At 43.1% G+C, this 72,089-nt stretch overlaps 2 protein-coding genes across 2 annotated transcripts; both read left to right on the forward strand.

The window, feature by feature from the left end:
- Window positions 1-30,345: 30,345 nt before the first annotated feature.
- LOC132346840 (trophoblast Kunitz domain protein 1-like) lies at window positions 30,346-38,814 on the forward strand. The gene is made up of 9 exons (XM_059892795.1): window positions 30,346-30,388; window positions 30,923-30,994; window positions 32,036-32,134; window positions 32,636-32,719; window positions 33,800-33,871; window positions 35,058-35,156; window positions 35,654-35,737; window positions 36,957-37,028; window positions 38,232-38,814. Exons 1-9 carry the CDS (start codon window positions 30,346-30,348, stop codon window positions 38,336-38,338), a joined length of 732 nt encoding a protein of 243 aa, XP_059748778.1. The 3' UTR covers window positions 38,339-38,814.
- Window positions 38,362-55,731, forward strand: LOC618696 (trophoblast Kunitz domain protein 1). The gene is made up of 17 exons (XM_059892796.1): window positions 38,362-38,395; window positions 39,197-39,268; window positions 40,473-40,571; window positions 41,091-41,174; window positions 42,253-42,324; window positions 43,529-43,627; window positions 44,124-44,195; window positions 45,404-45,475; window positions 46,668-46,766; window positions 47,259-47,342; window positions 48,427-48,498; window positions 49,746-49,844; window positions 50,349-50,432; window positions 51,775-51,846; window positions 53,062-53,160; window positions 54,509-54,710; window positions 55,155-55,731. Coding segments are annotated over exons 1-17 (1,416 nt in total). The 3' UTR covers window positions 55,156-55,731.
- The last annotated feature ends 16,358 nt before the right edge of the window (window positions 55,732-72,089 follow it).

The following is a 72,089-nucleotide window of genomic DNA, read 5'->3' on the forward strand; positions in this document are numbered from 1 at the left end:
CAATAAAGGACAGAAATGGTATGGACCTAACAGAAGCAGAAGATATTAAGAAGAGGTGGCAAGAATACACAGAAGAACTGTACAAAAAAGATCTTCATGACCCAGATAATCACGATGGTGTGATCACTGACCTAGAGCCAGATATCCTGGAATGTGAAGTCAAGTGGGCCTTAGAAAGCATCACTACGAACAAAGCTAGTGGAGGTGATGGAATTCCAGTTGAGCTATTCCAAATTCTGAAAGATGATGCTGTGAAAGTGCTGCACTCAATATGCCAGCAAATTTGGAAAACTCAGCAGTGGCCACAGGACTGGAAAATGTCAGTTTTCATTCCAATCCCAAAGAAAGGCAATGCCAAATAATGCTCAAACTACCACACAATTGCACTCATCTCACATGCTAGTAAAGTAATGCTCAAAATTCTCCAAGCCAGGCTTCAGCAATATGTGAACCGTGAACTTCCTGATGTTCAAGCTGGTTTTTGAAAAGGCAGAGGAACCAGAGATCAAATTGCCAACATCCACTGGATCATAGAAAAATCAAGAGAGTTCCAGAAAAACATCTATTTCTGCTTTATTGACTATGCCAAAGCCTTTGACTGCGTGGATCACAATAAACTGTGGAAAATTCTTCAAGAGATGGGAACACCAGACCACCTGATCTGCCTCTTGAGAAATTTGTATGCAGGTCAGGAAGCAACAGTTAGAACTGGACATGGAACAACAGACTGGTTCCAAATAGGAAGAGGAGTTCGTCAAGGCTGTATATTGTCACCCTGTTTATTTACCTTATATGCAGAGTACATCATGAGAAATGCTGGGCTGGAAGAAACACAAGCTGGAATTAAGATTGCTGGGAGAAATATCTATAACTCAGATATGCAGATGACACCACCCTCATGGCAGAAAGTGAAGAGGAACTAAAAAGCCTCTTGATGAAGGTGAAAGAGGAGAGTGAAAAAGTTGGCTTAAAGCTCAACATTCAGAAAGCGAAGATCATGGCATCCGGTCCCATCACTTCATGGGAAATAGATGGGGAAACAGTGGAAACAGCGTCAGACTTTATTTTTCTGGGCTCCAAAATCACTGCAGATGGTGACTGCAGCCATGAAATTAAAAGACGCTTACTCCTTGGAAGGAAAGTTATGACCAACCTAGATAGCATATTCAAAAGCAGAGATATTACTTTGCCAACAAAGGTTCATCTAGTCAAGGCTATGGTTTTTTCTGTGGTCATGTATAGATGTGAGAGTTGGACTGTGAAGAAGGCTGAGTGTCGAAGAATTGATGCTTTTGAACTGTGGTGTTGGAGAAGACTCTTGAGAGTCCCTTGGACTGCAAGGAGATCCTACCAGTCCATTCTGAAGGAGATGAGCCCTGGGATTTCTTTGGAAGGAATGATGCTAAAGCTGAAACTCCAGTACTTTGGCCACCTCATGTGAAGAGTTGACTCATTGGAAAAGACTCTGATGCTGGGAGGGATTGGGGGCAGGAGGAGAAGGGGACGACAGAGGATGAGATGGCTGGATGGCATCACTGACTCGATGGACGTGAGTCTGAGTGAACTCTGGGAGTTGGTGATGGACAGGGAGGCCTGGCGTGCTGCGATTCATGGGGTCGCAAAGAGTCGGACACGACTGAGCGACTGATCTGATCTGATGGCTGATTCATGTTGATGACTGACAGAAAACAACAAAATTCTGTAAAGTAATTATCCTACATGAAAAATATATAAATTAAGAAAAAAAAAAAAAAAAAAAAACTCAACCTCCCAATCAGGTGTTCGTTACCCAGGCAAATAACCTCCTTTCTAAGATTAGATTAGAGTTTTGCTGGTCACCTTCTGCACATCATAAAAGACTCCCTTGATACTGCCATCTCTTAGGAAATCCAATCATTTTAGGAGATAGGTTCCAGGACTGGTTAGAAGACCAAATTAATACTTCTTGTATAAGTCACAGTATCAGTATTCCTCAATATTCCTTTATTCCAGTGCCCATGGCGTAGACAAAGTGGACATAGTGGGAGGTTTTTTTTCATGCCCTTCTCCATTAAACCATGACAGCTTCACACTGTTTCTCATAGTGGAAACTTTCAACTATACCCATGTACAGGTCATATATTATAAACTGGTGAAGCATTGTCCAGCTCCAGTCATGATCAAAATATGGTGAATAACCTTAATGTGTATCTTTTATTTTTGTTCCATTTGCAGCTAATCAGTGGAAACATGCCAATTCATGTATAAATATCAGTAATGATATGCAATTATTTACAATATTACCCTGTCGATCTGAAATTAACAACAGGAATAATAATGTCCTGCAAAACAGGATATGAAATGGCCTTTTCACATTCACACCCATACTACTCTGTATTGCAAACAAACTGGTATTTTCTATATTTTACCTTTTAGGCCCAGCTGTGATGACCATCTTCGTATTTCACTGAGATCTTCCCATCACTACAGCCCTGTGGCCTGAGTCTGCCTGGAGCCTCCATTCATGGGTCCCTGCAAGGCCAAACTAAGCAGACACAGCTACGATGCCACATCCAGTTTCAGGCAGTATTGTATATGGTAGCTAAAATGATAAGAACAAAGACTACAGTGGCACCCTCGCTGTGTTAAGACCCCTGCTGGTACTATCCTATCCTGGTTAAGATAGCAGGCAGGGCATAAAGAGAGGGGAAGTGCTAGGGAAAGAAGTGGAGCTCAGGAGGGTACACACTTCTCTAAACCACCCACAGTGATTATTTTCTTCACTGTGTCCTGGGAAAAGTGACTGCAGTATCCTTAGAAATCATGGGCTGAGCATGTCCTCCAGGGGCCAGCTTGGGACAAGGTCAGCCCTAGAAGCACCATCCTGATAATACAAGCTTACTCTCATGCTCCCCTTTCTTAGATGGGAAGAGTAAGTAAGCCAGCTACAAAGCAGGTCTGCAGTGCTCCTGTGTCACTTCCTTCTTGTTTGTCATTGTGATCCTGAGAGCACTGTGGTTGCTCATCTCTAGGATGAGGTCCTAGAAATGTACCCTAGGTTCTGTCCAGGTACAAGGTATGGGACTTCAGAGGTTCAATCAGCAAGTTCCTCTTCTTTTGCATAGGCCATGGGAACTGGGCTCCCCTGAGATGCTGAAGTCCAAGGAGCACCCAGTCAGGGCTGCTCTCTGGCTGCTTGTGAGAATATTCAGCCTTTCCCTCTTGCTTCTAAACCCTACCTTCCCCAGCAGAAATCCGTATCTTTCCTCTCTCATAGGACTACTTGCTTTACTCCTGCCTCATCCAGTTGGCTCTAAGCACCATGAGACCAAGTTTTCCCTTTGTCCCTAGAATTTGCACAGCTCAACGCCCATAAGATACAGTCCATAAATATTGAAGTAAGGATGGAAACAATGCGGGAGAAAATCTCCTCATGACTGCAGTGAAAGTAGAGCCTGGGATGTGAATTCCTGACTCTTTCTGTAATCTTCTTCATCATTACAACCTCACCTTCATCCTCCACCCCACCAGCACTTTGAGAGCCTTGGGTACGTGGCTGCCTGGATGCTGCCAGAGAGGCTGGGACCACCTCATTTCCTTGTAAATGTGATTGCCAGTCATGAAATCACATCCAAAATCTTTGATGCATCATCTGTGTTAGTATCAAGAAGATTTGCCTGGGTGGTGTTTGTTTGTTTGTGTGTTAGTGAAATTGAAATATCTGGGAATACTTGAAAAACACGTGAGTGTCTTCCTCCTGATTTTCAGCTGTTTGTCTTGCAGCAAGTCACTTTTCTGTAGCTGTAGTTCAGTATCTTCATCTCTAATACAGGAATAATGATAGTTGATTGATAAGATTGTTAAAGAAGAACAAGCTATCTTTTTATCAACACTTCTTGTGAACCCACATGACAGGTCACCATTTTAAATGCCCTCCAGGACAAGTGAGTAATGTGAATGGAGTAATGTGAGGTGGAGGCAGGTGGACCATACGAAATGGTGGGGCTTGTGGAAGTTTAAGAGAATGCTCCCCTCCTGAGAAGAGAGCCCCACGAGGATATGTCACGAGTTTGCTCACTTTCTTTAAGGAGTTTTAGGATTAGATGAATTATATGTTTCATGTGTCTAGGATAATGCCTGCTACAATGAAGAATTTAAGTTTTACCTGGAGTAATTACTCATTATTGTTATTATTACTACCACAAAGGACTTTGCCTCTAGGGAGAGGAATATATGCCTGTTGCATCCATTCTTCCATAGCAACCACATCATGTGGGCATTATCGGTCTCATGTGACACCTGAAGACACAGGGTTCTGAGAGTTTTAAATCCTCAGGCACAAAGTTAGGAAAATGCAGAGCTGGCACCCAAACCAAGGTCCAGTGGCCCCATCACCACTGGGGAGAGAGCGGGAGGAATGGGGTGGCCACTGGTGTTCTTCCAAGGTCCCTGAGGTCCACTTAGGCAGACAGCTCTCCTGTTGGTGAAACTAGATGACAGATGACTGTTGGTCATGCTGTATATACAGGTTCCGCTCCCTTCCTCCTCTCTGCTCCCTCCCCTTACTTGCTTTTTGATGCATAAACAGAGTTATAGCCCAGGACGACGTCACCCTGACCAGTAAGTTCCTGCTTGGACCTATGTCAGGGCCAGAGTTCCTTGGTTCCAAAAACCACTAGTGTAGAGTCCTGAGTTGTGGTTGGGTGGATTGCTGGTACTTCATCTTCCAAGGTTCTGAGATCCACTCGAGCCCCTGAGGCCCACTCTGGCAGGTAGCTCTCCTGTTACATGAAACCAAGGGAGGGTAGTGGGTGGTCACGCTCTGGAGACATGTTTATGTCTCTACTTCCCTTCTGCCCACTCCCTTTACTTTATTTCTACCCAGAATACAGGGTTTGTGCCCCAGTGGAGATTCTTTTCCCTGGCTCAACATCTGTTTGGACCAGTTCCATGTAAATATCTTCTGTGTTCCAGTAGAGATATTTGTTGTAGATATTTGTTGTTGCCACAATGTTTGTAGGAAGCTTACCTGTGTCATACCTGTTCTGAAATAAATAGGGTTAATGTGAGAGCACTGACATGTTGATATGAAGACAGCTGCCTGAGGCTGTAATGGAGGACCTGGCCTAACACACTGCTGATCACCTAGCAGTCCTTCGATCTGCTCTCATCCAGCCACAAAGCATCCTTCACGTGCCAGGCAGTGTTTTAGGTGCTGAGATGTTTTTTGAGGATCATACTGGACAAAATTCCACCTGTAGAATCACATTCTGTGTTTTCATGAAACCACAGAGTCAAGTTTGAAGAGTGAAGTCACTGTTCATTTGCCCTGAGTAGACACAAGCAGGACAGAGGAGCCTGAGGAGCTGCAGTCCATGGGGTGTCAAAGAGTCAGACAATACTAAGTGACTCAGCAGACACAAAAACACAGGAAGAAGCAGGAGAATGGGAGGTTGGGAGATTACACATTGTATGTGACTGACCCAAAATCTTCCATTTCCACACTCCCCTGGTTCTGGCCTGTTCATACCCATCTACTGGGGTGTAAACAGATCTGTGAACATCCATTTTTCCATAGACGCCCTTCTGCAAGACTGCAAACATGAGCAGACTCTGCTTCTCTGCAGCCCTGCTCATTTTCTTGAACACCGTTCTGGCCAGCATTCTGGAGGATGAAACCAGCAACCAGCTCTGGGGTACATCCCAGCTCACCTCTCCTCTACAGACTGGAGGGAAAGGAGGTGAGCGCATGGAAGGGGTGAGAAGAGGGGAGTGGAGGATGCTGCCAGCCCTCTCTGGATTTCTTCTGGGAAGTGAGCAGTTGAACTCCAGTACATTTCTTGACTCTCAAAAAGTATCAATATGTGTTCTGCTTTTAATAAAATTATCCCACCTCATTTTACAAAATCATGAATTTCATCTCTGAGACTGTCTATTCTTAGTCTCTACCTTGTCCCTAAATGTCGTTTAGAACAGTAAAAATATTCATATTTGATTTTTGTCCTGGTTCATGCCCCAGGAATCCAGAAACTCTTGGAATTTATTGTCTTTCTCTAAGTACTGAAATCTCTGAAGGATCAGACCTTAGATAGTATCTGCGCACACCTGGACTCCAGAATATGCCATCATATGATCAGAAGGTTAGAGTTATCTGTCCCCAGCCTCTCTAGGGAAGAGACAATGGATACTGAGTTCCATCAAGAATGGCCAAAGATTCAGTCATACTGACCACTTCAAACTGTTGATTAAAATCCATGAATACTGCATTCAGAGAATTTCAAAGGGGTAATATCATCAAGGTTTTGTAAGGGTGGCTTGTTCTGAGATGGTGTGGAGGGTCAGCATTTCCTACTATCTCTTTCCTTATGCTTCTCTTCCCTTTTGCTTTCTAGGAGTTTTATATTTTATAATAGGGGACCATAAGTAAAGTTTGGGAGGAGCTACCCCACATCCAAGGTAAGATGCAGCGGCTGCACTTTGCTTTAGCAGCTGTGAAGAGATACCCCACATCCAAGGTAAAAGAAAACCAAGTGAGATGGTAGGCACTGAGAGAGGGCATCAGAGGGCAGACAGACTGAAACCACAATCACAGACAGCTAGGCAATCTGATCACACGGACCACAGCCTTGTCTAACTCAATGAAACTAAGCCATGCCATGTGGGGCCACCCAAGATGGGCGGGTCATGGTGGAGAGGTCTGACAGAATGTGGTCCACTGGAGAAGGGAATGGCAAACCACTCAGTATTCTTGCCTTGAGAACCCCATGAACAGTATGAAAAGGCAAAAATATAGGACACTAAAAGAGGAACTCCTCGGGTCAGTAGGTGCCCCGTACGCTACTGGAGATCAGTGGAGAAATAACTTCAGAAAGAATAAAGGGATGGAGCCAAAACAAAAACAACATCCAGTTGTGGATGGGACTGGCGATAGAAGCAAGGTTTGATGCTGTAAACAGCAATATTGCATAGGAACCTGGAATGTTAGGTCCATGAATCAAGGCAAATTGGAAGTGGTCAAACAGGAGATGACAAGAGTGAACATCGACATTCTAGGAATCAGCGAACTCAAATGGACTGGAATGGGGGAATTTAACTCAGATGACCATTGTATCTACTACTGTGGGCAGGAATCCCTTAGAAGAAATGGAGTAGCCATCATAGTCAACAAAAGAGTCCAAAATGCAGTACTTGGATGCAATCTCAAAAACGACAGAATGATCTCTGTTCATTTCCAAGGCAAAGCATTCAATATCATGGTAATCCAAGTCTATGCCCCAACCAGTAACACTGAAGAAGCTGAAGTTGAACAGTTCTATGAAGACCTACAAGACCTTCTAGAACTAACACCCCCGTAAGATGTCCTTTTCATTATAAGGGACTGGAATGCAAACTAGGAAGTCAAGAAACACCTGGAGTAACAGGCAAATTTGGCCTTGGAGTACAGAATGAAGCAGGGCAAAGGCTAATAGAGTTCTGCCAAGAGAACACACTGGTCATAGCAAACACGCTCTTCCAACAACACAAGAGAAGACTCTACACAAGAGAAGACTCTACACAAGAGAAGACTCTTGTAGAGTCTGATTTTGACACTAAAATCAGATTGATTATATTCTGTGCAGCCAAAGATGGAGAAGCTCTATACAGTCAGCAAAAACAAGACTGGGAGCTGATTGTGGCTCAGATTATGAACTCCTTATTTCCAAATTCAGACTGAAATTGGAGAAAGTGGAGAAAACCACTAGACCATTCAGGTATGACCTAAATCAAATCCCTTATGACTATACAGTGAAAGTGAGAAATAGATTTAAGGGACTAGATCTGATAGATAGAGTGCCTGATGAACTATGGATGGAGGTTTGTGACATTGTACAGGAGACAGGAATCAAGACCATCCCCAAGAAAAAGAAATGCAAAAAGCAAAATAGCTGTCTGAGGAGGCCTTACAAATAGCTGTGAAAGAAGGGAAGTCTAAAGCAAAGGAGAAAAGGAAAGATATACCCATCTGAATGCAGAGTTCCAAAGAATAGCAAGGAGAGATAAGAAAGCCTTCCTCAGTGATCAGTGCAAAGAAACAGAGGAAAACAATAGAATGGGAAAGACTAGAGATCTCTTCAAGAAAATTAGAGATACCAAGGGAACATTTCATGCAAAGATGGGCTCAATAAAGGACAGAAGTGGTATGGACCTATCAGAAGCAGAAGATATTAAGAAGAGGTGGCAAGAATACACAGAACTATACAAAAAAGATCTTCACAGCCCAGATAATCACGAAAGTGTGGTCACTCACCTAGAGCCACACATCCTGGAATGTGAAGTCAAGTGGGCCTTAGAAAGCATCACTACGAACAAAGCTAGTGGAGGTGATGGAATCCAATTGATTTAATTCAAATCCTGAAAGATGATGCTGTGAAAGTGCTGCACTCAATATGCCAGCAAATTTGGAAAACTCAGCAGTGGCCACAGGACTGGAAAAGGTCAGTTTTCATTCCAATCCCAAAGAAAGGCAATGCCAAATAATGCTCAAACTACCACACAATTGCACTCATCTCACATGCTAGTAAAGTAATGCTTTAAATTCTCCAAGCCAGGCTTCAGCAACATGTGAACCATGAACTTCCTGATGTTTAAGCTGGTTTCAGAAAAGGCAGAGGAACCAGAGATCAAATTGCCAACATCCACTGGATCATAGAAAAATCAAGAGAGTTCCAGAAAAACATCTATTTCTGCTTTATTGACTATGCCAAAGCCTTTGACTGTGTGGATCACAATAAACTGTGGAAAATTCTAAAAGAGATGGGAATACCAGACCACCTGACCTGCCTCTTGAGAAATCTGTATGCAGGTCAGGAAGCAACAGTTAGAACTGGACATGGAACAACAGACTGGTTCCAAATAGGAAAAGGAGTACATCAGGGCTATATATTGTCACCATACTTATTTAACTTATATGCAGAATACATCATGAGAAATGCTGGGCTGGAGGAAGCACATGCTGGAATCAAGATTGCTGGGAGAAATATCAATAACCTCGGATATGCAGATGACACCACCCTTATGGCAGAAAGTGAAGAAAAACTAAAGAGCCATTTGATGAAAGTGAAAGAAGAGAGTGAAAAAGTTGGCTTAAAACTCAACATTCAGAAAATTAAGATCAGGTCATCTGGTCCCACCACTTCATGGGAAACAGATGGGGAAACAGTGGAAACAGTGTCAGACTTTATTTTTCTGGGCTCCAAAATCGCTGCAGATGGTGATTGCAGCCATGAAATTAAAAGATGCTTATTCCTTGAAAGGCAAGTTATGACCAACCTAGATAGCATATTCAAAAGCAGAGACATTACTTTGCCAACAAAGGTCCATATAGTCAAGGCTATGGTTTTTCCAGTGGTCATTATGGATGTGAGAGTTGGACTATAAAGAAAGCTGAGGGCAGAAGAATTAATGCTTTTAAACTATGGTGTTGGAGAAGACTCTCGAGAGTCCGTTGGACTGCAAGGAGATCCAAACAGTCCATCCTAAAGGAGATCAGTCCTGGGTGTTCATTGGAAGGGTTGATGTTGAAGCTGAAACTCCAATACTTTGGCCACCTGATGCGAAGAGCTGACTCATTTGAAAAGACCCTGATGCTGGAAAGATTGAGGGCAGGGGGAGAAGGGGATGACAGAGGATGAGATGGTTGGATGGCATCACCGACTCAATGGACATGGGTTTGGGTGGACTCCGGGAGTTGGTGATGGACAGGGAGGCCTGGCGTGCTGGGGTTCATGGGGTCGCAGAGTCGGAGACGACTGAGTTACTGAACTGAACTGATAAGTAAAAGGTCCCCATTTCTCTGAGCAATTCTGATAACTTATTCAACATGGGAGTTCAGTCAAAGAATATCTCAATTAACAGTCAGTTGGTCACAGGTGTAAGTTACCCCAAGGCTTGTGATAAACACTTGAAGTGTGGGCCGATCTCAAGGATGGAGCCCTCACCATGTGGGATATGGGTCACCTCTGTGGATTTTGTTTCAGAAGTGAATTGACTGCTGGATGCCCAGTGCGTGTGAGGGAATAGGTTGCTGTTGGCAGAGACCCCACATGTTTGTTGTCAGGGACAAAACCAAGACTCACTGTTTTCTTCCATTTGTATCTGGGGTGAGATTCAGGGAAAGGGGATTATAATATGTTGAACAGAGCATTTAGAACCCCTCAGTATTTCTCTGCATTTTTAGAATTCCCAACAGAATCAGGGACTTGATTAAATGGGTTGTGACAGATTGTGTCTTGTCCTCATCCTACCACCTACATGCTGTGTGTCCTGCAATAGTCTGACCTGCAACTTTTTCATGAGAGCAGGGGCACCAAATTTCTAGAGATTTTTTGAAAGGATTAATAGTTATGAGTACAAAGAATTCATACCTTTGTGGTCAGAAGTGTCCATTTTCCACCAAAAATTTTCATCTGAAAGACTTGTCAACCTATCTACCTTTTCCATTACATATCTTAAAAAACATATGCATCAAATAATTATTATATCCCAGTGATGAAATTAATCAGAGAGTTGAGTGACACCTGAGGGTCTTCTCTTCAGAGGCAATGGCAGGCAGAGGAAGAAATGCAGTACTTTGTTGAGTTTGCTCTTGGGGCCAGGATTGCTTTCTTCAGGCTGGTATGACCTTAGTCAAGAATCAATGCCCTTCCCCTTGTGCCCCTATCAGACTACATTTTATTTTCCTATAATGATATAGATGACAGTTACATGCATAATTATATGGACAGGCCTCATCATCATAGAATAATTTTACCCTATCCACTCTCTTCAATGATGGTGCACTTGGCATGAGTACAAAACAGGAGAGTCACTTACTTGAGAAATATTTACCCAAATGTATATTTTTGATTCTGAGAGCATAGTCTTTAAGTAGGAAACAGCTATAAACAAAATATAGTAAAATAATATACACACAATAAAGGAGGGGAACACACAATAAAGTTGGGGAAAATCCTATGCCAGGTTATGATGAGTGTTGTGAAGAGAGAGACAGATGGGGATAAAAGAGGCTGGCAAGGGTCAGGGAAATGCTCTGTGATAAGGAGATTTTGGACAGATGCTTCCAAAAAAGTGTCTGAATGTTTGAGCAGCAGCCACGACCAGAGTGGCTGAGGCTGAGAGGGTTGAGGGACAGGGAAGTGGAGGAGATGAGACAGAGAGGGCCTGAGGGCAAGTAATGAAAAGGCTTGTAGAACTTTAAGAATCAGAATTTGACTCTCAGAAAGCAAGGGGGTCAATGAGGGACGGGTCATGGGAGCCATGGGATAGGATTCACTTTGAAACAGGATATTTGTTGCTGTAGAATGGAAAGTGGCTTCTAGGGGGCAAAGGGCCAAGGCAGAGGCCCCTGGGTGGGCTGCTGCATTTTCCAGGTGAGCCATGATGAAGTGTGTATCCATTTTGTTGCCTGGATTGAATTCAGTACATTAGAACTACATGAATCACTTGCTCTGTTGAGATTTCTGTGGCGGCTTCATCACAAATCAGGATTCATTCAGTCTTTAGCCATTTGTGATGTATTCACCATTCTAACCCTTGTCTCTCTGAGTTTTGGGGGAAGGAAAAGCAGAGGCTGAAATTAAAACCTATACCTATGGCTGATTCATGCTGATGTTTGACAGAAAGCAACAACATTCTGTAAAGCAATTTTCCTTCAATTAAAAAATATATAAAAATAAAAACAAATCAACCACCAAATCAGCTGTTAGTTACCCAAGCAAACAACCTCCTTTCTAAGGTTATGTTGAGGCTTTGCTGATTACCTCTCTCACATCATAAAAGACTCCCTTGGTGCTGTCACCTCTAAGAAAATCCAGTAGTTTTTGGTGTTCAGTTCCAGGACCAGTTAGAAGATCAAACTAATACTTCTTATATAAACCAGAAGATCAATATTCCCTCAATATTCCTTAATTCTAGTGCCCATGATGTAAACGAAGTGAACACAGTGGGAGGTTTTCTTCCAGTCATTCCTCCATTAAATCATGATGCCTCCACAGTTTCTTTTTTATACTGGAATCTTACAACTATATACATCTACAGATCACTGTATTATATGGAGAATATTCTTAATATGTACCTTTTTCTTGTTCTATTTGTAGCTAAGCAGTGGGAAAATGCCAAATCATGTATAAATGTCAGTAATGATATGTAATTATTTACAATATTACTCTGTCAATCTGAAGCCTAACAACATTAATAATAATGTACTACAAAGCAGGATATGAATTGGTCTTTTCACATTCACACCCATACCATTCTCTATTGCAAACAAACTGGTATTTTCTGTATTTCACCTTTTAGACCCAGCTGTAATGACCATTTTCCTATTTCACTGAGATTCTCACATTCCTACAGCCTTGTGGCCTGACATCTGTCTGTAGCCTCCATTCACAGGTCCCTGCAAGGCCAAACTAAGCAGACACAGTTACAATGCCACGTCCAGGTTCTGGCAGATTTTTGGATATGGTAGCTAAAATATTAAGAACAAAGACTACAGTGGTGGCCTTGCTGTTTTAAGACCCCTGCTGGTGCTGTCCTATCCCGGGTAAGACAGTAGGCAGGGCATGGGATAGGGGAAGGGCTGGGGAAAGAAGTGGAACTCAGGAGGGTACACACTCCTCAAAACTGCACACAGAGACTATTTTCCTCGCTGATTCCTGGGAGAAGTGGCTGCAGCGTCCTTAGAAATCATGGGCTGATCAACATAATAAAAGCTATATATGAAAAACCCACAGCAAACATTATCCTCAATGGTGAAAAATTGAAAGCATTTCCCCTAAAGTCAGGAACAAGACAAGGGTGCCCACTCTCACCACTACTATTCAACATAGTTTTGGAAGTTTTGGCCACAGCAATCAAAGCAGAAAAAGAAATAAAAGGAATCCAAATTGGAAAAGAAGAAGTAAAACTCTCACTGTTTGCAGATGACATGATCCTCTACATAGAAAACCCTAAAGACTCCACCAGAAAATTACTAGAACTAATCAATGATTATAGTAAAGTTGCAGGATATAAAATCAACACACAAAAATCCCTTGCATTCCTATATAATGAGAAAATAGAAACAGAAATTAAGGAAACAATTCCATTCACCATTGCAACGAAAAGAATAAAATACTTAGGAATGTATCTACCTAAAGAAACTAAAGACCTATATATAGAAAACTATAAAACACTGGTGAAAGAAATCAAAAAGGACACTAATAGATGGAGAAATATATTGTGTTCATGGATTGGAAGAATCAATGTAGTGAAAATAAGTATACTACCCAAAGCAATTTATAGATTCAATGCAATCCCTATCAAGCTACCAAGGGTATTCTTCACAGAGCTGGAACAAATAATCTCACAATTTGTATGGAAATACAAAAAAACTCAAATAACCAAAGCAATCTTGAGAAAGAAGAATGGAACTGGAGGAATCAACCTACCTGACTTCAGGCTCTACTACAAAGCCACAGTCATCAAGACAGTATGGTACTGGCACAAAGTCAGAAATATAGATCAGTGGAACAAAATAGAAAGCCCAGAGGTAAATCCACGCACCTATGGACACCTATCTTTGGCAAAGGAGGCAAGAATATACAATGGATTAAAGACAATTTCTTTAACAAGTTGTGCTGGACAAACTCATCAACCACTTGTAAAAGAATGAAACTAGAACACTTTCTAACACCATACACAAAAATAAATTCAAAATGGATTAAAGATCTAAACGTAAGACCAGAAACTATAAAACTCCTAGAGGAGAACATAGGCAAAACACTCTCCAACATAAACCACAGCAGGATCCTCTATGACCCATCCCCCAGAATATTGGAAATAAAAGCAAAAATAAACAAATGGGACCTGATTAAAATTAAAAGCTTCTGCACAACAAAGGAAACTATAAGCAAGGTGAAAAGACAGCCTTCAGAATGGGAGAAAATAATAGCAAATGAAGCAACTGACAAAAAACTAATCTCAAAAATATACAAGCAACTCCTGCAGCTCAACTCCAGAAAAATAAACGACCCAATCAAAAAATGGGCCAAAGAACTAAACAGACAGTTCTCCAAAGAATACATACAGATGGCTAACAAACACATGAAAAGATGCTCAACATCACTCATTATCAGAGAAATGCAAATCAAAACCACACTGAAGTACCATTTCATGCCAGTCAGAATGGCGGGTATCCAAAAGTCTACAAGAAATAAATGCTGGAGAGAGTGTGGAGAAAAGGGAACCCTCTTACACTGTTGGTGGGAATGCAAACTAGTACAGCCACTATGGAGAACAGTGTGGAGATTCCTTAAAAAACTGGAAATAGAACTGCCGTATGACCCAGCAATCCCACTGCTGGGCATACACACTGAGGAAACCAGAATTGAAAGAGACACGTGTACCCCAATGTTCATCGCAGCACTGTTTATAATAGCCAGGACATGGAAGCAACCAAGATGTCCATCAGCAGACAAATGGATAAGAAAGCTGTGGTACATATACACAGTGGAGTATTACTCAGTCATTAAAAAGAATACATTTGAATCAGTTCTAATGAGGTGGATAAAACTGGAGCCTATTATACAGAGTGTGGATCGCAATAAACTGTGGAAAAATCTTCAAGAGATGGGAATACCAGACCACCTGATCTGCCTCTTGAGAAATTTGTATGCAGGTCAGGAAGCAACAGTTAGAACTGGACATGGAACAACAGACTGGTTCCAAATAGGAAAAGGAGTTCATCAAGTCTGTATATTGTCACCCTGTTTATTTACCTTATTTGCAGAGTACATCATGAGAAACGCTGGACTAGAAGAAACACAAGCTGGAATCAAGATTGCCGGGAGAAATATCAATAACCTCAGATATGCAGATGACACCACTCTTATGGCAGAAAGTGAAGAGGAACTAAAAAGCCTCTTGATGAAAGTGAAAGAGGAGAGTGAAAAAGTTGGCTTAAAACTCAGCATTCAGAAAACGAAGATCATGGCATTCGGTCCCATCACTTCATGGGAAATAGATGGGGAAACAGTGGAAACAGTGTCAGACTTTATTTTGGGGGGCTCCAAAATCACTGCAGATGGTGACTGCAGCCATGAAATTAAAAGACGCTTACTCCTTGGAAGGAAAGTTATGACCAACCTAGATAGCATATTCAAAAGCAGAGACATTACTTTGCCAACAAAGGTTCATCTAGTCAAGGCTATGGTTTTTTCTGTGGTCATGTATGGATGTGAGAGTTGGACTGTGAAGAAGGCTGAGCGCAAAAGAATTGATGCTTTTGAACTGTGGTGTTGGAGAAGATTCTTGAAAGTCCCTTGGACTGCAAGGAGATCCAACCAGTCCATTTTGAAGGAGATCAGCCCTGGGATTTCTTTGGAAGGAACGATGCTAAAGCTGAAATTCCAGTACTTTGGCCACCTCATGCGAAGAGTTGACTCATTGGAAAAGACTCTGATGCTGGGAGGGATTGGGGGCAGGAGGAGAAGGGGACGACAGAGGATGAGATGGCTGGATGGCATCACTGACTCGATGGACGTGAGTCTCAGTGAACTCTGCGGGTTGGTGATGGACAGGGAGGCCTGGCGTGCTGCGATTCATGGAGTCGCAAAGAGTCGGACACGACTGAGCGACTGATCTGATCTGAAGCCAGAAAGAAAAACACCATACAGTATACTAACACATATATATGGAATTTAGAAAGTGACGGTAACCCTGTATGCGAGATAGCAAAAGAGACACAAGTTATAGAACAGTCTTTTGGACTCTGTGGGAGAGGGCGAGAGTGGGATGATTTGGGAGCATGGCATTGAAACATGTATAATATCATATGTGAAACGAATTGTGAGTCCAGGTTCAATGCATGATACAGAATGCATGGGCTGGTGCACTGAGATAACCCAGAGGGATGGTATGGTGAGGGATGTGGGAGGAGGGTTCAGGATGGGGAACACGTGTACACCCATGGCGGATTCATGTTGATGTATTTCAAAACCAATACAATATTGTTAAGTAATTAGCCTCCAATCACAATAAATAAATTTATATTTAAAAAAAAGAAATCATGGGCTAAGCATGTCCTCCAGGGGCCAGCTTGGCAAAAGGTTAGCCCTAGAAGCACCATTCTGGTGATCTGAAGCTCATTCTCATGCTCCCCTTTCTTAGATGGGAAGAGTAATTCAGCCATGCAAGAGACAGGTTGGTAGTGCTACTGAGTTCCCCACATCGGCTTCAAAAATTCACTTCTTTCTGGTGGTCACTGCGATCCTGGGAGGACTTGTTATTGCTCATTTTTAGGATGGCCTAGGTACTGACCAGGTACACAGTGTCCAGGTGTGGGGCTTCAGAGATTCAATCAGCAAATTCCTCTACTTTTGCAAAGACCATGGGAACTGGGCTCCCCTGAGATGCTCAAGTCTAAGGAGCAGCCAGTCATGGCTTGTGAGAATATTCAGCCTTTCCCTCTTGCTTCTCAACCCTACCTTCCTCAGCAGAAATCTGCCTCTTTTCTCTCTTCCATAGGACTACTTGCTTTACTCCTGTCTCATCCAGTTGGCTCTAAGCACCATGAGATCAAGTCTTCTCTTTATCCCTAGAACTTTGCACAGCTCCAGGCACATAGGATACAGTCCATTAATATTGAAGTAAGGATGGAAATAATGCAGGAGAAAAGTTCTTCATGACTGCAGGAAAAGAAGAGCCTGGATGTGAATTCCTGACTCTTGTTGTAATCTTTTTTGTCAATACATCCCCACCTTCATCTTCCATGCCAACAGCACCTCGAGAGCCTTGGGTACGTGGCTGCCTGGATGCTGCCAGAGAGGCTGGGACCACCTCGTTTCCTTGTAAATGTGATTGCCAGTCATGAAATCACATCCGAAATCTTTCATGCGTCATCTGTGTTAGTATCAAGATTTGCCTGGGTGGTGTTTGTTTGTGTGTTAGTGAAACTGAAATATCTGGGAATACTTGAAAAATAGGCAAGTGTTTTCCTCCTGATTTTCAGTTGTTTGTCTTGCAGCAAGTCACTTTTCTGTAGCTGTAGTTTGGTGTCTTCATCTCTAATACAGGAATAATGATAGTTGATTGATAAGATTGTTAAAGAGCAAGCTATCTTTTAATCAACACTTCCTGTGAGCCCACATGACAGGTCACAATTTTAAATGCCTCCAGGACAAATGAGTAATGTGAATGGAAGTATTTTGTGTGAGGTGGAGGCAGGTGGACCATGCAAAATGGTGGGGCTTGTGGAAGTTTGAGAGAATGCTCCCTTCCTGAGAAGAAAGCCACGTGAGGATATGTCAACACTTTCCCCCTTTCTTTAAGGATTTTTAGGATTAGATGAATTATATGTTTCATGTATCTAGGATATTGCCTGATACAATGAAGAATTTAAGTTTTACCTAGAGTAATACTACTACAAAAGACTTTGCCTTCTAGGGGGAAGGAAAGCCTGTTGCATCCATTGCTTCCACAGCAACCACATCATGTGGGCATCATCGGTCTCATGTGACACCTGAAGACACAGGGTTCTGAGAGTTTTAAATCCTCAGGCACAAAGTTAGGAAAATGCAGAGCTGGTACCCAAACCAAGATCCCATGGCCCCATCATCAGTGACAGAGAGAGCAGGAGGAATGGGTGGCTACCAGTGTTTCCAAGTTCCCCTGATGTCCACTCAGGCATACAGCTCTCCTGTTGGTGAAACCAGATGATAGATGACTGTTGGTCATGCTGTGGATACAGGTTCAGTTCCCTTCTTCCCCTCTGTTCCCTCCCCTTGCTTTTTGATGCATGAACAGTTATAGCCCAGGATGACATCGCCTTCACCAGCTAAGTTCCTGCCTGGACCAATGTCAGGGCCAGGGTTCCTCGGTTCCAAAAACTACAGTGTAGAGTCTGAGTTGTGGGTTGGGGTATTGGTGGTAGGCAATCTTCCAGTTCCTGAGATTTACTCTAGCTTCTGAGGTCCATTCTGGCACATAGCTCTCCTGTTATGTGAAACCAGGCAAGGGGCAGTGGGTGTCATGCTCTGGAGACACATTATTCTTCCATTTCCATTCTGCCCATGCCCTTTCCTTTATTTCTATCCAGAATGTCAGGGTTTGTGGCCCAGATAGAGATGTTTTTCCTTGGCTCAACATCTCTTTGAACCAGTTCAAAGTAAAAAACTTGTGTTTCCAGTAGAGGTGCTGTCACAACAGTTGCAGGAAACTTACCCGTGTCATACCAGTCCTCTGAAATAAATGGGGTTAATGTGAGAGCACTGACATGTAGATATGAAGACGGCTGCCTGAGGCTGTAAAGGAGGACCTGGCCTAACACACTGCTGATCACCTAGCAGTCCTTTGATTTGCTCTCATTCACCCACAGACCATCTTTCACAGGCCATGCAGTGCTCTCGGTGCTGGGATGCTTCTTGAGGACCATATTGGACAAAATTTCACCTGTAGATTCACATTCTGTGTTTTCATGAGACCACAGAGAGAGTCAAATTTGAAGACTGAAGTCACTGTTCATTTGCCCTGAGCAGACAAGCAGGACAGAGGAGCCTGGTGAGCTGCAGTCCATGGGGTGTCAAAGAGTCAGACAAGATGAAGTGATTGAGCAAACACACAAGCATAGGGAGAAACAGGACAATGGAATGTGGAGAGATTACATGTTGTACATGACTGACCCCAAATCCTCTATTTCCTCACTTCCCTCCTTCTCATCTGTTCTTACCCATCTGCTGGGGTGTAAACAGATCTGTGAACATCTGTCTTTCCATAGATGCCCTTCTGCAAGGTCACAAACATGAGCAGAATCTGCTTCTCTGAAGCTTTGCTCATTTTCCCTGGGCACCATTCTGGCCAGCATTCCAGGGAATGAAACTAGCAACCAGGTCTGGGGTATGTCCCAGGTCACCTCTCCTCTACAGACTGGAGGGAAAGAAGGTGAGTGCATGGAAGGGGTGGGAATACGGGTATGGAGGATGCTGCCAGCCCTCTCTGGATTTCTTCTGGGAAGTGAGCAGTTGAACTACAGTACATTTTTTGACTCTCAAAAAGTATCAATATGTGTTCTGCTTTTAATAAAATTATCCCACCTCATTTTACAAAATCATGAATTTCATCTCTGAGACTGTCTATTTCTAGTCTCTACCTTGTCTCTAAATGCCATTTAGGATAGTTAAAATACCCAGGATCCTTATCCTGGTTTATGCCCCAGGAATCCGGAAACTCTTGAAATTTATTGTCTTTCTCTAAGTACTGAAATCTGTGAAGGATCAGACCTTAGATAGTATCTATGCACACCTGGACTCCAGAATATGCCATCATATGATTAGAAGGTTTGAATTTTCAGTCCCCGGTCTTCTGGGGGAGAGAGAATGGATACTGAGTTCCATCGAGAAATGGCCAAAGATTTAGTCAAACTGACCACTTCAAACTGTCAATTAAAACCCTTGAACACTGCATTCAGAGACTTTAAGAGGGGTAATAACATCAATGGTTTAAGGGAGGAGTGTCTTGAGATGGCATGGACGCTCAGAATTTCCTTCTTCCTCTTTGCCTTATATTTCTCATCCCTTTTGCTGTCTTGGAGTTTTATTTTATTCAGTGCGGACTTTATATAAGAGGGGACCATAAGTAAAGGTCCCCATTTCTGTGAGCGATCCTGATAACTTGTTCAGCATGGGAGTTGGGTCAAACAATATCTGAATTAACAGTCAGTTGGCCACACGTGTAAGTGACCCCAAGGCTTGTGATCAATACTTGGAAGTGTGGGCTGTCCTCAAGGATGGAGCCCTCACCATGTGGGGTCTGGGTCACCTCTGCAGATTTAGTGTCAAAAGTGAATAGACTGCTGGATGCCCAGTGGGTGTGGGGGAACTGGGTTCTGTTGGCAGAGACCCCACATGTTTGTTGTCAGGGACAAAACCCAGACTCACTGTTTTCTTCCATTTGTGTCTCAGGTGAGATCCGGGGTAAGGGGACTATAATGTGCTGAACAGAGCATTTAGAACCCCTCAGTAGTTCTCTGCATTTTCAGAATTGCCGACAGAATCAGGGACTTGATTAAATGGGTTTTAACAGATTGCGTCTTGTCCTCATCCTGCCACCTACATGCTGTATGTCCTGGGATAGTCCCATCTGCAGCTCTTTCATGAGAGCAGGGGCACCATGTTTTACAGATTTTTAGAAGGATTACCAGTCATGAGGACAAAGAATTTACACCTTTGTGATCAGTTGTGTCCATTTTCCAGCAAAAATTTTCATCTGAAAGTCTTGTCGACCTATTTTTCTCCATGACATATCGAAAAAAAAAAAAGCCATATGTGTCAAATAATGATCATATCCCTGTGATGAAATTAATCAGAGAGTTGCATGACAGCTGAGGGTCTTCTCTTCAGAGGCAACTTCAGGCAGAGCAAGAAATGCCATACTTTGTTGAGTTTGCTCTTGGGGCCAAAATTGCTTTCCCCAGGCTGATAGGATGTTAGTCAAGGCCGAATGCCCTTCCCCTTGCTGTTCTATCAGAGTATATTTTAATTTTCTATAATGATATACATGACTGTTGCACTCGTACATATATATATATATATATATATATATGCCTCATTATCATAGAGATTAATAGGATTTTTACTCTATCCACTCTCTTCAATGATGATACACTTGGCATGAGTCCAAAACAGGAGAGTCATTTACTTGAGAAATACTTATCAAAATTTTCTTTTTGATTCTGAGACCATAGTTTTTTCGGTAGGGAAACAACTCTAAACAAAATATAGGAAAATAATATGCACACAATAATGGAGGGAAACACACAGTAAAGAATGGGGAAAATCCTATGCCAGGTTATGATGAGTGTTGTGAAGAAAGAGAGTGATGGGGGTAAAGGTGGCTGGCAAGCATCAGAGAAAGGCTCTGTGATGAGGAGGTTTTGATCAGCTCCTTCCAAAAAAGTGCCTGAAAGTTTGAGCAGCAGCCAGGACCAGAGTGGCTGAGGCTGAGAGGGTTGAGGGGCAGGGGAGTGGACGAGATGAAACAGAGGGCCTGGGGACAAGTCATGAAGAGGCGTGTAGAATTTTAAGAATCAGAATATGACTCTCAGAAAGCTAGGGGGTCACTGAGGGACTGGTCATTGGAGCCATGGAATATGATTCACTTTGAAACAGGATGCTTGTGACTGTAGTATGGAGAGTGACCAGTAAACTCATGAGTGGTTATAAACTCGTGGACCATTGTCTAGCTCCAGTCTTGATCAACATATGGAGAATATCCTTAATATATATCCTTTATTCTTGTTCTATTTGCAGCTAATCATTGGCAACATGCCAATTCATATATAAATATTCAGTAATGATATGTAAATATTTACAATATTACCCTGTTTATCTGAATCCTAACAACATTAGTAATAATGTCCTACAAAGCAGGATATGAAAGGGCCTTTTCACATTCACAGCCCTGCACCCCTACCACTCTCTATTGGAAGCAAACTGGTATTTTCTTTAATTTTTAAAATTAATTTATTTTAATTGGAGGCTAATTAACTTTACAATATTGTGGTAACTTTTGCCATACATTGACAAGAATCAGCCATGAATGTGCATGTGTCCCCCCTGCCACCATCCTGAACCCGCTCCCATCTCCCTCCTCAACCCATCCCTCTGAGTTTTCACACCCCTGCATCCCTACCACTCTCAGTGCAAACAAACTGATATTTTCTGTTGTTCACCTTTTAGACCCAGCTATAATGAACATTGTCCTATTTTATGGAGATCCTCCCATTCCTACAGCCCCGTGGCCTGACATCTGTCTGGAACTACTGTACATAGGTCCCTACAAGGCCAAAATAAGCAGACACGTCTACATTGCCAAGTCCAGGTTTTAAGAGACCTTTGTATATGGTAGCTAAACTGTTAAAATCAAAGACTACAATGGGGGCCAGGCTGTGTTAAGGCCCCAGAAGGTGATATCCTATCCTGAGTAAGACAGCAGGCAGGGCATGGGGAGAGGGCAAGGGCTAGGGGAAAAGGTGGAGCTCAGGAGGGTACACACTCCTCACAACTGCCCACAGCGACTATTTTCTTCGCTACCTCCCAGGAGAAGTGGATGCAGTGTCCTCAGAAGTTATGGGCTGAGCAAGTCCTCCAGGGACCAGCTTGGCAAAAGTCAGCCCTAGAAGCACTGTCATGGTAAGTCAGCTACCTCCAGAGCAGGTCAGTAGTGCTACTGAGTCCCCCGCCTTGGCTTCAAAAATTCACTTCCTTCTTGGTGGTCATTGTGATCCTTAGAGGACTGTTGTTGCTCATTTTTAGGAAGGCCTAGGTCCTATCCAGGTACACAGGGTCCAGGTTTGGGGCTTCAGAGATTCAATCTGCAAGTTCCTCTCTTTTGCAGAGGTCATGGAAACTGGTCTACCCTGAGAAACTGAAGTCCAAGGAGCACCCGGTCAGGGCTGAGCTCTGACTGCTTGTGACATTATTCAGCCTTTCCTTCTTGCTTCTCAACTAAACCTTCCTCGGCTGAAATCTGCCTCTTTCCTCTCTCCCATATGAGTACTTGCTTTACTTCTGTCTCAATTAGTTGGCTCTAAGCACCATGAGAGCAAGTCTTCCCTTTATCCCTAGAACTTTGCACAGCTCCAGGCACAAAGGGTACAGTCCATGAATATTAAAGTACAGATGGAAACAATGCAGGAGAAAAGCTCCTCCAGTCTGGAGTGAACGTGGAGCCTGAAATCTGAATTCCTGATTCTTGCTGTAATCTTCTCCATCACTGCATCCTCACCTTCATCCTCCACCCCACCAGCACTTTGAAAGCCTTGGGAACGTGGCTGCCTGGATGCTGCCAGAGAGGCTGGGACCACCTGATATTCTTGCGAGTATGATGTGACATTCATGAAGTCATGCCCAAAATCTTTGATACATCATCTGTGTTAATACCAAATAGATTTGCCTGGGTGGTGTTCATATGTTTGTTTGTTAGTGATTTTAAAATATCTGGTGACACTTGACAAACAGCCAAATGTCTTTCTCCTGATTTTCAGCTGTTTGTCTTCCAGAAAGTTATTTTTCCATAGCTGTAGTTCGGTATCTTCATCTCTGAAAAAGGAATAATGATGGTTAATTGATAAGATTGTTAAAGAAGAGCAAGCTATCTTTTTATCAACATTTACCATGAACCCACCTCACAGGTCACAATTTTAAATGCCCTCCAGGACAAGTGAGTAATGTGCATTTAAGTATTTGGAGTCGGGTGGAGGCAGGTGGATCATAAGAAACGCTGGGGATGATTGAAACTGGAGAGAATGTGCCCCTCCTGAAAAGAGAGCCACTCTTTTAGCTTAGTTCAGGGTTTTGAAAGTGTGGTCCCTTAAGCAGCACCCTCAGTGCCTTGGAAACCTTGTTGATGCAGCTACTCAGGTCCCACCATGTGCTACTGAATCCAAAGTCTGGGGGTGAAGATCTCAAATCTGTGTTTAGCCAAATGGTTAAGGGATTCTGATGCTCACTCACATCGAGACCCACAGTCCTTATTAAATACCAGGACTGTAATGCCAATTGGGTTACTTGTCCTGCACTGACAGAAATTTTTTAAATTAAATCTCCCATTGTGAAGTCTTATAAATGCCTAAAATTGTAAAATCACCTCTGTGAACTTATATTACATATAGTCTAGCCAGACGTGTAACCTCTAGTTTACGCTCCCTTTTAATCTCAGACATAATTTCAAAAAAATATACCATGGGGCTTAAAAAGTCAGGTCCTCTGTGTCATGTATTAAGAAAACAATCACCCATTACTCAGATGTGAAAGTACCTCTCCGATGGCACAGCATCTGAAATATCTAAAATCTTATCTCTGCCCCGGTGCATTCCATCCATTTGAAGATGTGGCCTTAGATAGCATGGAATTGAAGATTCCCATTATTCAGATGGAGATACTGAGGAACAGAAGCAGAGATATGACCTGGGGTCCCAGAGGGTTGGCATCACTTGTCTTCATCCAGTGTACATCCACTGTTTGTTCCTGTCCTGCAATTTCTCTAATTAGAAACCTGCAGGTTTCTAATTAGAGACTACACTTACATGAGCAGGGAGCATGGAGGTGGAGTCAGAACTGGCCCATCAGGGGGCTTGCAGAACTGGGGGCGTCTAATTTTGACCAGAGTAAGGAGGACAATGGGAGAAAAAGACATACCAATGAGAGAGGAGAGGAGACAAAAGAGGAGTTTCTTTTGGGGAGAGTCTCAGCCACTCTGTGGTCTCAGATGCAGACACTGAGGCAGGAAGAGGGGCAGGGCCAGAGCGCCTCCTGAATGTGAATCCTTGTTGTACTATCCGCGGGTTGTGTGTCCTGAGCAAGTGGCTTTACCTATCTGAGCCTCTCCTTTCTGCTTGACACTGTGGTATGAGAATCCCAGATATTGTAGGATTCACATGAGGCTAAATGAAATCATGCACATGGAATGTCTCAGGAGAGAGGGACTCTCCATTCACAGCGGCTTCTTTTGTGAGTCGCCCACTCCTGGTGCACGTGTACTAAGCCAGCTTGGTATTGAGAGCTCCTGCCATTCTCAATGGTGCTCTATGTTTGTAACTACAAGCAATAAACTAGAGTGAGTGAAGGGATGGTGGGTGTGACATGTGTGCACTCTAATTTACAGCTTGCATTGCAGCAGAATGCATGTGCACAGACTCTAAGTCAGATCGCTGGGCCCAAATCCTCTCTCTACAAGCTATGATCTAAGCAAATTACTTTATTTCTTGTTATCTCAGGTACCTCCTCAGTAACACGCAGATATGTCAACAGTTTCTCCCCTTTTCTTTAAAGATTTCTTAGGATTAGATGAATTTTATGTTTCATGTGTCTAGGATAATGCCTGCTACAATGAAGAATTTAAATTTTAATTAGAGTAATTACTCATTACTGTTATTGTTACTACTACAAAGATTTTGACTTCTAGGGAGAAGGAATATATGTCTGTTGCATCCATTGCTTCCATGGCAACCACATGAGTGTGCCACATGGATCTCAGGTAACACCTGAAGACACGGGGTTCTGAGAGGCTTAAACCCTCAGGCACAATGTTAGGAAAATGCAGAGCTGGTACCCAAACCGAGGTCCTATGTCCCTGTTACCACTGAGGGAGAGAGCAGGAGGAAGGGGGTGGCTATTGGTGGTCTTCCGAGGTCCCCTGATGTCCACTCAGGCAGACAGCTCTTTCCTATTGGTGAAACCAGATGAGGGGTGACTGTTGGTACAGGTTCAGCTCCCTGCTTTCCCTCGTCCACAGAAATTAAAAGACATGGGCTTCTGTGAGTTGAATTTGGGGAGGGTTTCAGAAAGCTGGCTTTGTCTGGATGGATGATGTCTAGGAAATGGAGTAGTTCTCTGAGTATCTTAATCTTAACTTCAAGAAGGAAAGACTAGATCGAGGTTTGATCTGTACCTGGCCAAGAAATAACACTCACACAAGATAAGATGTTTGATCATATTGGTGATTTGTGTAATGTAGCTCTTTTGCTCAGTGCTCAAGCATGATTATCCAACTTTCACCAATTCAGTATGGTCTCATCTGATGTTGAAGCTTCGTAAAATGTTTATGTTGAGCAAGAGAACAGAAGGGCTGTTGGTGGTACCAGCTCAGGTCTTGGAACTCAGAGGTTGCTTTTCTCTTTCTCTATCAATCTCAAAGGATCGTGATGAGAGTGAAAGAGATGTATTTGTTAAATGCTTTGTTCAAATGTTAGCAGAGTAACCATTTACTGAATGTCAGATATGATAATAGTGATAGTAATACCACATTATTGCTGTTGTTCAGTCACACAGGTGTGTCTCACTCTTTGCGACCCCATGGAGAGCAGCACACCAGGCCTCCCTGTCTCTCACCACCACCCAAGTTTGCCCAAGTTCATGTCCATTGCATCGGTGATGCCATCCAGTAATCTCTTCTTCTGACACCCTCTTCTCCTTCTGCCCTCAATCTTTTCCAGCATCAAGGACTTTTCCAATGAGTTGGCTGTTCACATCAGATGATCAAAATACTGGAGCTTCAGCTTCACCATCAGACCTTCCAATGAGTATTCAGGGTTCATTTCCCTTAAGATTGACTAGTTTGATCTTGTTGCTGTCTAAGGGACCTCAGGAGTGTTCTCCAGCACCACAGTTCCAAAGCATCAATTCTTTGGCACTCTGCCTTCTTTCTGGTCCAGATCTCACAAGCATATGTGACCAATGAGAAGACCATAGACTTGACTATATGGAACTTTTTGGCAGAGTGATGTCTCTACTTTTCAACACACTGTCTAGGTTTGTCATAGCTTTGCTAAAAAGAGGCAATCTTCTTCTGATTTCACACCTGCAGTCACCAACCACAGTGATTTTAGAGCCTAATTAGGGTAAATCTGTCACTACTTACACCTTTTCCCCTTCTATTTGCCATGAAATAATGGCAGATTCCATGATCTTAGCTTTTTAACTATTTAGTTGATGAAACCAGATGAGGGACAACTGTGGGTCATGCTGTGAATACATGATCAGCTCCCTGCTTCTCCTCAGTCTCTCCCCTTATTCGTTTTTTGATGCATAAACAGGGTTAGAGCCCAGGTTGACTTCACCTTCACCAGCTAAGTTCCTGCCTGGACAAATGCCTGGTAAAGTGCATGTGTCCATTCACGGGAGAAGTTGTGGCAATGGTTGTAGGAAGGTGACCTGTATCACACCTGTCATCTGAGGTAGGTGATGGGGGTCAGGGCATTGAGATCCAGGTGAGATGACTCATGCAGAAGGCTGAAATGGAGAACCTGGGCTAACACATTGCTAGTCACTTATCTGTCTTCTGATCTACTCTCAACCACTTACTTATCATCCATCACATGCCAGGCACTGCTCTAGGGGCTGGGATGATCCCTCCATCTGTCTGATCACAATCTGTGTTCACATGAGACCCACAGGCATCATCAAGTCTGAGAATTGTTCCTACTGGATATTTGACCCCTGCAGACAGAAGCAGGAGGCATGGTTAGGTAGGGAGATTACGCAATAAACAGCTCCTCCCCTTGCCCACCCACCTCCTCATCACCTGATCCCACCCCTCAGCCAGCATATTAAAAGCTCAGTCTGTCCTCAGCATCCTCAGGAGCCCTCCTGGAAGGCTACCAAGATGAGACGGCTCTGCCTCTCCACAGCCCTTCTCATCCTCCTGGTTATCCTGGTGGACAGCACCCCACTGAATATACACCATATCCAGGATGAAGGTAGGTCCGGCCTCACCTCTCTTCTACAGCTTTCGGGAAAACAATGGAAGTCCATGAAAGTGGGTGGGGCAGGTGTGGATTGGGTGTTGCCAACCGTCTTTGGATTTCTCTGTCATGCTGGCCAGGATTTTTGTTTGTTTCTTTGGTTTTGGCAGCACTGGTCTTCCTCCCTATTCAAGAGTATTCTCTAGTTCCGGAGTCTTCTCTCTGGTTGCAGAGTGTGGAATCTCATTGCGGTGGCTTCTCTTGTTGCAGATCAGGGGCTCTAGGCATCTGGGCTCAGTAGTTGCAGTTCACCTTCTTAGTTGCCGCAAGGCAAATGGAATCTTCACAACAAGGGATAGAACCCAAGTCGTGTGCATTAGCATGTGGATTCTTTTCTATTGGACTACCAGGGAAGTCTTTAGTTGCAGACTTTTAACTCCACTGACATCATGACTCTCATGAGGATATTTATTAAACTTTTGTATTTATTAGAATTTTATATCCATCTATCTATCTATATCTATATCTATATATGTGTCTCAAAATTCTGCCAGATCAGGGGCCCCATTTCTGAGAATCTCTATTCTTGTTCCCTGCTATGTCTGTGAACCTCGCTGTAGTGCAGTAATAAAAGTAAGTAAAGTGAAAGTTGTTCAGCCGTGTCCAACTCTTTGAGACCCCATGAACTCTATCATCCATGGAATTCTCCAGGCCAGAATACTGGAATGGGATCCCTTTGCCTTCTATAGGGGATCTTTCAAACACAGGGATTGAACCCAGGTCTCCCGCATTGCTGGTGGATTCTTTACCAGCTGAGCCACCAGGGAAACCCTGTATAGTAATAAAAAGCTTAAAATTTGAACCATCTCTTAGCTAATGGCCCAGGTCTCCTAAAACTCTTGAGGTTTCCTTACTTTAGATGTTATGAGATGAGTAACAAAAGGCAGCTCAAGGTAACCTTGAGGTGTGGTTTGTGTCCAAGAAACCACAAGCACCCTTTTAATGTTTACAGTTTTCAACAGCTGCCACTCCAGCACCTCTGAGGAGAAGGGAGGAAACTGAGAGTGAGATCAATCACAGTGGCTGATAATCCAACCAACATGCCTGCTTAGTGAACCCTAGGGAGAAATACATAAGAACTGGGCTCAGAGAGCTTGTGGGTTGGCGAATATAGGAAGTTGAAGTGAGGGTGCTGTGCTCACTAGGGCACAGAGGCTGGGGACATCTCCCTCTCCCTTTGCCCTGCACATCTCTTCCATTTTGCTGCTTCAAGTTATATTTTGTACATTAATCTGCGAATAGTAAGCAATGGTTTCCCGAAGTTCAGCCACCGGTTCTGTTGAGTTGTTGAATTTGAAGTTGGGGTCATAGACTTGCCTGCCCCTCCATTTTAGTTATTTGGTCACAAGCATGATTGACTCAGGATCTCATGGCTGGCATCTGAACTGAGGACAGTCTTGAGCCCCCAACCTTCAGAATCTGCAGTAACTCCATCGATTCCCATCAGAAGTAAATGGACTTGTTGAACACCCAGTGGGTGTTTGGGGAATTGGCTGCTGTTGGTAGAGACACCACATATTTGGTGTGAGGGAAAAACCCAGAATCACTCTCCCCTGTGACTGGCGGTTCAGGTGATGCTTCAAAGAGGGGGAGCAATGGAAGTACATATTGCACCCATAAATTGTTTCCAGTTATCTGTATTTTCAGAGTTCCTGGGATAATCAAGGACTGTATCAAATAGGTTGTAACATGCCAGAATCTTGTCCTGGCCCTGAAACACACATGCCATGTCCTGGGGCAAGTCATCTGCAATTTTCTCACCAGAACAGGGGATACATGTTACATGGCTTTTTGAAAAGATTAAATTAAAATTTAATTAATTTTAATTTAATTAAATAATTAATTTATTAAAACAATTAATTAAATTAAATATTTAATTAAAATAAAAATTGAATTACATTTAATTCATTAAATTATTTATTTTAATTAATTAAAATAAAAATTGAATTACATTTCATGGTGAATTTTGTGCATGGTCTGCCAAGATGTGTTACTCTAAAAAAATTTCTTTAACTATTTAGTTTGGGAAACAAAGAATATTTATGTGTCAGATAATGAGTATTCCTCTATCTGAAAAATAATCAGAAAGACCTGGGATGAATTGTCTGCAGGAAATGTAAGAAACAACCAGTTGAAGGTTGACTCCTGATACTAAAGCTGAGACATTATTAGGAAAGTCTCCAGGCCCTTTCCCATGTTCCCTTTTGACTATTGTGTATTATCCATATGTTTTCCCTCCTTTGTACATTGTTGACTACTATTTTATTATCCATATTTGATCCTTGTTTTAGTTCATAAACCAGGCATCCTAAAACTCTTGGAATTTACTGTCTTTCATAGGTCTGGAGACAAACCACACACGGGAACTTGAGAAGCGTTCAGTAGTAAATGTGGTTAAAAGTGTCCTTGGCAGTGTGATTACAGGTTTGAGCTTTCTGCACTTCTGGGGAAAGGACAGGGCACTGAGATTGGGAACAGTCCCCACTGGCCAATGATTTAAGCAAAATACCTATTTGATGAAACCTCAAGAAGAATCCATAAATGCGGGTATTCAGAGAGCTTCTGGGGTGTTAAAACAGGGAGGGTGGTGATGTGAGGGCCCTGTATTCTCTAGGACATGGAGGCTCCCCACAACTCCACTTCCACTTTGCCTTGCACATCTACTCATTTTGGTGTGCCTAGAATTATCCTTAATAACAAGGTGTGACCGCTATGTGAATAGTCTTCCTGAGTTTGGTCATCAGATTAACTGAGTTATTGAACTTGGAGGTGGGGTAACAGAACTTCCCAGTTTTAGACACTTTGTCAAATCATGAGGGATGGGCCCACATGGCTGGTATCTGAAGTGAGGACACTTCTGAGACCTCAACATGCAGAATGTACGTTAACTCCCCCGATTTCCTATCCGAATTAAATTGCGTTGTTGCACACCCAGTGGGTGTTTGGGGAATTGGATGTTGTTTCTAGAGACACCACATATTTGGTGTCAAGGAAACCCAACTCACTCTCCCTTGTGCTTTGGGAGCTCAAGTGAGTGCTGGGCCAGGGGAGTAATGAAAGTGGGACACTGCACCCAGAAGCTGTCACCGGTTACCGGTATTTTCAGAGTTCCTGGCAGAATAGGATAGTGTATCAGTTGGGTTGTATCTTGTCAGACCCTGTCACCCTCATGCCATGTGTCCTCCAGCAGGTCAGCCATAGTCCTCATCTGAACAGCAGATAAGTGCTGCATGAGTTCTTGGAAAATATTACAAGTCATAAATATAAACAGCTAATTCACATTTCATGACCATGCTTGGTCATTTTACACTAGGATATGTTCATGAACGATTTCTCTACCTGCTTACTAGGGGCCGAAAGAAAAAATATTTATGGGCCAAGTAATAATTATCCCTCTATTTAAAATTTAATCACACAGACCTGGACCACCCAGATGAGGAAATGTTGGGAAAGCATAAAACCCACCCTTTGTGTGGTTGGCTCATGGGGCCAAGGCTTGTACAATATTAGACAATTCTCCAGGCCTTTTTCTTTGTCCCATTTGAATATCGTTTTATTGTTCATATTTGAATGTTGTCCTCGTTCATAGTCCAATATTCCTGAAAATTTTGAAATCTCCGTCTTTCACAGGTACTAAGATTATTGGAAATGGAGCCAGTATACTGACAGGATTGGCTGAAATAGTCAAGAAAGCACTTAAAGGTTAGGACTTTCTGCTTCTCTGGGGAGAGAGGAGGGCACTGAGCCTGAGGTCAGTCACCACTGGCTGACGATTCAACACATATGACTATTGACTGGAACTTCATATAAAGCCATAAATATTGGCTCAGTGAGCTTATGAGGTGGGAGGAAATGGTTGTGAGGTGACGGTGCTCTGCTCAGGAGGACACAGACACTCTGTCCAACCCCATTCCTCCTGTGCCATAAAGATCTCCTCCATTTCACTGTTTCCGAGATTTTTCCTGGACATTAATCTGAGAAAGGTGATTAAGAGTTTTCCTGAGAATGGGGACTGGTTCGATTGAGTTATTTTAAGCATAGAGGTGAAATCATGGAAATTTCAGGTTTAAGTCACTTGTTCAGGAAGATGATAATTTGAGAAGACATGGTGGGCATCTGAAGTTAAGGCAGTCTTCCTATCCCAAACTGTGTCATCAGCACTAACTCCACAGATGTGGTATCAGAAATCAATTGAGAGTGGGCAGCCAACTGGGTGTTGGGAATTGGGTGGTTGGTGGAAAAAACATGTATTTGGTGTCAGGAAAAAACCCAGACTCACCCTCTCCTATGATGTGAGGGCTCAGGTGAGGCTGGGGGAGAGGTGAGTAGTGAAAGTAAGACCCAGGACCCGGAAACTCTCCCGAGTTCTCTGTATTGTCAAGTTCCTAGCCAATCAATAGTGTACTATATGGGTTGTGACATTATCGTATAATGTCTTGACCAGGCAACCCACATGCTTATTCCTGGGCAAGTCATCAGCAGTTTCCTCACCTGACAGGGGAAACATGTTACATGAGTTCTTAGAACAGATGACTAGTTATGAAAGGAAAGACTTTATTCATGTGTCACGAACAGATTTGTCCATTTCCCACCACAATGTGTTAATCTGAAAAAAAAGTTCTCTACATACTTGCTGTGGCCAAATAATTATATTCCTCTGTCAAATAATGTTTATTCCAGTATTATTAAGATAATACTGGACCAGGCTGAAAATTTACTTCTGAAACTTACTCTCTTTCATAGGCCAGGTGATGATTTTGGGAATACAATTCGATAACCATACACAAGAGGAATTGCCAACACTCGAGATTGAATACTCAACACTCAGTGAGGAGATCAAAGGTTTGTAGTGTCTGCACCTTGGGGAAGAGGGAAGGGCACTGAGATTCAGATCAATGATCAAAGACCAATGATTCACTCAATAAGTATCTTTCTTGAAACCTCAACAGTGCATAAATATTTCATGGTGAATCTCGTGCATGTTCCACCAAGATGTATTAATCTTAAATTTCTTTACCTAGAATTTGGGTCACAAAGAGTATTTGGGTGTCAAATAATGAGCATTATTCTATCATGAAATATAATTAGAGCAAGCTGGGATGAATGTCCTGCAGGGAATATAAGAAACAGCCCTGTGTAGGTTGACTCTGGATACCAAAGCTGAGACATTATTAGGAAAGTCTCCAGGCCCATTCCCACATTCTGTTTTGACTATTGCGTATTATCCATAGTTGTTCCCTCATTTGTCCAGTGTTGACAACTATTTTATCATCCATATTTGATCGTTGTTTTTAGTCCATGGACGAGGCCTCCTGCAACTCTTGGATTTATTGTCTTTCCTAGGTGTGGAGACAATCCATAAACAGGGCATTGAGAAGCGTGCAGTACTACCTGTGGTTAAAGGTATCCTCGGTGGTGTGCTTAAAGGTTTGTTCTTCCTGTACCTCTGGGGAGAGGAGAGGGCATGAGACTGGGAACAGTCCTCACTGGCCCATGAGTCAATCAAAATTCCTGTTTAGTGAAACTGCAAGAAGAATCCATAAATGTGGGGATTCAGAGAGCCTCTGGGCTGTTAAAACAGGGAGGGTGGTGATGTGAGTGTCTTCTGAGTTTGGTCATGAGATAAACTGAGTTATTGAACCTGGGGGTGGGTTAATGGAACTTCCCAGTTTTAGACACTTTGACAAATAATGACGAATGGGCCCACATGGTTGGCTCCTGAACTCGGGACAATACTGAGACTCAACATGCAGAATGTATGTTAACTCCCCCGATTTCTTCTCTGAATTAAATTGCATTGTTGCACACCCCGTGGGTGTTTGGATAACTGGATGTTGTTTCTAGAGACACCACATATTTGGTGTCAAGGAAACCCAACTCACTCTCCCTTGTGCTTTGGGAGCTCAGGTGAGTGCTGGGCCAGGGGAGTAATGAAAGTGGGACACTGCCCGCAGAAGCTGTTACCAATATCAGTGTTTTCAGAGTTCAGGGCAGAATAGGAGAGTATATCAACTGGGTTGTGACAGGGTGTATCTTGTTCGGACCCTGTCACCCTCAAACCATGTGTCCTCCGGCAAGTCATGTATAGTCCTCATCTGAACAGCTAATAAGTGCTGCATGAGTTCTGGGAACATATTTTGAGTCATAAATATGAAGAGCTTATTCACATTTCATGGCCATGTTTGGTCATTTTACACCAGTAAATCTTCATGAAACAGTTCTCTACCTACTTACTTGGGGCCAGAAAGAATGAATATTTATGGGGCAAGTAATGATTATCCATCTATTTAAAAATTAATCACACAGACCTGGACCACTGAGAACAGCAACTGCCAGGAAAGCATTAAACCCAGGCCTTGTGGTGGGTTCATGGACCAAGGCTTGTACAATATTAGAAAATTTTCTGTGCCTTTCCTCTGTCTTACATTTTCCTATCGTTTTATTTCTCATATGTGAACATTGTCCTGGATCATGGTACAATATTCCTGAAATGTTTGTCTTTCCTAGGTGTCAAGATTTTCGGAAAGGGAGCCAGTATACTAACAGGATTGGCTGAAATCATCAAGAAAGCACTTAAAGGTTAGGACTTTCTGCTCCTCTGGGGAGAGAAGAGGGCACTGAGCCTGAGGTCAGTCACCACTGGCTGATGATTCAATACATATGAGTCTTGAGTGAAACCTCAATAAAAATCCATAAATATTGGCTCAGAGAGCTTATCAGGTGGGGCTAAATGGTCATGAGTTGAGGGTGTTCTGCTCAGAAGGGCATGGAGGCTCCATCCAACTCCACTACACCCGTACCCTAAAGATCTCCTCCATTTCACTGTTTCTGAGTTACTCTGAGAACAGTGATTAAGAGTTTTCCTGAGTTTGTTCACGGTTTGTTTGAGTTTCTGAGCATGGAAGTAGAGTGGAAATTTCGAGTTTCAGTCAGTTGTTCAGAAAGATGATAACTCAAGAACACATGGCTGGCACTGAAGTCTGGGCAGTCTTGATACCTCAACCTGTGGCATCGGCACTAACTCCACAGCTATGGTATCCAAGGTCAATGGACACTGGGTGGCCCATTGGGTGTTAGGAATGGATGGTTGTGGAAAAACCACATATTTGGTGTCAGGAAACAACCCAGACTCACCCTTCCCTGTGATTTGATGGCTCAGGTGAGGCTTGGGGAGTGGTGAGTAGTGAAAGTAATCCCCTAGACCTGGAAACTCTCACCCGTTCTCTGTGTTGTCAAGTTCCTAGCCAATCAATAGTGTATCATATGTGTTGTGACGTCATCATATATTGTCTTGACCAGGCAACTCACATGCTTATTCCTGGGGAAGTCATCTGGAGTTTCCTCATCTGACAGGGGAAACATGTTACATTAGTTCTTAGAACAGATGAAGAGTTCTGAAAGAAAAGACTTTATTCATGTGTCATGACCTGATTTGTTCATTTTCCAACACAATGTGTTGAACTGAAAAAGAAATTCTCTACCTACCTGCTGTGGCCAAGTAAAAATATTTCTTTATCAAATAATGTTATTCTTGTATTATTAAGAGTAATCAAAGATCTGAACCACGAGGGGAGCAGCTCCAGGGAAAGCAAGTAACATGGCCCTTGTGGGGTAGCCTGTGGGAACAAGGTTGATACAATATAAGAAAGTCTCCAGGCCCTTTTCTTGTTGTCTTTTGATTGGTATTTTCTTATCCATGTTTGTTCCTTTTCTTGTTTCACGGACCAGGCCTCCTGAAACTCTTGAAATTTACTCTCTTTCATAGGTCAGGTGATGATTTCCGGGATACAGTTTGATAACCACACGCCAGAGGAATTGCCAACACTCGAGATTGAATACTCAACACTCAGTGAGGAGAATGAAGGTTTGTAGTTTCTGAACCTCGCGAAAGAGGGAAGGGCACTGAGATTCAGATCAATGATCAATGACCAATGATTCAATCAATAAGCCTGTTTGTTGAAACCTCAACAGTGCATAAATATTCCATGGTGAATTTAGTGCATGTTCTGCCAATATGCATTCATCTCAAAAGATTTCTTTACCTACTTACTGTGGGCCACAAAGAATATTTGGGTGTCAAATAATGAGTATTCCTCTATCATGAAAAATAATTAGAACAAGCTGGGATGAATGTTCTGCAGGGAATGAAAGAAACAGCCCTGAGTAGGCTGACTCCTGATACCAAAGCTGAGACATTGTTAGGAAAGTCTCCAGGCCCTTTCCCTTTTGACTATTGTGTATTATCCATAGTTATTCCCTCATTTGTCCACTGTTGATGACTATTTTATTATCCATATTTGATCATTGTTTTAGTTCATGGCTAGGCCTCCTGAAACTCTTGGAATTTACTGTCTCTCATAGGTATGAAGACAAGCCACAAACATGGCCTTGAGAAGCGTTCAGTAAGAGAAGTGTTTAAAAAGATCCTCGGTGGTGTGATTAAAGGTTTGTTCTTCCTGTACCTCTGGTGAGAGGAGAAGGCACTGAGACTGGGAACAGTCCTCACTGGCCAATGATTCAATCAAAACACCCGTTTAGTGAAACTTCAAGAAGAATTCAGGCATTCAGAGAACATTCATAGAGCTTCTGGGCTGCTAAAACAGGGAGGGTGGTGATGTCAGGGTCTTGTGTTCTCTAAGACAAGGAGGCTCCCCACAACTCCATTTCCACTTTGCCTTGCGCATCTACTCATTTTGGTGTGCCTAGAATTATCCTTAATAACAAGGTGCAATCCCTATATGAGTGGTCTTCCTGAGTTTGGTCATCAGATTAACTGAGTTATTGAACACGGAGGTGGGGTAATGGAACTTCCCAGTTTTAGACACTTTGTCAAATCATGAGGGATGGGCCCACATGGCTGGCATCTGAAGTGAGGACACTTCTGAGACCTCAACATGCAGAATGTATATTAACTCCCTCGAGTTTCTATCTGAATTAAATTGCGTTGTTGCACACCCAGTGGGTGTTTGGGGAATTGGATGTTGTTTCTAGAGACACCACATATTTGGTGTCAAGGAAACCCAACTCACTCTCCCTTGTGCTTTGGGAGCTCAGGTGAGTGCTGGGCCAGGGGAGTAATGAAAGTGGGACACTGCACCCAGAAGCTGTTACAAATTATTGGTATTTTCAGACTTCCCTTCAGAATAGGAGAGTGTATCAAGTGGGTTGTGACAGGGTGTATCTTGTTCGAACTCTGTCACCCTCATGCCATGTGTCCTCTGGCAAGTCATCCACAGTCCTCATCTGAACAGCAGATAAGTGCTGCATGAATTCTTGGAATATAATACCAGTCATAAATATAAACAGCTTATTCACATTGCATGGCCATTTTTGGTCATTTTACACCAGTAAATGTTCATGAAACATTTCTGTACCTACTTAGTTGGGCCAGAAAGAAAGAATATTTATGGCTCAAGTGATGATTATCCCTCTGTTTAAAAATTAATCACAGAGACCTAGAACACTGAGAAGAGCAGCTGCCAGGAAAGCATGAAACCCAGGCCTTGTGTGGTTGGTTCATGGGACCAAGGACTTTACAATATTAGAAAATTCCGCTGGCCTTCCCTTTTCTCACTTTTTCCTATCATTTTATTTTTCATATGTGAATGTTGTCCTGGTTCATGTTCCAATATTCTGAAATGTTTGAAATTTTTGTCTTCCATAGGTTCCAAGATTGTCGGAAAGGGAGCCAGTATACTAGGAGGATTGGCTAAAATACTGAACGAAACAATGAAAGGTTAGGACTTTCTGAACCCCTGGGGAGAGAGGAGGGCACTGAGACTGAGATCAGTCACCACTGGCTTACGATTGAATACATATTGAACTCTTAGTGAAGCCTCAATGAAACTCAATGTATATTGGCTCAGAGAACTTATGAGGGGGGAAGAAGCAGTCGTGAGTTGAAGGTGCTCTGCTCAGAAAGGCATGGAGGCTGCATCCATCTCCACTCCTCCCATGTACTAAAGATCTCCTCGTAGTCACTGTTTCTGAGATTTTTCCTGTAATGTACACTGACAGCAGTGATTAAGAGTTTTCCTGAGTTTGGTTGCTGGTTTGATTGAGTTTTTGAGCACGGAGGTAGAGTTGTGGAAATTTAAAGTCTCAGTTACTTGGTCAGAAACATGATAACTCAAGAGGGCATGGCTAGCATCTGAAGTTAGGGCCATCTCCCTACATCAACCTGTGGCATTGGCCCGAACTTCACAGATGGTATCAGAAGTCAGTGGACTTTGGCATGTTGGGTGTTGGGAATTGGATGGTTGTTGGAAAAACTGTGTATTTGGTGTTAGGAAAAATCCCAGAGTCACCCACGATGGTGATGTGATGGCTCAGGTGAGGCTTGAGGATAGGTGAGTTAGGAAAGCAAGACCCTGGACCTGGAAACTCTCACCAGTTGTCAGTATTGTCAAGTTCCTAGCCAAGCAATAGTGTATCAAATGCGTATTGATGTGACAGTATCATGTCCTGACAAAGCCTCCTGAATGTGTGTCTTGGTGCAAGTAATCTGCAGTTTTCTCATCTGAACAGGGAATCATGTTACATGAGTTCTTAGAACAGATGATGAGTTATGAATAGAAACAGTTTATCCACGTGTCACGACCAGATTTGTCCACTTCCCACCACAATGCGTTAATCTGAAAAAATATTCTCTACCTACTTGCTGTGGCCAAGTAAAAATATTTCTCATTGGAAAAGGTTTATTCCTATATTATTAAGAGTAATAAAAAGATGTAGAGTCACGGAGGAGGGCAGCTGCAGGGAAAGCAAAAATCACAGCCCTTGTAGGGTAGCCTGTGAGAACAAGGCTTCACAATATAATGAATGTCTCCAGGCCCTTTCCCTTGTTGTCTTTTGACTGGTATTATCTTATCCATGTTTGATCCTTTTCCTGTTTCATATACCAAACTTCCTGAAACTCTTGAAATTTACTCTTTCATAGATGAGGTGATGATTTCAAGAATACAATTCTATAACCATACACAAGAGGAATTGCCAACACTTAAGATTGAATATGCAGTACTCAGTGAGGAGAATAAAGGTTTGTAGTTTGGGCACCTCGGGGAAGAAGGATGGGCGCTGAGATTCAGATCAATGACCCACATGGTTCGCATTTGAACTGAGGATAGTTCTGAGACATCAAAATGCAGAATGTATATTAACTCCCCTGATTTCCTATCCAAATTAAATTGTGTTGTTGCACATCCAGTGGGTGTTTGGAGAATTGGATGTTGTTTCGAAGGATACCACATATTTGGTGTCAAGGAAACCCAACTCACTCTCCCTTGTGCTTTGGGAGTTCAGGAGATTGCTGGTCCAGGGGAGAAATGAAAGTGGGGCACTGTACCCAGAAGCTCTGACAATTATTGGTATTTTCAGCGTTCCAGGCAGAATAGGATAGTGTATCAAGTGGGTTGTGTCATGATATATCTTGTTTAGATCATGTCACCCTCATGCCATGTGTCCTCTGGCAAGTCATCCATAGTCCTCATCTGAACAGCAGATAAGTGCTGGATGAATTCTGGGAACTTATTACGAATCATAAATATGAAGAGCTTATTCACATTTCATGGCCATGTTTGGTCATTTTATACCAGGAAATGTTCATGAAAAAATTCTATACCTGCTTACTTGGTGCAAGAAAGAAAGAATATTTATGGATCAAATGAGGATTATCCCTCTGTTTAAAAATTAATCACACAGACCTAAACCACTGAGAAGAGCAAATGCTGGGAAGGCATGAAACCCAGCTGTTGGGTGGTTGGTTCATGGGACCAAGGCTTGTACAATATTAGAAAATTCTCCAGGCCTTTACTTTGTCTTACTTTTTCCTAATGTTTTATTTTTCATATGTGAATATTGTCTTGGTTCATGGTACACTATTCCTGAAATGTTTGTCTTTCATAGGTGTCAAGATTGTCGGAAAGGGAGCCAGTATACTAACAGGATTGGCTGAAATAGTCAAGAAAGCACTTAAAGGTTAGGACTTTCTGCTCCTCTGGGGAGAGAGGAGGGCACTGAGCCTGAGGTCAGTCACCACTGGCTGACGATTCAATACATATGACTCTGGAGTGAAACCTCAATACAAATCCATAAATATTGGCTCAGAGAGCTTATCAGGTGGGGCTAAATGGTCATGAGTTGAGGGTGCTCTACTCAGAAGGTCATGGAGGCCCATCCAACTCCACTACACCCACGCCCTATAGATCTCCTCCATTTCAGTGTTTCTGAGTTTTTTCCTGTACATTACTCTGAGAACAGTGATTAAGAGTTTTCCTGAGTTTGTTCCTGGTTTGATTGAGTTTCTGAGCATTGAGATAGAGTGGAAATTTCGAGTTTCAGTCACTTGTTCAGAAACATGACAACTCGAGAACACATGGCTGGCATCTGAAGTCTGGGCAGTCTCGATACCTCAACCTGTGGCATTGGCACTAACACCACAGATATGGTATCCAAGGTCAATGGACACTGGGCGGCCTGTTGGGTGTTGGGAATTGGATGGTTGTTGGAAAAACCATATATTTGGTGTCAGGAAAAAACCCAGACTCACCCTCCCCTGTGATTTGATGGCTCAGGGTGAGGCTTGGGGAGTGGTGAGTAGTGAAAGTAATCCCTGGACCTGGAAACTCTCACCCGTTCTCTGTGTTGTCGAGTTCCTAGCCAATCAATAGTGCATCAAATGGGTTGTGACGTCATCATATATTGTCTTGACCAGGCAACCCACATGCTTATTCCTGGGGATGTCATCTGGGGTTTCCTCATCTGAACAGGGAAACACGTTACATTAGTTCTTAGAACAGATGAAGAGTTATGAAAGGAAAGACTTTATTCATGTGTCATGACCTGATTTGTCTATTTTCCAACACAGTGTGTTAACCTGAAAAAATCATTCTCTACATACTTTCTGTGGCCAAGTAAAAATATTTCTTTATCAAACAATGTTTATTCCCATATTATTAAGAGTAATCAAAAGATCTGAGCCAGGTGGGGAGCAGCTGCAGGGAAAGCAAGAAACACAGCCCTTTGGGGTAGCCTGTGGGAGCAAGGCTGATACAATATAAAGAAAGTCTCCAGGCCCTTTCCCCTATTGTCTTTTGACTGGTATTATATCATGCATCTGTGTTCCTTTTCTTGTTTCACGGACCATGTCTTCTGAACTCTTGAAATTTACTGTCTTTCATAGGTCAGGTGATGATTTCCGGGATACAGTTTGATAACAGTACTCAAGAGGAATTGCCAACACTTGAGATTGAATACTCAACACTCAGTGAGGAGAATGAAGGTTTGTATTTTCTGTACCATAAGGAAGAGGGAAGGGCACTGAGATTCAGATCCATGACCAATGATCAATGATTCAGTCAAACGTCTGTTTCTTGAAACCTCAATAGCACATAAATATTTCATGGTGAATTTAGTGCATGTTACACCAATATGCATTCATGTAAAAAATAAATTTAAATTAAAAAAATTTCTTTACCTATTTACTTTGGGCCACAAAGAACATTTAGGTGTCAAATAATGAATATTCTGCTATCATGAAAAATAATTAGAGCAAGCTGGAATGAATGTCTGCAGGGAATGTAAGAAACAACCCTGTGTAGGTTGACTCCTGATGCAAAGCTGAGACATTGTTAGGAAAGTCTCCAGGCCCATCCCACGTTCTGTTTTGACTATTGCGTATTATCTATGTTTTATCCCTCATTTGTCCACTGTTGACTACTATTTTATTATGCATACTTGATCATTGTTTTAGTCCATGGACCAGGCCTCCTGTAACTCTTGGATTTATTGTCTTTCCTAGGTGTGGAGACAATCCATAAACAAGGCATTGAGAAGCGTGCAGTACTGCCCGTGGTTAAAGGTATCCTCGGCGGCGTGCTTAAAGGTTTGTGTTCTTCCTGTAGCTCTGGGGAGAGGAAAGGGCACTGAGACTGGAAACAGTCCTCACTGGCCCATGAGTCAATCAAAATTCCTGTTTAGTGAAACCGCAAGAAGAATCCACAAATGTGGGCATTCAGAGAGCCTCTGGGCTGTTAAAACAGGGAGGGTGGTGATGTGAGCATCTTCCTGAGTTTGGTCATGAGATTAACTGAGTTATTGAACATGGAGGTGGGTTAATGGAACTTCCCAGTTTTAGACACTTTGCCAAATAATGACAAATGGGCGCACATTGGCTGGCTCCTGAAATTGGGACAATTCTGAGACTCAACATGCAGAATGTATGTTACCTCCCCTGATTTCCTCTCCAAATTAAATTGCATTCTTGCATACCCCACGGGTGTTTGGGGAATTGGATGATGTTTTGAGAGACACCACATATTTGGTGTCAAGGAAACCCAACTCACTCTCCCTTGTGCTTTGGGAGCTCAGGTGAGTGCTGGGCCAGGGGAGTAATGAAAGTGAGAAACTGCATCCAGAAGCTGTTACCAATATCAGTGTTTTCAGAGTTCGGGGCAGAATAGGAGAGTATATCAACTGGGTTGTGACAGGGTGTATCTTGTTCGGACCCTGTCATCCTCAAACCCTGTGTCCTCCGGCAAGTCATGTATAGTCCTCATCTGAACAGCAGATAAGTGCTGCCTGAGTTCTGGGAACATATTACGAGTCATAAATATAAACAGCTTATTCACATTTCATGGCCATGTTTGGTCATTTTATGCCAGTAAATCTTCATGAAACAGTTCTGTACCTACTCACTTAGGGCCAGAAAGAATGAATATTTATGGGATAAGTAATAATTATCCCTCTATATAAAAATTAATCACACAGACCTGGACCACTGAGAACAGCAACTGCCAGGAAAGCATGAAACCCAGGCCTTGTGGTTGGTTCATGGACCAAGGCTTGTACAATATTAGAAAATTTTCTGTGCCTTTTCTCTGTCTTACATTTTCCTATCGTTTTATTTTCATACGTTGTCCTGGACCATGGTGCAATATTCCTGAAATGTTTGTCTTTCCTAGGTGTCAAGATTTTCGGAAAGGGAGCCAGTGTACTAACAGGATTGGCTGAAATCATCAAGAAAGCACTTAAAGGTTAGGACTTTCTGCTCCTTTGGGGAGAGAAGAGGGCACTGAGCCTGCGGTCAGTCACCACTGGCTGACGATTCAATACATATGAGTCTTGAGTGAAACCTCAATACAAATCCATAAATATTGGCTCAGAGAGCTTATCAGGTGGGGCTAAACGGTCATGAGGTGAGGGTGCTCTGCTCAGGAAGGCATGGAGGCTCCATCCAACTCCACTACACCAATGCCAAAACATTCCCTGCATTTCAGTGTTTCTGAGTTTTTTCCCGTACGTTACTCTGAGAACAGTGAATAAGACTTTTCCCGAGTTTATTAACTGGTTTGACTGAGTTTTTGAGCATGGAGGTAGAGTGGAAATTTCAAGCTTCAATCACTTGTTCAGAAACTTGATAACTCAAGAACACTTGGCTGGCATCAGAAGTCTGGGCAGACTTGATACCTCAACCTGTGGCATCAGCACTAACTCCCCAGATATGGTATCCAAGGTCAATGGACACTGGGCAGCCTGTTGGGTGTTGGGAATCGGATGGTTGTTGGACAAACCACATATTTGGTGTCAGGAAAAAACCCAGACTCACCCTCCCCTGTGATTTGATGGCTCAGGTGAGGCTTGGGGAGCGGTGAGTAGTAAAAGTAATCCCCTGGACCTGGAAACTCTCACCTGTTCTCTGTATTGTCAAGTTCCTAGCCAATCAATAGTGTATCATATGGTTTGTGATGTCATCGTATAATGTCTTGACCAGGCAACCCACATGCTTATTCCTGGGGAAGTCATCTGGAGTTTCCTCATCTGAACAGGGGAAACACGTTACATTAGTTCTTAGAACAGATGAAGAGTTATGAAAGGAAAGACTTTATTCATGTGTCATGACCTGATTTGTCTATTTTCCAACACAGTGTGTTAAGGGGAAAAAGTGATTTTCTACCTACTTGCTGTGGCCAGTAAAAGTATTTCTTTATCAAACAATGTTTATTCCCATATAATTAAGAGTAATGAAAAGATCTGAGCCATGAGGGGAACAGCTGCTGGGAAAGCAAGAAACAGCCCTTGTGGGGTAGCCTGTGGGAGCAAGGCTGATAAAATATTAGGAGAGTCTCCATGCCCTTTCCCCTGTTGTCTTTTGACTGGTATTATATCATGCATCTGTGTTCCTTTTCTTGTTTCTTGGACCATGTCTTCTGAGCTCTTGAAATTTACTGTCTTTCATAGGTCAGGTGATGATTTCCGGGATACAGTTTGATAACAGTACTCAAGAGGAATTGCCAACACTCGAGATTGAATACGCAACACTCAGTGAGGAGATCACAGGTTTGTATTTTCCGGACCTCGGGGAAGAGGGAAGCTCACTGAGATTCAGATCCATGACCAGTGACCAATGATTCAGTCAATACGCATCTTTTGTGAAACCTCAACAGTGCATAAATATTTCATGGTGAATTTAGTGAATGTTCCGCCAATATGTATTCACCCAAAAAATGTCTTTACCTACTTACTCTGGGCACAAAGAATATTTGGGTTAAAATAATGATTATTCCCCTATCATGAAAAATAATTAGAGCAAGATGAGATGTTCTGCAGGGAATGTAAGAAGAGCCCTGTGTAGGTTGACTCCTGAACCAAAGCTGAGACATTATTAGGAATGTCTGCAGGCCCATTCCCACATTCCCTTTCGACTATTGTGTATTATCCATAGTTGTTCCCTCATTTGTCCACTTTTGACGACTATTTTATTATATATATTTGATCGTTGTTTTAATCCATGGGCCAGGCCTCCTGCAACTCTTGGATTTACTGTCTTTCCTAGGTGTGGAGACAATGCATAAACAGGGCATTGAGAAGCGTTCAGTTAAAGGTATCCTCAGTGGAGTGCTTAAAGGTATGTTCTTCCTGTAGCTCTGGGGAGAGGAGAGGGCACTGAGACTGGGAACAGTCCTCAGTGGCCTATGATTCAATCAAAATTCCTGTTTAGTGAAACTGCAAGAAGAATTCACAAATGTGGGGCATTCAGAGAGCTTCTGGGCTGTTAAAACAGGGAGGGTGGTGATATGAGGGTTCTGTGTTCTCTAGGACATGGAGGCTCCCCACAACTCCATTTCCACTTTGCTTTGCACATCTACTCATTGTGGTGTGCCTAGAATTATCTGTAGTAACAAGGTGCGATCCCTATGTTAGTGGTTGTCCTGAGTCTGGTCATCAGATTAACTGAGTTTTTGAACATGGAGGTGGGGTAATGGAATTTCCCAGTTTTAGACACTTTGCCAAATACTGACAAATGGGTGCACATGGTTGGCTCCTGAACTCGGGACAATACTGAGACTCAACATGCAGAATGCGTGTTACCTCCCCCAACTTCCTCTCTGAGTTAAATTGCGTTGTTGCACACCCCATGGGTGTTTGGGTAACTGGATATTGTTTCAAGAGACACCACATATTTGGTGTCAAGGAAACCCAACTCACTCTCCCTTGTGCTTTGGGAGCTCAGGTGAGTGGCGGGCCAGGGGAGTAATGAAAGTGGGACACTGCACCCAGAAGCTGTTACCAGGTGTTGGTATTTTCAGAGTTCCAGGCAGAATAGGAAAGTATATCAAGTGGGTTGTGACAGGGTGCATCTTGTCCAGACCCTGTCACCCTCAAACCATGTGTCCTCCGGCAAGTCATGTATAGTCCTCATGTTATCAGCAGATAAGTGCTGCATGCGTTCTGGGAACATATTACGAGTCATAAATATAAAGAGCTTATTCACATTTCATGGCCATGTTTGGTCATTTTACACCAGGAAATGTTCCTGAAACAGTTCTCTACCTACTTACTTGAGGCCAGAAAGAATGAATATTTATGGGACAAGTAATGATTATCCCTGTATTTAAAAATTAAGCACACAAACCTGGACCACTGAGAACAACAACTGCCAGGAAAGCATGAAACCCAGGCCTTGTGTGGTTGGTTCATGGACCAAGGCTTGTACAATACTAGAAAATTTTCTGTGCCTTTCCTCTGTCTTACATTTTCCTATCATTTTATTTTCATATGTGAACATTGTCCTGGATCATGGTGAAATATTCTTGAAATGTTTGTCTTTTCTAGGTGTGAAGATTGTCGGAAAGGGAGCCAGTATACTAATAGGATTGGCTGAAATAGTCAAGAAGGCACTTAAAGGTTAGGACTTTCTGCTCCTCTGGGGAGAGAAGAGGGCACTGAGCCTGAGGTCAGTCACCACTGGCTGACGATTCAATACATACAAGTCTTGAGTTAAACCTCAATAAAAATCCATAAATATTGGCTCAGAGAGCTTATCAGGTGGGGCTAAATGGTCATGAGTTGAGGGTGCTCTACTCAGAAGGTCATGGAGGCGCATCCAACTCCACTAACCTGTGCCCTAAAGATCTCCTCCATTTCAGTGTTTCTGAGTTTTTTCCTGTACGTTACTCTGAGAACAGTGATTAAGAGTTTTCCTGAGTTTGATTGAGCTTTTGAGCATGGAGGTAGAGAGGAAATTTCAAGGTTCAGTCACTTGTTCAGAAACATGATAACTTGAGAACAAATGGCTGGCACTGAAGTCTGGGCTTCTCCATACCTCAACTTGTGGCATTGGCACTAACTCCACAGATATGGTATCCAAGGTTAATGGACACTGGGTGGCCCGTTCGGTGTTGGGAATTGGATGGTAGTTGGAAAAACCACATATTTGGTGTCAGGAAAAAGCCCAGACTCACCCTCGCCTGTGATTTGATGGCTCAGGTGAGGATTGGGGAGCGGTGAGTAGTAAAAGTAATCCCCTGGACCTAGAAACTCTCACCCGTTCTTTGTATTATTGAGTTCCTAGCCAATCAATAGTGTATCATATGGTTTGTGACATCATCGTATATTGTCTTGACCAGGCAACCCACATGCTTATTCCTGGGTAAGTCATCTGGGGTTTCCTCATCTGAACAGGGGAAACAAGTTACATTAGTTCTTAGAACAGATGAAGAGTTATGAAAGGAAAGACTTTATTCATGTGTCATGACCTAATTTGTCTATTTTCCAACACAGTGTGTTAATCTGAAAAAATCATTCTCTACATACTTTCTGTGGCCAAGTAAAAATATTTCTTTATCAAACAATGTTTATTCCCATATTATTAAGGGTAATCAAAAGATCCGAGCCACGAGGGGAGCAGCTGCAGGGAAAGCAAGAAACACAGCCCTTTGGGGTAGCATATGGGAGCAAGGCTGATACAATATTAGGAAAGTCTCCAGGCCCTTTCCCCTGTTGTCTTTTGACTGGTATTATATTATGCATCTGTGTTCCTTTTCTAGTTTCATGGACCATGTCTTCTGAAACTCTTGAAATTTACTCTCTTTCATAGGTCAGGTGATGATTTCTGGGATACAGTTCGATAACCATACGCAAGAGGAAATGCCAACACTCCAGATTGAATACTCAACACTCATTGAGGAGAATAAAGGTTTGTATTTTCTGGACCTCGGGGAAGAGGGATGGGCACTGAGATCAGATCCATGATCAATGATTCAGTCAATACACCTATTTCGTGAAATCTCAACAGAGCATAAATATTTCATGGTGAATTAGTGCATGTTCTGCCAATAAGCATTCATCAAAAAAAAATTCTTTACCTACTTACTTTGTGCCACAAAGAATATTTGGGTGTCAAATAATGAGTCTTCTGCTATCACGAGAAATAATTAAGGCAAGCTGGGATGAATGTTCTGCAGGGAATATAAGAAAGAGCCCTGTGTAGGTTGACTCCTGAACCAAAGCTGAGACATTATTAGGAAAGTCTCCAGGCCCATTCCCATGTTCTATTTTGACTATTGCATATTATCCATATTTTTTTCCCTCATTTGTACTGTTGATGACTATTTTTATCCATATTTGATCATTGTTTTAGTCCATGGACCAGGCCTCCTGCAACTCTTGGATTTACTGTCTTTCCTAGGTGTGGAGACTAGCCATAAACAGAGACTTGAGAAGCGTGCAGTACTACCTGTGGTTAAAGGTATCCTCGGCGGCGTGCTTAAAGGTTGGTGTTCTTCCTGTAGCTCTGGGGAGAGGAGAGAGCACTGAGACTGGGAACAGTCCTCACTGGCTCATGAGTCAATCAAAATTCCTGTTTAGTGAAACCGCAAGAAGAATCCACAATTGTGGGGATTCAGAGAGCCTCTGGGCTGTTAAAACAGGGAGGGTGGTGATGTGAGCATCTTCCTGAGTTTGGTCATGAGATTAACTGAGTTATTGAACATGGAGGTGGGTTAATGGAACTTCCCAGTTTTAGACACTTTGACAAATAATGACGAAGGGGCGCACATGGCTGGCCCCTGAACTCGGGATAATTCTGAGACTCAACATGCTGAATGCATGTTACCTCCCCTGATTTCCTCTCCAAATTAAATTGCATTGTTGCACACCCCATGGGTGTTTGGGTAACTGGATATTGTTTTGAGAGACACCACATATTTGGTGTCAAGGAAACCCAACTCACTCTCCCTTGTGCTTTGGGAGCTCAGGTGAGTGCTGGGCCAGGAGAGTAATGAATGTGGGACACTGCACCCAGAAGCTGTCACCAGTTATCGGTATTTTCAGAGTTCCAGGCAGAATAGGAGAATATATCAAGTTGGTTGTGACAGGGTGTATCTTGTTTGGATCCTGTCACCCTCAAACCATGTGTCCTCCAGCAAGTCATGTATAGTCCTCATCTGAACAGCTAATAAGTGCTGCATGAGTTCTGGGAAAATACTACGAGTCATAAATATAAACAGCTTATTCACATTTCATGGCTATGTTTGGTCATTTTATGCCAGTAAATCTTCATGAAACAGTTCTGTACCTACTCACTTAGGGCCAGAAAGAATGAATATTTATGGGATAAGTAATAATTATCCCTCTATATAAAAATTAATCACACAGACCTGGACCACTGAGAACAGCAACTGCCAGGAAAGCATGAAACCCAGGCCTTGTGGTGGGTTCAAGGACCAAGGCTTGTACAATACTAGAAAATTTTCTGTGCCTTTCCTCTGTCTTACATTTTCCTATCGTTTTATTTTCATACGTGAACATTGTCCTGGATCATGGTGCAATATTCCTGAAATGTTTGTCTTTCCTAGGTGTCAAGATTTTTGGACAGGGAGCCAGTGTACTAACAGGATTGGCTGAAATCATCAAGAAAGCACTTAAAGGTTAGGACTTTCTGCTCCTCTGGGGAGAGAGGAGGGCACTGAGCCTGCGGTCAGTCACCACTGGCTGACGATTCAATACATATGAGTCTTGAGTGAAACCTCAATAAAATCCATAAATATTGGCTCAGAGAGCTTATCAGGTGGGGCTAAACGGTCATGAGGTGAGGGTGCTCTGCTCAGGAAGGCATGGAGGCTCCATCCAACTCTACTACACTCATGTCCTAAAGATCTCCTCCATTTCACAGTTTCTGAGTTTTTTTCCTGTACATTACTCTCAGAACAGGGATTCAGAGTTTTCCTGAGTTTGTTTACTGGTTTGATTGAGTTTTTGAGGATGGAGGTAGGGTGGAAAGTTCCATTTTCAGTCACTTGTTCAGAAACATGATAACTCGAGAACACATGGCTGGCATCTATAGTCAGGGCAGTCTTGATACCTCAACCTGCGGCATCGGCCCTGACTCCACAGACACAGTATCAGAAATCAAAGGACAGTGGGTGGCCCATTGGGTGTTGGGAATTGGATGGTTGGTGGAAAGACCACGCATTTGGTGTCAGGAGAAATAGACTCACCCAGACTCAGCCTCCCCTGTGATGTGAGGGTTCAGGTGAGTCTTGGGAGAGGTGTGTAGTGATAGTAAGACCCTGGATCTAGAAACTCTCACCAGTTCTCTGTATTGTCGAGTTCTTAGCCAATATATAGCGTATCAAATTAGTTGCGATGTGATAGTATATTGTCCTGACCAGGCCACCCACATGCTTTTGTCCTGACCAAGTCATCTGCTGTTTCCTCATCTGAACAAGGGAAACATTAGTTTTGGAACAGGATTCCAAAAGAATGGAACAGGGCTACACTAGTTCTTAGAACAGATGACAAGTTACGAATAGAAAGACTTTATTCACATGTCAAGAACAGATTTGTCCATTTTCCAACATGATGTGTTATTGTGAAAAAAGATTCTCTACCTGCATGCCTTGGCCAGGTAAAATATTTCTTTATCAAATAATGTTCATTCCTGTATTAAGAGTAATCAAAAGATGTTGAGCCATGTAGGAGGGCAACTGCAGGGAAAGAAAGAAGCTCAGCCCTTGTAGGGTAGCCTGTGGGAGCAAGGCTGATGCAGTATAATGAAAGTGACCAGGCCCTTACCCTTGTTGTCTTGATTGTTATTATCTCATTCATGCTTGATCCTTTTCCTGTTTCCATTCCAAGGCCTCCTGAAACTCTTGAAATTTACTCTCTTTCATAGGTCAGGTGATGATTTCTGGAATACAATTTGACAACCATACACAAGAGGAATTGCCAACACTCAAGATTGAATACTCAACACTCATTGAGGAGAATAAAGGTTTGTATTTTCTGGACCTTGCAGAAGAGGGAAGGGTACTGAGATTCAGATCAATGACCAATTACCAATGATTTAATCAATAAACCTATATCTTGAGACCTCAACATTGCATAAATGTTTCATGGTGAGTTTTGTGCATGTTCCACCAAGATGTATAATTCTCAGAAAACTTCTTTACCTTCTTAGTTTGGGCAAGGAAAAATATTTAGGTGTCAAAAAATGAGTATTCTGCTATCATGAAAAGAAATTAGAAAAACCTGGTATGAGTGTTCTGTAGGGAATGTGTGAAACAGTCCTCTGTAGGTTGACTCTTGATATCAAAGCTGAGACATTATTAGGAAAGTCTCCAGTCCCTTTCCCATGTCCTGTTTTGACAGCTGTTTATTATCCATATTTGTTCCCTCCTTCGTCCACTCTTCACTACCATTTTATTATGCATATTTGATCCTTGTTTTAGTTCATGGACCAGGCCTCCTGAAATCTGGAATTTTCTGTCTTTCATAGGTGTGGAGACAAGCCAGAAGCGGGTACTTGAGAAGCGTTCAGTAGTACATGTGGTCAAAAGTATCCTAGGTGGTGTGATTAAAGGTTTGATCTTCTTGTATTTCTGGGGAGAGGAGAGGGCCCTGATTTTGGGAACAGTAACCACTGGCCAATGATTCAATCAAAATACCTGTTGAATGAAACCTGAAGAAGAATCCATAAAAGTTGGCATTCAGAAAGCTTTTGGGCTGTTAAATTAGGGAGGTTGGTGATATGAGGGTCCTGTGTTCTCTAGGAAATTGAGTCTCCCCACAACTTCACTTCCACTTTGCCTTGCACATCTCACTCATTTTGGTGTGTCTAGATTTATCCTTAATATTACTGTGAGATCCGCATGTGAGTTGTCTTCCTGAGGTTGGTCATAAGATTAACTGAATTACTGAACATGGATGTGAAGTAATGGAACTTCCCAGTTTTAGACACTTTGTCAAATCATGAGGGATGTGCTCACATGGTTGGTATCTGAAGCGAGGACAGTTCTGAGACCTCAGCATGAAGAATGTATATTAACTCCCCCAATTTCCTATCCGAATTAAATTGCGTTGTTGCACACCCAGTGGGTGTTTGGGGAATTGGATGTTGTTTCTAGAGACACCACATATTTGGTGTCAAGGAAACCCAACTCACTCTCCCTTGTGCTTTGGGAGCTCAGGTGAGTGCTGGGCCAGGGGAGTAATGAAAGTGGGACACTGCACCCAGAAGCTGTTACCAGGTGTTGGTATTTTCAGAGTTCAGGGCAGAATAGGATAGTGTATCAAGTGGGTTGTGACAGGGTGTATCTTGTTTGGACCCTGTCACCCTCATGCCATGTGTCCTCTGGCAAGTCATCTATAGTTCTCATGTGATCAGCAGATAAGTGTTGCATGAGTTCTTTGAACATGGAGCAAAGTTTCTTCAGTCATGTCTGACTCTTTGCGACCCATGGACTATAGCCTGCTAGATTCCTCTGTCCATGGGATTTTCAAGGCAAGAATCCTGGAGTGGGTTGCCATTTCCTTCTCCACTGAACGTATTATCAGTCATAAATATAAGCAGTTTATTCACATTTCATGGCCGTGTTTGGTCATTTTCCACAAGGATATGTTCATGAAATATTTCTCTACCTACTTACTTGGGGCCAAAAGAAAGAATGTTTATGGGTCAAATAATGATCATCCTTCTATTTAAAAATTAATCACATGGACCCTGACCACTCAGAAATGGAACTGCTGGGAAAGGATGAAAACCAGCCCTAGGCTCATGGGACCAAGGCTTGAACAATATTAGCAAATTGTCCAGGCCTTTTCCTTTCTCCACTTTTTCCTATGATTTTATTTTTCATATTTGAATGTTGTCCTTGTTCATGGTCCAATAGTTGTGAAAATTTTGAAATGTTTGTCTTTCTTAGGTACCAAGATTTTCGGAAAGGGAGCCAGTATACTAACAGGATTGGCTGAGATAGTCAAGAAAGCACTTAAAGGTTAGAACTTTCTGCACCTCTGGGGAGAGAGGAGGGCACTGAGCCTGAGGTCAGTCACCACTGGCTGATGATTCAACACATATGCCTATTGAGTGAAACCTCAATAAAAATCCATAAATATTGGCTCAGAGAGCTTATGACGTGGGAAGAAATGGTCATGAGGTGAGGGTGCTCTGCTCAGGAAGGCATGGAGGCTCCGTCCACCTCCACTCCTCCCATGTCCGAAGGATCTCCTCCATTTCATGGTTTCTGAGTTATTTCCTGTATGTTAGTCCGAGAACAGTGATTGAGTTTTCCTGAGTTTGGTCGCTGGTTCTATTGACTTTTTGAGCATGGAGGTGGAGTCATGGAAATTTCGAGTTTCAGTCACTTGGTCAGAAGCATGATAACTCGAGAACACTCAATGCCCTGACCTCAGATGGCTGGCATCTGAGGTCAGGGCATTCCTGATACCTCAACCTGTGGCATCGGCCCTGACTCCACAGATATGATATCAGAAGTCAATGGACAATGGGAGGCCTGTTGGGTGCTGGGAATTGGATGGTTGGTGGAAAAACCATGTATTTGGTGTCAGAAAAATAGACTCAGCCAGGCTCACCCTCCCCTGTGATGTGAGGGCTCAGGTGAGGCTTGGGGAAAGGTGAGTAGTGAAAGTAAGACCCTGGACCTGGAAACGCTCACTGGTCATTTGTATTGTTGAGTTCCTAGCCAATCAATAGTGTATCAAATGTGACGTGACATGACAGTATCTTGTCCTGACCAGGCCAGCCACATGCTTGTTTCCTGAGGCAAATCATCAACATGAGGAAACATGTTACATTAGTTCTTAGAAGGCATGATGAGTTATGAATAGAAAGACTTTATTCACTTGTCATGAACAGATTTGTCCATTTTCCATCAGAATGTTTTAATCTGAAAAAAGATGTCTACCTACATAGTTTGGCCAAGTAAAAGTATTTCTCTATCAAATAATGTTTATTCCTGTGTTAAGAGTAATCAAAAGATGTTGATCCATGGAGGAGGGCAACTGCAGGGAAAGCAAGAAACAGCCCTTGTTGGGTAGCCTGTGGGAGCAAGGCTGATAAAATATAACGAAAGTCTCCAGGCCCCTTCCCTTGTTGTCTTTTGACTGGTATTATCTTATCCATGTTTGATCCTTTTCCTGTTTCACGGACCAGGCCTCCTTAAATTCTTGAAATTTACTCTCCTTCATAGGTCAGGTGATGATTTCCAGAATACAGTTCGATAACCATACGCAAGAGGAATTGCCAACACTCAATATGGAATACTCAACACTCAATGAGGAGAATAAAGGTTTGTAGTGTCTGCACCACCCACTCCAGTGTTCTTGCCTGGAGAATCCCAGGGACAGGGGAGCCTGATGAGCTGCCATCTATGGGGTTGCACAGAGTCGGACATGACTGAAGCGATTTAGCAGCAGCAGCAGTGTCTGCACCTTGGGGAAGAGGGAAGGGCACTGAGATTCAGATCAATGACCAATGATTCCTTCCATAAGCCTTTCTATTGAAACCTGAACAGTGCATAAGTATTTGGGTTCAGAGAGTTTTCTGGGTGGTCAATACCATTGCAAGGTGCTGTACTAATTGGGGAATGGAGGCTCCACACACCTCCACTGTTCCTTGGCCCTACTCCTCTCCTCCATTTCACTGTGATGTTTCATGTATATTCATCTGGGAACAGTAGGTAAGTGTTGTCCAAAGTTTAGTCATCATTAACACTCAGTTATTGAACATGGAGTTGGGATCATGGACCTCTCCATTTTAACCATTTGGTCATAAGCAAAACTAAGTGGGGACCACGTTGCTTGCACTAAAGTGAGGACAATCTTGGGTGCTTAACCTGTGGGGGTAACTGTATAGATTTCATACCAGACATCAATTGACTGGGGGACACCCAGTGGGTGTCTGGAGAATTGCTTAGTGTTGGTAGAGACACCACATATTTGTGATAGGATAAATCCAGGCTCAGTCTGCCCTTTGATTTGGGGGCTTAGGTTACCTTACTTACAAGGAAGTAATGAAAGTAGGCCGCCAGCTCCAGAAACTCTTACAAGTAAACTGTGTTTCCCGAATTCCTGGTAGAATCATATATTATATCAGATGCATTGTGACACCATAGTAACTTGTCCTGACTCTACCATCCACATGCTCTGTTTCATGGGAAAAGTTATCTTCAATTTCCTCATCTGAAGAGGGGAAATATATTACATACATCCTTTGAACAGAGTTCCAGTCATGAATATAAAGAATTTATGCCCTGCCTCCTTAGTGTCTACAGCGTTTGAAAGTTTAGTTTCCTGACAAGGAACTGAACCTAGGACTACTTAATTGGAATACAGATTCTTAACCACTGGGCCACCTCAGAAGTCTTATAGATGTTCTTCAGCTTATCAAAGGCATTATACCTATCTTTCTTAGAAGACTTCATGAGGAGATATACATTTGTATATGACTACTATATCATGTCATCCCTAGCAACATTCATATTCTGTCCCAGAAGGGGTGTTTTCAAATGGGCATTTCAATTTGACCACACTCCACAACCCTAACATTCTCTCTTGCAAACAAACCGGTGGTTCTAGTTGTTGTCCTTGTACGGAGCAGTGATGACCATCCTCATAACTGAGCCATTGCCCCTCTAGTTTCCCCAGCTTTTATGCCTGCTTTCTGCGTGGAGCCTAAATTTGTTGGTGTCTGCAACGCCTCGATGACCAGGTACTTCTACAATGCCCAGACCGGGCACTGTGAGCTGTTTGTATATAGCGGTTGCGGAGGAAACGAAAACAACTTCCCAACATTGGAGGAGTGCATGAAGACCTGCTATCCAAAGGCACAGTCCCTGTGGTAAGACAGGGGCCAGGGCACAGGAGGAGGGAAGGGCTGGGGAAATGGGTGGAGCTCAGGGGGCCACACACCATTCCCCCTGCACAGTGTCTTCCTCCTCGCTGCTGCCAGGAGAAGAGGTTGCAGTGTCCTGTGAAACCCACACTGAGCGAGTTCTCCAGGGAGAGGATGGCAGAAGGTCAACCCCAGATATCTCTTTGTGATCATCTGAGCCTGATCACATGCTCCTCTTTCTCATTTGGGAACACTGACTCAGCCACCCTCCAGGGGCAGGTCTGCAGTGCTCCTGAGTGCCCCACCTAGGCTTGGAAAATTCACTTCCTTTTTGTTTGTGATTCGGGAATGTGGTTCCATATTGTTTTGAAAATATGGGATCTATTAAGTTGACCATTGTCTAGGTCTGGGGCTACACTGATGGCTCAACAAGTTCCTTTCTTTCTGCAGATGACATGTGAAGAGTAGTCCCTGAAACTCTGATGTCCGAGGAGGACTCCTGCAGGGTGGGCTGTGTCTACATCTGAACCTCTTCAGTCTCCTCACCGTCCTTCTCTCCCTACCCTCCTCAGCAGAGCGTGCCTATTTCCTTTCCTCTATTGGTCAACATGTCTAATTCTGTTCTATCCAGGTGACTCTCATCACGGTGAGAGCATGTCTTCCTTTTACCCCTAGCACTTCACACAGTTCCTGACACCAAAGAGGCTGTTTATAATTATTTGAGTAAGGAAGGAGTAAGGTAGGAACACATTCCTCATGACATTAACTCAGAGCCTGCAGTGTAACACAGGATTTTTGTTTTCACCCCCATCCTCACGGCATCCTCAACTACATCCCTGTCCCCACCATCACTGCTCTCCTTGTGGGTGTCCAAGATGGTATTTCCAGCATCCAGTCCTGAGCATCAGTCATGAGAGAAGAGTTTCATTTAAAAATGTTTCTTGATCGTACAATGATTTGCAATTTTCATTTCTGTAGCCTCAAGCACTATGGGTTATATTTTAATAAATGCACATTCAAAATTAAACTGACTGGAGTGGAGTCTGTTGTTTGTAACTACAAACCTCACCCAATAGGGTCCATGGAAATGGTGGTCCTTTTCACTGTTCTGCAGACAGTGGGCACCTCCCCTTTCCCTTTCCACAGACTGTGCCCTACTGGGCATAGGAAGCAAACTCATTAAACAACTTCTTAATAGCTGCACAGAATCCTGGGAGATACACACGTCAACATGACAGCTTTTCTTCCTTACTTCTAAGTTCAGTCAAACTGGGGGGCAGGTTGTCCTTCTGACTTTCAGAAGAGAATGGGTATGAGGTTCAGTTGTCCACTTTTCTAAGAAATCTGATTCCTTGAGGTCACATGTGGGGAGGGGGCTTCTAACTTCAGGTAAAGAAAGGGCAACTACTGTTTAGTATCCCTGGCTCTGTGTTAGCATTTTGCCTGCATTTTTCTATTCATCATGCTAAGAATCCTTCAAGGCAGGAGATGGAGACATAGTGATGGCACTTAGCTGCTGTATTCATTTCCTAACGTGGCAGGGAATCCCACTCTCCCAAGCAGAGGGTCTTTGATGATGCTTTCTTTCTCAGCATCTTGGGAGATTTAGAATGGAGGCAACTTTGGAAACAGACAATATCTGTTTCACTATGTCACAGAGGACAGAGCAAGTTTAGTATTAGTTTTTGAATAAAGGAGAACACACAGGGTGTTGGTGCTCTTTTTCATATCTTTCCAGTCCTGGGAAAATTGTCAACATCTCTGAGCTTTGCTTTCTTTATAAAAATAAGGAGAAGGCTTGTACTTGTCAATGTTCCTAACCAGAGAACATGAAAATACTCCCATTTCTAGTTGAACTTGTTGGGTTTATTACTCACTGCACCAAGGAAGTGGTATTATCTTGGAAAACAAGAGTCAGTCCTCTTCAGACAATTTTAAAAAGAACTTATAAGATGTGGGCTTCTGAGTTGAATTTGGGGAAGATTTCAGATGGCTGGCTTTGTCTGGATGGATGATATATAGGAAGTGTGATAGTTCTCTGAGTACCTTAATCTTAACTCTAAGAGGCAAAGACTAGACAGGGGTTAGAGTTGTACTTGGCCCAAAACTAACAGTCACTCAAGACAGGAAGGTGTTTTGTCATATCGATGGGTTGCATAATGTTTCCTTTGCTCAGTGCTCAAACATGATTATCCAATGTCCTATTTTTGTGTAGATCTTTCACCAACCCAGAATGGTCTCATTGACGTGGAAGCATTGTAAAATGTTTATGCTGAGCAGGAGAACAGAAGGGCCATTGTGGTACCAGCTCAGGTCTTGGAACTCAGAGGTTGCTTTTCTCTTTCTCTATCAATCTCAAAGGGTTGTGACGAGAGAAAGAGATGTATTTGTTAAATGCTTTGTTCAAGTGTTAGCAGAGTAACCATCCGATGAATGTCAGACACGATAATAGTGATAGTAGTCCTATGCTGTTGCTGTTATTGTTCAGTCACCAGGTGTGTCCCACTCTTTGCGACCCCATGGACTGCAGCACACCAGGCCTCCCTGTCCCTCTCCCAAAGTTTGCCCAAGTTCACGTCAATTGCATCAGCTTTGCCATCCAGCCATCTCATCCTCTGACACTCTCTTCTCTTTCTGCCTCAGTCTGTCCTAGTATCAGGGGTTTTTCCAATGAGTTGGCTGTTCACATCAGATAATCAAAATTCTGGAACTTCAGCTTCAGCCTTACCCTTCCAATGAGTATTCAGGGATGATTTCCCTTAAGATTGACTAGTTTGATCTCTTTGCTGTCCAAGGGACCTGCAGGAGTGTTCTCCAGCATCACAGTTTGTAAGTATCAATTCTTCGGGCTCCTCCTTCTTTCTGGTCCAGGTCTCAGAACCATACATGACCACTGAGAAGACCTTAGACTTGAGTATATGGACCTTTTTTGGCAGAGTAATGTCTCTGCTTTTCAACACACTGTTTAGGTTTGTCATAGTTTTCCTAATAAGAAGCAATCATCTTCTGATTACATGGCTGCAGTCACCATCCATAGTGGCTTTAGAGACAAATTAGAGGAAATCTGTCACTACTTCTGCATTTTCCCCTTCTATTTGCCATGAAGTAATGGGGCCAGATGCCATGATCTTAATTCTTTAAATATTTAGTTTGAGCCAGCTCTTTCACTCTTCTCCTTCACCCTCATCAAGCAGCTCTTTAGTTACTCTTTGCTTTCTACCATTAGGCTGGTATCATTCACATATCTGAGGTTTCTCTCATCTATCTTGATTCCAGCTTGTAACTCACCCAGCCTGGCATTTCTCATGATGTGCTCAGCGTATAGGTTAAACAAACAGGGTTACACCGACATAGTTGATGAAACAGAGGTACATATTTTTATGAAATTCCCTTGCATTCTCTGTTATTCAGTGAATGTTGGCAATTTGGTCTCTGGTTCCTCTGCCTTTTTTAAACCCAGCTTGGACATCTGGAAGTTATTGGTTCACATAACACTGAAACCCAGCATGCAAGATTTCAAGCATGACTTAACCAGCATGGGAGGTAGGTGCAATTGTCCAACAGTTAGCACATTCTTTAGTACTATCCTTTTTGGGAATTGGGATGAGGATCAACTTTTTCCTATCCTGTGACCACTGCTGAGTGTTCCAGATTTGCTGCCATATTGAATGCAACACCTTGATTGCATCATCCTTTAGGGTTTTGCGTAACTCCTGGAATTCCATCGCATCCACTAACTTCATTAACAGCAGTGCTTCCTAAGGCCCACTTGACTTGGCAGTCCAGAATGTCTGGCTCTGGGTGTCTGACTACCACACCATCATATTAATCTGGTTCATTAAGATCTTTTTTGTACAGTTCTTCCATGTATTCTTTCCACCTTTTCTTGATCTTTTCAGCATCTACTAGGTCTCCACCTTTCTGTCTTTTATTGTGCCCATCTTTGGGTGAAATGTTCCCTTGATATTTCCAATTTTACCGCAGAGATCTCTGGTCTTTCTCCTTCTTTTGTTTTCTTCTAGTTTTATGCACTGCTCGTTGAAGAAGGGCTTCTTGTCTCTCTGTGCTGTTCTTTGGAACTGTGTCTTTAGTTGGATATACCTTTCCCTTTCTCCCTTGTTTTTTGCTTCTCTTCTTTCTTCAGCTACTTGTAAAGCCTCCTCAGATAACCACTTTGCCTTCTTGTTTTTCTTTTTCTTTGGAATAGTTTTGTTTGCTTCCTCCTGTACAATAATAGGGAGCTCTGTTCACAGTTCTTCAGGCACACTGTTCACAAGTTCTAATCCCTTGAATCTATTTGTTACCTCTACTACATATTCATAATGGATTTGATTTAGTCAGACCTGGTTGGCCTAGTAGTTTCCCCTGCTTTTTTTAGTTTAAGCCTGAATTTTTCTATGAGAACCTGATGATCTGAGCCACAGTCAGCTCCAGGTCTTGTTTTTGCTGACTATACACAGCTTCTCCATCTTCAGCTACAAAGAATGCAACCGATTTGATTTCAGTACTGACCATTTGATGATGTTCATGTGTAAAGTTGTCTCTTGTGCTGTTAAAAGAGGATGTTTGCTATGACCAGTGCATTCTCTTGGCAGAGTTCAGTTAGACTTTGCCTTGCTTCATTTTGTTCTCCAAGGCCAAACTTGCCTGTTACTCCAGGTATCTCTTAACTTCCTATATTTGCATTCCTATACCCAAAGATGAATAGAACATTTGTGTGTGTGTGTGTGTGTGTGTGTGTGTGTGTGTGTGTGTTAGTTCTAGGAGGTCTGTGATTGTGGTTTTCATTCTGTCTGCCCTCTGATGGATAAGGATAAGAGGCTTCTGGAATCTTCCTGATGGGAGAGACTGACTGTGGGGGAAACTGGGTCTTGTTCTGATGGGCGGGGCCATTCTCAGTAAATCTTTAACTCAATTTTCTGTTGATGGGAAGGGCTGTGTGCCCTCCCTCTTTTCAACCTGAGACTAAACTGTAATAGGGGTGATAAAGATAATGGTGACCTCCTTCAAAAGGTTGTGCACACACTGTTGCATTCAGTGCCCCTGACTCCGCAACAGGTCCCTGTCAACCCATACCTCCACCTTAGACTCCTGGACACTCCCAGGCAAGTCTGGGTCAGTCTCTTGTGGGGTCACTGCTCCTTTCTCCTGGGTCTTGGTGCATGCAGGGTTTTGTCTGTGCCCTCCAAGAGTCTCTTTCCCCAGTCCTGTGTAAGTTCTATAATCAAATCCCACTGGCCTCCAAAGCCCCCTTCCCTGGGGCTTCTCAGTCCATTTGTCAGATCCCCAGATTGGGAATTCTGTTGTGGGTCCTAGAACTTTCTTAATAGTATAAGAATTTATTTGGTATAATTGTTTTGCAGTTTGTATGCTGTATGGCAGCTGTATGGTGGGGTTAATGGTGACCTCCTCCAGGAGGGCTTATGCCACAAGCTGTGTGACCCAGGTCTGCTGCACGCAGAGCCCTTGCCCCTGAAACAGGCCACTGTTGACCTGTGCCACCACAGGAGACACTCAAACACTCAAAGAGGCCTGGCACATTCTCTGTGGAGTCTCTGGGTTCTGGTGTGCACAAGGTTTTGTTTGAACCCTCCAAGTATCTCTGGTGGGTATGAAATCTGATTATAAATGTGATTTTGCCCCTCCTATCATCTTGCTGGGGCTTTTCCTTTGCTCTTGGATTTGGGGTATCTTTTCTTGGTGGTATCCAACATTCTCCTGAATCACAGAAAACCACAATCACAGAAAACTAATCAAACTGATCACATGGACCACAGCCTTGTCTAACTCAATGAAACTATGAGTCATGCTGTGTAGGGTCACCCAAGACAGACAGGTCATAGTGGAGAGTTCTGACAAAACATGGTCCACTGGAGAAGGGAATGGCAAACCACTTAAGTATTCTTGCCTTGAAAACCCCACGAGCAGTAGGAAAATGCAAAAAGATATGACACTGAAAGATGAACTCCCCAGGTTGTTAGGTGCCCAATATGCTACTGGAGAAGAGTGGAGAAATATTTCCAGAAAGAATGAAGAGACAGAACCAAAGCAAAAACAGTGCTCAGCCGTGGATGTGACTGGTGATGGAAGTAATGTCCGATGATGTAAAGAACAGTATTGCTCTGGAACCTGAAATGTCAGGTCCATGAATCAAGGTAAATTGGAAGTGGTCAAACAGGAGATGTCAAGAGTGAACATCGATATTTTAGGAATCAGTGAACTAAACATGGTAAATTGGAAGTGGTCAAACAGGACATGGCAAGAGTGAACATTGACATTTTAGGAATCAGTGAACTAAAGTGGATTGGAAAGGGTGAATTTAATTCACATGGCCATTATATCTACTTCTGTGGGCAAGAATCCCTAGAAGAAATGAAGTAGCCCTCATAGCCAACAAAAAAGTGCGATATTCAGTACTTGGGTACAATCTCAAAAATGACAGAATGATCTGTTTGTTTCCACGACAGATCATTCAATATCACAGTAATCTAAGTCTATGCCCCAAGCACTGATGCCAAAGTAGCTGAAGTTGAATGGTTATGTGAAGACCTTCAAAACCTTCTAGAACTAACACCAAAAAGATGTCCTTTTCATCATAGGGGACTGGAATGCAAAAGTAGAAAGTCAAGAGATACCTGGAGTAACAGGCAAGTTTGGCCTTGGAGTACAAAATGAAGCAGGGAAAAGGCTAACAGAGTTTTGCCAAGAGAATGCACTGGTCATAGCAAGCAGCCTCTTCCAACAACACAAGAGAAGACTGTACACATGGACATCACCAGATGTCAATACCAGAATCAGATTGATTGTATTCCTTGCAACCAAAGATGGAGAAGCTATTTACAGTCAGCAAAAACAAGACTAGGAGCTGACTGTGGCTCAGATCATGAACTCCTTATTGCCAAATTCAGATTTACATTGAAGAAAGTAGGCAGAACTGCTGCTGCTGTTGCTAAGTTGCTTCAGTTGTGTCTGACTCTGTGTGACCCCATAGACGGCAGCCCACCAGGCTCCCCCGTCCCTGGGATTCTCCAGGCAAGACCACTGGAGTGGGTTGCCATTTCCTTCTCCAATGCATGAAAGTGAAAATGAAAGTGAAGTCGCTCAGTCGTGTCCGACTCTTTGCGACCCCATGGACTGCAGCCCACCAGGCTCCTCTGTCCATGGCATTTTCTAGGCAAGATTACTGGAGTGGGGTGCCATCTACTAGACCATTAAGTTATGACTTAAATCAAATCCCTTATGATTATACAGTGGAAGTGAAAAAATATATTCAAGGGATTAGATATGATAGAGTGTTTCAAGAACTATGGACAGAAGTTTGTGACATTGTACAGGAGGCAGTGATCAAGACCACCCCCAAGAAAAAGAAGTGCAAATGGGGCACAGTGGTTTTCTGAGGAGGCTTTACAAATAGCTGAGAAAAGAGGAGAATCTAAAGGTGAAGGAGAAAAAGAAAGATATATCCATGCAGAATTCCAGATAGCAAGGAGATATACGAAAGTCTTCTTCAGTGATCAATGCAAATAAATAGAGGAAAACAACAGAATGGGAAAGGCCTGAGATATCTTCAAGAAAATCAGAGTTACCAAGGGAACATTTCATGGAAAGATAGGCACAGTAAAGGGAAGAAATGGTATGGACGGAACATAAGTAGAAGATATTAAGAAGAGATGGCAAGAATACACAGAAGAACTATAGGAAAACTCTCTTAATGACCTAGATAACCATGATGGTGTGATCACTCACTTAGAGCCAGACATCCTGTAATGTGAAGTCAAGTGGGCCTTAGGAAGCATCACTATGAACAAAGCTAGAGGAGGCGATGGAATTCCAGTTGAGCTATTTAAGATCCTTAAAGATAATGCTGTGAAAGTGCTGCACTCAATATGCCAGCAAATTTGGAAAACTCAGCAGTGGCCACAGGACTGGAACAGGTCACTTTTTATTCCAATCCCAAAGAAGGGCAATGCTAAAAATGTTCAAACTACCACACAATTGCACTCATTTCACAAGCTAGTAATGCTCAAAATTCTCCAAGCCAGGATTCAACAATACATGAACCAAGAACCTCCAGATATTCAAGATGAATTTAGAAAAGGCAGATGTACCAGATATCAAATTGCCAACATCAATTGGATCATTGAAAAAGAAAGAGAGTTCCAGAAAAAAACATCTACTTCTGCTTTATTGACTATGTCAAGGACTTTGACTGTGTGGATCACAACGAACAGTGTAAAATTCTTAAAGAGAATGGGAATACCAGACCACCTGAGCTGCATCCTGAGAAATCTGTATTCAGGTAAAAAAGCAACAGTTAGAACCAGACATGAAACACCAGACTGGTTCCAAATTGGGAAAGGAGAAGTCAAGGCTGTATATTGTTGCCGTGCTTATTTAACTTATATGCAGAGTACATGATGTGAAATGCTAGGATGGATGAAGCACAGGCTGGAATCAAGATTGCCAGGAGAATTATCAGTAACTTCAGATATGCAGATGACATCACCTTTATGGCAGAAAGTGAAGAACTAAAGAGCCTCTTGATGAAAGAGGAGAGTGACAAAGTTGGCTTACACTCAACATTCAGAAAACTAAGGTCATGGCATCCAGTCCCACCATTCATGGCAAATAGATGGGGAAACAACAGAAGCAGTGACAGATTTTATTTTGGGGGGCTCCAAAATCACTGCAGATGGTGAAATTAAAAGCCATGAAATTAAAAGACGGTTGCTTCTTGCAAGAAAATCTATGACCAACGTAGACAGCATATTAAAAGGTAGAGACATTACTTTGCCAACAACAGTCCATCTAGTGATAGCTATGGTTTTTCCAGTAGTCATGTATGGACGTGATAGTTGGACTATAAAAAAAAAAAACTGATCACTGAAGTACTGATGCTTTGAACTGTGGTGTTGGAGGAGACTCTTTAGAGTCCCTTGGACTGCAAGGGGATCAAACCAGTCAATCCTAAAGGAAATCAGTCCTAATATTCATTGGAAGGACTGATGCTGAAGCTGAAACTCCAAATTCGGTCACTTGATGTGATGAACCTTAGAAAAGACCCTTATGCTGGAAAGATTGAAGGCAGGAAGAGAGGGAGGTGACAGAAGATGAGATGGTTAGATGGTATCACCAACTCAATGGACATGAGTTTGGGCAAGCTCCGGGAGTTGGTGATGGACAGGAAAGCCTGGCACGGGGCAGTCCATAGGGTTGCAAAGAGACAGACATGACTGAGCAACTGAACTGATCTAGGTGGTCTTCAAGGTCTTCATAGAACTGATCAACTTCAGCTTCTTCAGCATAGATGGAAGGGGCATAGACTGGAATTACTGTGACATTAAATGGCTTTCCTTGGAAACAAACTGAGAACATGCTGTCACTTTTGAGGTTGCACCCAATTACTGCATTTCAGACTCTTTTGTTGATTATGAGGGCCACTCCATTTTTTTCTATGGAATTCTTGCTTATACTAGTAGATAAATTGGTCTTCTGAATTAATTACGCCCATTCCCATCCATTTTCATTCACTGATTCCTAAGATGTCAAAGTTTATTCTTATCATCTCCTGCTTGACCATGTCCAATTTACCTTGCTTCATGGACCTAACATTCCAGGTTCCTATGCAGTACTGTTCTTTGCAGCATCAGAATTTACTTTCATCAACAGACACATCCACAACTGAGTGTCATTTCCGCTTTGGCCCAATGACTTCATTCTTTCTGGGGCTATTAGTAGCTCTCCCAGTAGTATATTGGGTACCTTCCGGCCTGGGGGACTCATCGTTCAGTGTCATGTGCTTTTCTCCTTTTATATAGTTCATGAGGTTCCGTGGCAAATATACTGGGGTGGTATGCCATTTCCTTCTCCAGTGGATCACATTTTGTCAGAACTCTCCACTATGACCCGTCCATCTTGGGTGGCCCTATATGGCATGGCTCATAGATTCTTTGAGTTACAAAAGCCCCTTTGCAACATCAAGGCAGTGATCCAAGAATAGCAGCCATACAATATGTTATTTAACTTTTAATAATTATTATTCTGTAACTGTGTAATGAAAATGATTTGATATCAATGAAAAGAGTTTGGCTTCAGTAACTCACTGTGTTTTGTGATCTTAGGCAAGTCATTTCATCTCCCTGAGACACAGATTCTTTTTTAGTAAAAAGATGAAGATGGTATCTGCATTAAGAAATGCCCAGGTTTGGGTACTTCGAGAGCCATGGTGACTTTGTTGCTAATGTATTAGAACACCTCAGACTAAAACAAAATTTCTAGAAGCACAGAATTTTATTTTCCTCTGTTCCTGACTGTTCTTTAAATGTGCTGTCAACTGTAATAAAGACAGTAGGAAATAAAATTGACTGTAGTAGTGTCATCTTCTAGAATTTCACCCTCAGGAAAGTGCCCCAGTCATAGAGTGGAGTCATCGTCCCAATTCCAATTAGGTCTCCTTCTTCCTCAGAGGTAAGCAAAAGCCCTCTTCTTTCACTGATTGATCTCACCCACGTCCAGCCCTTTCCCCACTCTTTCTTGTCTTTATTAGACTTTATTTATTTAAGTGTCAATTATCATAATTACTCATTATTATTATTTCAAAGGACTTTGATTTTGCTGGGAGAATAATATATATCTAGGGCCTCTAATGATTCAGAACAGCCCCAGGATATGAGCAACATGATATCACGTTACAAGTGAAGAAGAGGGTAATTTCCAGCCCCAGGTCACATTGTTAGGAGAAGGAAGAACTGAGACTTAAACTGAGCCCTAGTGGGTGTATCGGAGAAGGCGATGGCACCCCACTCCAGTACTCTTGCCTGGAAAATCCCATGGATGGAGGAGCTTGGTAGGCTGCAGTTCATGGGGCCACTCAGAGTCGGACACAACTGAGCGACTTCACTTTCACTTTTCACTTCATGCATTGAAGAAGGAAATGGCAACCCACTCCAGTGTTCTTGCTTGGAGAATCCCAGGGACTGGGGAGCCTGGTGGGCTGCCGTTTATGGGGTCGCACAGAGTCAGACACAACTGAAGTGACTTAGCAGCAGTGGGTGTATATGGGTGGTAGATAATCTTGCAAGTTCCCCGAGATCCACTCTAGTCCCTGAGGTTCACTGTGGCAGATAGAATCTCCTGTTGGTGAAACCAGGTGAGGAGCAGTGGGTGGTTGTGCTCTGGAGATGTGTTTATGTGTCTACTTCCCTTCTGTCCACTCCATTTACTTTATTTCTACCCAGAATATCAGGGTTTGTGCTGCAGATGGTGCTGCTCTTCCCCAGCTCAACATCTCTTTGAACCAGTGCCAGAAAAGAGCTTGTGTGTTCCAGTAGAGACGCTGCCACAGTGGCTGCAGGAAGCTTACCTGTGTCATACCTGTCTTCTGATGTAAGTGGAGCTAATGTGAGAGGGGGAGCATTGACAGGTAGATAAAAGTCTCCTGATGAGCATGTAAAGGAGGACCTGGGCTAACACATTGCTGGTCACCTAAGAGTTCTTTAGTCTGCTCTCATCCACTCACAGACCATCCATCATGTGCCATGCACGTCTCTGGGTGCCAGAATGCCCCTTGAGTGACCATACTGGACAGAATTTCACACATAGAATCACATTCTGTGTTGTCATGAGACCACAGACAGAATCAAGTTTGAAAATCGTACTTCCTGGGCATTTCACTCAAACAAATAGAAGTAGGACAGAGGAGCCTGGTGGGCTACAGTCCATGGGGATTCAAAGAGTCAGACCAGATAAGTTACTGAGCAGACACACACGGACAGACAGAAGCAGGACAATGGAAGGTGGGAAGATTACACGTACGTGACTGACCTCAAATCCTCCATTTCCTCACTCCCCTCCTTCTCGCCTGTTCTTACACATCTGCTGGGTTGTAAACAGATCTGTCAACACCTGTCTTTCCATAGACGCCCTTCTGCAAGGTTACAAATGTGAGCAGACTCTGCCTTTCTGCAGTCCTGCTCCTCCTCCTGGGCACCCTGGTGGCCAGCATTCTGGGTTGTAAAACCAGCAACTGGGTCCAGAGTAAGTCCCAGCTTACCTCTCCTCTGCAGACTGGAGAGAAAGGAGGTGAATGCATGGAAGAGGTGGGAAGAGGGATGTGGAGGATGCTGCCAGCCCTCTCTGGATTTCTCCTTGGAAGTGAGCAATTGAACTCCAGGGACATTACTTCACTCTCAAAAAGTATAACTATGTGTTCTGCTTTTAATAAATATATCCCACCTCATCTTACAAAATCATGAACTTCTTCTCTGAGACTGTTTATTCCTGGTATCTTTCTTGTCCATAATCCCCCCCTTAGAACAGTAAAAAGATCCATATTTGATCTTCATCCTATTTCATGCCCCTTGACTCCAGAAACTCTTGGAATTTATTGTCTTTCTATAAGTAATTAAATCTGTGATGGAGCAGATGTTAGATAGAATCTGTATGTACCTGGACTCCAGAATATGCCATCAGGTGATTAGAGGGTTAGAATTATCAGTCCCCAGTCCCTCTGGGGAGAAGAGAGAACTGATATTGAATTCCATCAACAATGGCCAAAGATTCAGTCAAATTGACTACTTCAAACCCTCAATTAAATCCCATGCACACTGGATTCAGTGAGCTTTAGAGGGTTGGTAACATCAAGGGTTTATAAAGGGGGAATGTCCTTAGATGGGGTGGATGCTGGACATTTCCTATTCTGTCTTTGCCTTATGCTTCTTCTCCCATCCACTGTCTCAGTGTTTCAACCTCTAATTAACTGGGGACCATAAGTAAAAGTTCCCCAGTTCTGTGAGTGGTTCTGATAACATGTTCAACTTGGAAATTGGGTCAAGGAATCTCTGAATTGACAGTCAGTTGGTCACACATGTAAGTGACCCCAGGGCTTGTGATCAACATTTGAAGTGCGGACCATCCTCAGGGATGGAGCCCTCACCCTGTGGTTTCTGGGTAACCTTTGGGGATTTTGTATGAGATGAATTGACTCTTGGATGTCCAGTGGTTCTGAGGGAACTGGTTGCTGTTGGCAGAGACCCCACATGTTTGGTGTCAGGGACAAAATCCAGACTCACTCTTCTCCTCCATTTGTGTCTGGGGCGAGGCTCAAGGACAGGGGGCTATAATACGTTGGACAGAGCACTCAGAAGCCCTCAGTAGTTCTCTGCATTTTCAGAATTTCTAGCAGAATCAGGGACTTGATTAAATGGATTGTGACAGAATGTGTCTTGTCCTCATCCAACCACCTGCATGCTGTGTGTCCTGGGATAGTCCCATCTGCAGCTCTTTCATGGGAGCTGGGGCACCATGTTTCTAGAGATTTTTGAAAGGATTACCAGTCATGAATATGAAGAATTTACACCTTTGTGGTCAGGGGTGTCCATTTTCAACCAAAGCATTTTAGTGTGAAAGACTTGTCAACCTACGTACGTTTCTTCTTGAAATATATAAAAAAAGTGTCAAATGATCATTTCTCTGGGATGAAATTAATCAGAGTTGAGTGACAGCTGAGGGTCTTCTCCTCAGAGGCAACTGCAGGCAGCAAGAAATACAGTACTTTGTTGAATTTCCTTGTGGGGCCTAGACACCTTTTTCCAGGCTGATATCATCTTAGTCAAGACTCAATGCCCTTCACCTTGCTATCACCTATCAGACTATATTTTATTTTCCTATGATACACATGACAGTTACCCTCATAATTATATAATTAGGCCTCATCATCATAGGGAGAAGGCGATGGCACCCCACTCCAGTACCCTTGCCTGGAAAAATTCCATGGACAGAAGAGCCTGGTAGGCTGCAGTCCATGGGGTTGCTAAGAGTCGGACACGACCGAGTGACTTCCCTTTCACTTTTCATTTTCATGCATTGGAGAAGGAAATGGCAACCCACTCCAGTGTTCTTGCCTGGAGAATCCCAGGGATGGGGGAGCCTGGTGGGCTGCTGTCTATGGGGTCGCACAGAGTCAGACACGACTGAAGCGACTTAGCAGCAGCAGCAGCAAGGAGGACCAGGAGAGGAGGACACTGGGAGAGAAAGATGAGTGAGGAGAGGGGAGAAAAGAGCAGTTTCTGTTAGGGAGAGTCTCAGCTACTCCATGGTATCAGATGCAGAGGTTGAGGCAGGAAGAGGGGCAGGGCCAGAGTGCCTCCTGAATGAGAATTCTTGTTTTACCATCTGCAGGTTGTGTGTCCTGAGCAAGTGGCTTTACTTCTGAGCCTCTGCTTTCTGCTTGACACTGTGGTATGAGAATCCCAGATATTGTAGAACTGCTGCTGCTGCTGCTAAGTCACCTCAGTCGTGTCCAACTCAGCCCACCAGACTCCCCCGTCCCTGGGATTCTCCAGGCAAGAACATTGGAGTGGATTGCCATTTCCATCTCCAATGCATGAAAATGAAAAGTGAAAGTGAAGTTGCCCAGTCGTGTCTGGCTCCTGGGGACCCCACAGACTGCAGCCCACCAGGTTCCTCTGTCCATGGGATTCTCCAGACAAGAGTACTGGAGTGGGGTGCCATTGCCTTCCCCGATTGTAGAACTGACATGAGGCTAAATGAAATCATGCATGTGGAATGTCTCAGGAGAGAGGGACCCTCCATGCACAGTGGCTTCTTTTGTGAGTCACCCACTCCCGATGCCCTTCTGTCCTAAGAGAGCTTGGTACTGTGAGCTCAAACCCTGTTCAACGGTGCTACATGTTTGTAACTACAAGTAAGTAAACAAGAGTGAGTGAAGGGATGGTGGGTGTGACATGTGTGCACTATAATTTCCAGCTTGCAGTGCAGCAGAGTGCATGTGCACAGACTCTAAGTCAGATCGCTGGGTCCAAATCCTCTCCCTACAAGCTATGACCTAAGCAAATTACTTTATTTCTTATTATTTCAGGGACCTCTTGTGTTACATGGGGATATAGCAACAGTTTCTCCCCCTTTCTTTAAAGATTCTTTAGAATTAGATGAATTATATGTTTCATGTGTCCAGGATAATGCCTGCTACAATGAAGAATTTAAATTTTACCTGGAGTAATTACTCATTACTGTTATTAATACTACTATAAAGAATTTGACTTCTCGGGAGAAGGAATATATGCCTGTTGTATCCATTGCTTCTGTGGCAACCACATGATGTGGGCAGCACAGATCTCATGTGGCACCTGAAGACATGTGGTTTGAGCGTTTTAAATTCTCTGGCCCACAGTTAGGAAAATGCACAGCTGGTACCCAAACCAAGGAACTATGGCTCCATCGCCAGTGAGGGAGAGAGCAGGAAGAAGGGGGTGGCTACAGTGGTCTTCCGAGGTCCCCTGATGTCCACTCATGAAGAAAGCTCTCCTGTTACTGAAACCAGATGAGGGATGACTGTGGGTCATGTTGTGGATACAGGTTCAGCTCCCTGCTTCCGCTCGGCCCTCTCCCCTTACTCCCTTTTTGATGCCTAAAGAGGGTTAGATCCCAGGACGACACCACCTTCATCAGCTAAGTCCCTGCCTGGACCAATGCCTGGTAAAGTACAAGTGTCCATCCATGGGAAGAGGTGTGGCAATGGTTATAGGAAGGTGACCTGTGTCACACATGTCCTCTGAGGTACGTGATGTGGGCCAGGGCATCGAGGTCCAGCTGGGATGTCACCTGCAGGAGACTAAAATGGAGGACCTTGGCTAACACACTGCTATTTACTTACCTGTCCTCTGATCTACTCACATCCACTTACTATAACCCATCACGTGCCAGGCACTGTTCTAGGTGCAGGGATGCTCCCCGAGTGTCAATGTTGGACAAACTCCATCTGTCTGAAAACAATCTGTGTTTACATGAGACCCACAGGCATCATCAAGTCTGAGAAGTGCTCTTACTGGACATTTGACCCCTGAAAACAGAAGCAAGGGGCATGGTTAGGAATGGAGATTACACAATAAACAAGACTGACTCAGCTCCACCCCTTACCCATTCCCCTCCTCATTGCCTGATCTCACCCCTCAGCCAGGATATTAAAAGCTCAGTCCATCCCCAGCACCCTCAGGAGCCCTCCTGCAAGGCCACAAAGATGAGCCGGCTCTGCCTCTCTGCAGCCCTTCTCTTCCTCCTGGTTATCCTGGTGGACAGTTATCCCGGTGTATACACACCATACCCAGGATCAAGGTAGGTCCAGCTTCATCTCTCCTCTACAGCTTCTGGGAAAATGATAGAAGTCCAAGGAAGGGAGAGTTGCAGGTGTGAAGTGGGTGTTGCCAACCCTGTCTGGATTTCTCCTGTCACACCGCACAGGTTTTTTGTTTGTTTCTTTGGTTTGGGCAGTATTGGTCTTCCTCCTTATGCAAGGGTATTCTCTAGCTCTGGGATCTTCTCTCTGGTTGCAGTGTGTGGAATCTTGTTGGGGTGGCTTCTGTTGCTGCAGAGCAGGAACTCTAGGCATCTGGGCTCAGTGGTTGCAGTTCACCTTCTTAGTTGCCGCAAGGCATGTGGAATCTTCCCAACCAGGGATAGAACCCATGTCCCCTGCATTAGCTGTGGATTCTTTTCGATTGGACTACAAGGGAAGTCTTAAGTTGCAAACTTTTAACTCCACTGACATCATGACTCTCATGAGGATATTTATTAAAATTATATATATATATATATATCCATAACTCTACCTGATCCAGGACCCCATTTCTGAGACTCTCTATTCCTGTTCCCTCCCATTTCCCTGAAACTCACTGTAGTGTAGTAATAAAAGTAAGTAAAGTGAAAGTCTCTAAGTCCTGTCCAACTCTTTGGAACCCCATGAACTGTATAGTCCATGGAATTCTCCAGGTAAGAATATTGGAGTGGGTAGCCTTTCCCTTCTCCAGGGGATCTTCCCAACCCAGGGATCGAATCCAGGTCTCCTGCATTGCAGGCGGATTCTTTACCAGCTGAGCCACCAGGAAAGCCCTGTGTAGTAATAAAAGGCTTCAAATTTGAAACGTCTCTTAGTTAATGGCCCAGGTCTCCAAAACACTTGGAGTTTCCTGCCTATAGATGTTGATAGATGAGTCACAAAAGGTGACTCAAGGTAACCTTGAGGTGTGGTTGGAGTCCCAGAAACCACAAGCACCCATTTAACATTTACAGTTTTCAACAGCTGTCACTCCAGCACCTCTGAGGAGAAGGGAGGAGACTGAGAGTAAGATCAGTCGCCAGTGGCTGATAATCCAACCAATATGCCTGCTTAGTGAAGCTTAGAAAGAAAGACGTAAAAACTGGGCTCAGGGAGCTTGTTGGTTGGTGAATACAGGAAGCTGATGTGAGGGTGCTGGGCCCACTCAGGCACAAAGGCTGGGCACACCTCCCTCCCCCTTTGCCCTGCACATCTCTTCCGTTTTTCTGCCTCAAGTTATATTTTGCATATTAATCTGGTAAAAGGAAGCAATG

This window comes from Bos taurus, chromosome 13 (assembly GCF_002263795.3).
Source record: "Bos taurus isolate L1 Dominette 01449 registration number 42190680 breed Hereford chromosome 13, ARS-UCD2.0, whole genome shotgun sequence".
In the NCBI taxonomy this organism is placed as follows: domain Eukaryota; kingdom Metazoa; phylum Chordata; class Mammalia; order Artiodactyla; family Bovidae; genus Bos; species Bos taurus.

What these genes read in the sequence shown, in the direction of transcription:
- LOC132346840 (XM_059892795.1), top strand. Translation starts at nt 30,346, where the DNA reads ATGAAAGTGGGACACTGCACCCAGAAGCTGTCACCGGTTACCG. An exon ending in GAAGCTGTCACCGGTTACCG is followed by an intron (nt 30,389 to 30,922) that starts GTATTTTCAGAG and finishes CGTCTTTCACAG; the next exon opens with GTACTAAGATTATTGGAAAT. An exon ending in ACTCAGTGAGGAGATCAAAG is followed by an intron (nt 32,135 to 32,635) that starts GTTTGTAGTGTC and finishes TGTCTTTCCTAG; the next exon opens with GTGTGGAGACAATCCATAAA.
- LOC618696 (XM_059892796.1), top strand. Translation starts at nt 38,362, where the DNA reads ATGGGCGCTGAGATTCAGATCAATGACCCACATG. An exon ending in ACTCAGTGAGGAGATCACAG is followed by an intron (nt 43,628 to 44,123) that starts GTTTGTATTTTC and finishes TGTCTTTCCTAG; the next exon opens with GTGTGGAGACAATGCATAAA. An exon ending in ACTCATTGAGGAGAATAAAG is followed by an intron (nt 49,845 to 50,348) that starts GTTTGTATTTTC and finishes TGTCTTTCATAG; the next exon opens with GTGTGGAGACAAGCCAGAAG.